The sequence below is a fragment of the Saccopteryx bilineata genome, chromosome 1, assembly GCF_036850765.1.
Source record: "Saccopteryx bilineata isolate mSacBil1 chromosome 1, mSacBil1_pri_phased_curated, whole genome shotgun sequence".
Classification (NCBI taxonomy): domain Eukaryota; kingdom Metazoa; phylum Chordata; class Mammalia; order Chiroptera; family Emballonuridae; genus Saccopteryx; species Saccopteryx bilineata.
In genome coordinates, this window is record NC_089490.1 from 133370321 (window position 1) to 133442409 (window position 72089).

General features: G+C 39.0%; 1 long non-coding RNA gene across 1 annotated transcript; it reads left to right on the forward strand.

The window, feature by feature from the left end:
* Positions 1-2947: 2947 nt before the first annotated feature.
* LOC136320101 (uncharacterized) lies at positions 2948-45613 on the forward strand. The gene is made up of 3 exons (XR_010728261.1): positions 2948-3052; positions 12548-12703; positions 45130-45613. It is a non-coding gene; the product is annotated as an uncharacterized lncRNA (long non-coding RNA).
* Positions 45614-72089: the final 26476 nt, after the last annotated feature.

The following is a 72089-nucleotide window of genomic DNA, read 5'->3' on the forward strand; positions in this document are numbered from 1 at the left end:
TAGAGGAGGGAAAAAAAATCAAGGATGAAGATAAGAGAAACAAACAAACAAATATAATAAAATGGGATAGGTTATAAAGTCTGTGAATTATTCTTGATTTTGAGAGGTTATCTTCTTGCTTTTTCTTTTTTCTCCCTCTTCCTGGTTGGTGACTCTGTACCCCGGGTTCTGCCCCTGTGGCACACTCAGGTAGAGGTTTGCAGTTGATAAGTCTCTATGGCGATGTCATGTATTGGGCTTCAGTCTTGTTGGCAGTTGAGGCTCATTAGCATTTGTAGGCTCCAACAGTGAGAGAGTCCGTGTTCCTGGAGCCTCTCTCCTAGTCTTTCCTTCCTCAATTAGTAGCCTGATAATCCAGCTATGAGGTTGCTGCTGCCTCTGCCTGGAGACTAAGAGGCTCAAAGAGCTGGCAACTCCCCCACTCTATTCCCACTCAGCACAGGGCTCTGGGTAAGGCTCAGTCAGTCAGAGCTGCTAGCATAATCAAGCGGGGCTTCCGCCCACACAAAGACCTCTGGCTCTGCCACTCTGTCCCGTAACACGGGCAGGCGCGAGGGTACCCGCTCCCGGGGTGCTCGGAGGAATCTCTCGCTCACTATCTGCGTGCACAGACCAGGATATCAGGCCGGCAGTCTCACATTCTGAGTGAAATCCCCGCCCACACAGAAAAGCTCCAGAGTTAGAATTTAGCTCTCTCTCCCTCCCCGTCCACAGTTTTTTCAGGGTGCTGGAGTGGCCCAAGATTCCGCTTTTGGCCCACACAAAGGCCCCTGACTCTGCCTCTCTGTGGTCTCTCTGCCACTGCCGAGGTGCTTGGAGGAATCTCTTACCCACTCTCCGTGCACACTGACCAGGATATCAGGCTGGCTGCCACACACTTTGAGTGAAACCCCAGCCCACACGGAAAAGTTCCAGCGTTGGAATTAGCTCTCGCTCCCTCCCTATGCGTGGCTTTTTCAGGGCGCTGGGGTGGCCTGGAGATTTTGCTTTCGGCCCACACAAAGGCCTCTGACTCTGCCTCTCTGTGGGATAACACGGGCGCCCACTCCCGGCGCTTTTGAAGGAATCTCTCACCCACTATCTGCACGTGCTGACCAGGAGATCGGGGTGAATGGCTGCCCTACTTGTCTTTCTTTATCTGGGTTTGGCGCGAGTGTTAGCTTGTATTGCCTGGGTTGCCACAGTCACAGTTTTTCCTTGGCTTGGATCTCCGTGTCAAAGCCTGGTTCGGCCGTTTGTGCCGCGGCCTGGATCTATTCACCCCCCTTGCCCGCCTCAGTTTCTATACTCTCAGTTCCCAGTGAAAGCAGCCCTATTTAGGTTAGTGAGGAAGGCAGAGCATTTCTTACTCCCTATTTCCTTCAGGGTGTGATTATATATTTAGCCAATTTTTCTCTCGACCATACCTTCGGGTGTATTGCGGAACATCTGGAGACTCCAAGGATAGATTTTTCTGTTTCTGGTTGAAGATCTTGTTGAGTTTTTGGGGAGATTTATCAGTATCGCTTCCTACCGAGCCATTACTCTGATGTCATCTACACATTTTAGTCTTTTAACTATGTTTTTCTGGGTTATTTTCCCCCTTCTTCTTCTTTTTAAAGCAGGCCCTTTATCATTTTTTGTAATGCTGGTTTGGTGATAACAAGCTTCTTTACTTTTTTTTGTATGGGAAGCTCTTTATTTCTCCTTTAATTTTAATGTCATCTTTGCTAGGTAAAATAGTCTTGGTCATAGGTTCTTGCTTTTCATCACTTTGAATATTTCATTCCAATCCCTTCTGGCCTGGAGTGTTTCTGTTGAAAAAATCTGCTGACAGCTATATGAGATCTCCCTTGTAGGTAACCGGCTGTCTTTCTCTTGCTGCTTTTAATATTGTCTCTTTGTCTTTAACCTTTGCCATTTTAATTATGATGTGTGTTGGTGTGGGCCTCTTTGGTTCCATCTTGTCTAGTACTCTCTGTGATTCCCGGACTTGTGTGTCTTTTTTCTTCACCAGTTTAGGGACGTTCTTGGTCATTTTTTTTCTTCAACTAGGTTTTTGATCACTTGCTCTCTCTTTTTCTTCTTCTGGTACCCTTATGATGTAGATGTTGGTATGCTTCGTGGTATCCCAAAGATCCTTTAAACCATCCTCATTTTTTTTAATTCTTTTTTCTTTTTGATCTTCTAATTGGGTATTTTTTTCTAACCTTGTCTTCCAAATCATTGATTTTATCTTCTGCTTCATCCAACCTACTGTTTATTTCTTCCAGTGTATTCTTCATTTCTGACTGGCCCTTTTCTGTGATTTCTATGTCCTTTTTCATGTTATTGACCCATTTGTATGTGCAATCAACCCTCAGGTTTGCTGACTGTGAGACTCAACCCCAACCATGGTGTGTGAGCTTCTATGCAGATGCCAATCATTTAAAGCAAAATTTGCCACAATGGAATCTGATGCCTGCTGATATTTCCCTTTGAATATTCTGCTTGTGAAGCTTGTTTGATCCTGCTCTGGTGTTTTCTTAAGCTAGCGACTTGAGTGTGTTTGGTTTCTGGTACAGGACAGTGTAAGATGCTGTCTGTGACTGGCCCTGGGCAACCTGTTTGGAGCTACAAAGGATCCACAGTTAGTGGCTGCCTCTGCTGGGCTTGGGTGTATGTGGGTAGGACCAAGCTGCGCACCATGGTCAGCTTTTACCATCACCAGGCCCACAGGCAAGTCAACAAATGTCCCAACACATCCTGAGATCCACCTCCACCTGCCTCTGCCTGCTTGATGGCTGCCTGTTAGGCTCAGTCACTGAAAATCCTCTAGCTGTACTCTTCATCTGGGCATGAGCTCCAGAGTATGGGGCAAGAGGAAGTCCACAGTGTGGGGCTACTGCTCTTCCCCAGGCTGATGCTGCAAAAAGGGGAAAGCTCCACCCAAGGAAAATGCTGTCTGCAATGTGGGAGAGTGACTCAACACAGAGATCCTGGCAGCTGTCTCTTCAGCTCTCCAGAGCCACAAACCTCAGACTCTCCTCATGCAACTCTAATCCACTCCACTCTCCCTCCCCTGGGGCCCAAGGTGAGTAATTGCAAATGAAATTTTGTGTATTGGCCCTTTAAGAAGGCACCTGTATCTCTAGCAGACTTCTGTCTCTCTCTGGCAGACAGAAACCCTGTTGCTTTTCACAGCCAGATGTTGTGTTGGCTCTGGTGTTCTGGGTTGGGGAGCCTACCTTGAGGGTTAGGCCCCATGATTCTCAGGGGGAACCTTCCCACAACTGAGATATCCCTCTGGAACCTCAGCCACTGTCCTGCCCAGTGAGAGAGGAGCCAGCCCTTTTCACTTCTCAGTCCTTCTACCAGTCTCAGGGTGGCTTCTTCTGTACCTTAATTATAAGACTTCTTTTCAGCTTGTCTATAATTGATTATTTGGAATGATTTTTCTATAAATTAGTTATAATTCTAGTTTGGTCCTGGGAGAAGGTGAATGTAGCTTCCACCAACTCTGCTGTCATCTTGGATCTCCTGAGAGTGTAAATTTCTTAAAGCAAAGCAAAATCAACAAAAACTCTTTGGGCAATATGCATGAAAAACTATAACATTGTACACATCTTTGAGTGACTAATTTCACAACTGAAATTTACCAAACTGTAATGCGAGGTGCTAAAGTTATGAGTATAAGAATGTTTATCACAGAGCTATGTATGACTATGAAATGTTCCAAATAAGATAAATAACCAATTATAACAGATTGACTACATAATGTGTGGATATGATGGAATATGCATCAACCATCAAAAATTATGATCTATTAAGAATACTTCATTATATAGAAAATATTCTAAGTATATTAAATGGAGGAAAGCAAATTAGAAGATGGCATTGTTCCAAACTTAGCAACCCCCCCCCCACAAAACCTGAAGTAATATATGCCAATATACTAAAAGATATATTTCTGAAGGGAGTTTAGAAGTAATTTTAATTTTACCTTTGTGATTCTCTGCACTTTACAAATTTTCTACAATTAATACATATGTATTTTGTAATCAAAAATACGTAATAAATGTTACTTTTATAAATTACATCAGAGCAATGGAAATATAAATGTATTTTCTGCTTCTACCAATGTATTCACATTTAAATATATTCAGGGAAATGTAGTATGAGGAAGCATTAATAATTTATATATAGTGAGCCTGGAGAAATATAAACATTTCACTTGGCTTCTATTTTTACTGTCTATTTCTACTAAATGTCACAGGAGGTCTACCTGGAACCAACAACCACAGACTCCAAGCCATGGATCAATTAGCCCAAACTCTGATAGTCATTCAATATTTCTTGGTTTCTCATTTTCTCTTGAACTGAAGTGTTCTTCAGTGTTGGTACATTCAGTATAGTTATTAAGAACTTGCTGAAGAGTATATATGTAAAAGCAACTTGAAAACAGTTACTCAAGTATTTTATCTATTTATTCTTTCTTGCCTTTTATTATTCATTCATGTCTATTCTCTCCTTTCATTTTATCATTATTTATTAAGCATTTATCATATGTTTCAAGGTGATGTGAAAATAAAGAAAACCTTATTTTAAATGGAGTGGGGAAGCCCTTAATGGGTAGCTCTCACACCCCACTGCTGGTCACCTTTCAAAAGACCTCAACAGGTCTTAGCATCTTAGCTTGCTTCACTACCCCAGTAGGAGAAAGATTTTTCTCCTTGCCCAGCAACAACCCAGCAAATGAAAAACCAGGATGACACCCAACTCTCATTCCCCTCCAATGGGCTTTTGTTCAAAACCACCCTTCCAACTCCCTCCTTTGTTTTCTGGATTTGCCTATGATTTTGCTGTAGTTAGCTTGTGCCAAATTGTAATTCTCTGCCATACCCGAACAAACTCATTCTGCTGGTAAACAATGGGCTGCTTCATTGTTTAAGCATGACCATAGGCTAGGTGCTTGGAAAGATTGAAAACATAAATGAAACACAATCTCTACCCTCTTAAAGCTTGAAGTCTCATAGGTGTAATAAAACATATATGCGCTAGCTACATCACGAGCATGAGGAATGTTATATGATCGTTGCATATAACAAGATTGATATGTCCTCAGAGGTAGAAGTCTTTCTGTCCGGGGTAATTGGAGAAACAATTCTAATGATGTAAAGTGTTATTTGAGTGGATTCTTAAAGTGTGGATGGGCTTTTGAAAAAGGAGTGCATTCCAGATGAAAGGAGTGGCCCCGTAGGCGGGACTTCTGATGCACGCCCAGGAGACAAAAAGCAGATGTTTGGTAGGAGGGAAGGATCTGAGATCATTTCAGAAAACTAAGTAGTGGCCAGATTGTGAGGGATCTTAAATTCCAGGATAGAGTGTTTGATATGGATTCGGTCGACAGTGAGCAACCACAGAAAGCTTTTGAACAAGGAAGTCGTGTCATGATCAAGCTGAATTGTAGAAAGTTCACTCTGGTGTCAGGGTCCAGTTGGAACCTCAAACTCAACATACTTTCAAATTGCATGCAGTTCTTTTTCTTTTTTTCTTCCTCTTTTTCACGTTCTCTTCTTTCTCTATTCCCTATCTCAGTTAACAACCATCATCTCTGCAGTTACCCAAATAATAATTAGGGGTCATCCTTGCACTTACCACATTAATCACCCCTAACAGCAAATAAATCACTAAATTTCATACCCATTTACCTGTTAAACACTATGTTAGGCACTGTGCTAGGCTCTGGAGATACAAGGGTAAATAAAGTTCAGACTTTGCTTTAAATGAGTTGGGCTTCAAGGCCTGGCGTATTGATCTAAAATCAGTTGAAATGGTAGGACTAGCGTTCTGCAATTAAGGCAGGGTGTGAAGATGGAGATTTACATTTCCAAATAGACATGACAGTTGAAGTCATAGGATTAATATGAGGCTACCTTTGAAATTAACACAGAGAAAAAGGAGTAGCTGACCAAGAACTAACTTTATTTAGCGAGCAAGAGAAAGAAGACTTATAAAGGGGTCATAGATGAATTAACTGAAGAAACAGAACTAAGTTTGTGAAGTGTCAGCAGGAAAGAAAAGTTTCAAGAAAACAGAAGAAATCAATAGTGTGAAATATTCCAAAAATGTTCAAGGGGAATAAGAAAAAATAGAAGTCCACTTGATATGCTATTAGGAGGACATTGACTGCCGTCCACTGAGAGAGCAGCTTCTACAGACTAGCAGCTGCAGAAGCTGCTCCAGAGGGAACAGAATGATGACTGCAAAGGAGAAGAACCACATGTCTGTAAAGTTGGTGGGTTTTTTTCTAATACAACTTTTTAAAAGTTATGTTTTTCTGTGAATTTAGGATTCATTAGATATTCCCAAAGCTACAACTGTAATTCTTTTTAAGAGAAGCTTCTTTCTTTTGGACCAGGGCTGCTGTGGGACAAGGTCTTTAAGATTCTCAGAAGTCCTGCCTGCTTGGCCTGTGGTGGCACAGTGGAGAGAGTGCCCCCCATTACACCAATTTAGGATTTGTTTGTTTGTTTGTTTCTCTCTACAACTTTTTTTTTTTTTAGTTTTCAGTAAGGAGGTCTTATACCCGCTTCAATAAACACATTCCTAAATATTTTATGTTGTTTTTCATACCATTGGATGTGATTTTTAAAATATTTATTTTCCAGTTGTTTATTGCTAGTGTATAAAAAAGATCATTTTTGTACATTGTATTTACATCCTGACAATATGCTAAACTCACTTATTAATTATATTCATTTTCATGTAGTTTTCTTAACATTTTCTATACATATCAGCTTATTTTCTTCATAGGCACATAACTATAGTTTAATTCTTCCTTTCTAATATGCATGCTGTTTATTCTTATTTCAAGTCTTAATGCACTGGCTAGGATCTCCAAAACAACCTTGAATAGAAATGATGAGATCGTGTATCCTGACTCTGTTTCCAATCTGAGAGGGAAAAGCCTTCTATACAACATCAAGTATAATAGCAGCTATAGGCTTTTCAGAGATTTCATAGATGTCTTATATCAGGTTGAGGAAATTTCTTTCCCTTCTAGTTTTCCAAGAATATCATGAGTGGGTACTTTTTTTGCATTAATTGTGATTCTGCCATAATTTTCTCCTATATCTTGCTAACGTGGTAAGTTGTATATCAACAAACTTTAAGAGCTGAACCAAGTAACATTCTTGAGATGATTCCCAACTATCTCATACTGCCTTATCATTTTTATATGTTGATGGATTTGATTTGCTAACTTTTTTTTTTTTTGGAGAAAGAGAGTGAGAGAGAGAGGGGAGAGTGGGGGTGGGGGGACAGACTGGCACAGACAAACAAGAAGGAAGAGAGATGAGAAGCATCAATTTTTTGTTGTGGCTCCTTAGTTGTTCATTGATTGCTTTCTCATATGTGCCTTGACTGGGGGGCTCCAGCAGAGTGAGTGACCCCTTGCTCAAACCAGCCACCTTGGACTCTAGCCAGTGACCTTGGGCTTCAAACCAGTGACCTTTGGGCTCAAACCAGTGACCTCATGCTCAAGCTGGTGAGCCCATGATCTAGCCGGATGGGCCCATGCTTAAGCCAGAAACTTTGGGGTTTAGAACCTGGGTCCTCAGTGTCCCAGCACGATGCTCTATCCACTGTACCACTGCCTGGTCAGCTGATTTGCTAACATTTTTAAAAGGATTTGTCCATCTATGTTCATGGGGCATATTGGTTTGCAATTTTCTTCTGTCTTGTTTGAATTCAATATTTGGATCATTCTGAATTCAATAAATGAATTGAGGATTATTGTATCCTTTCTTTCTGGAAAGAGCTTCGGGTAGGATTAATATTGTTTTTCTCAAATATAAATAGAATTTTCCAGTGAAATAATCTGTTCCTACATATTTTTATGTGGAAATTTCTGGTTCTAAGGGATTTGTTAATTTCACCTAAGCCATCACGGTTGTGACACACAGTTCTATGGAGCAGCTTTTATCATCCAATCACAGGTTCTTTATAAATATGAAAGCAGAACAAAGGCAACTGGTGGCTGGGGGAAGGAAGGACTCTAAATTTTGCTTAAGATATCAGTTATTTATCAAGTTTTTGAAATTTAAAATTTAGCTCCTTCCAAGTTAATCAGTCAGTTCATCAGGAGCAAAGATGTTTTGACTTTTCAAATTCTTGTTTGGAGTCCTTCCCAGGGCCCCTCAGTGGGCATTCTTTGGGCTCCAAACTTTCTTACCGTATCTCTTATTTCTTGTCTAGCAGAATCTGAAGTGGTAACATAAAACCCAAGGAAAGTAACCAGTTTTTAATATCCAAACCACTAAGTCTAAATCTGGGTTTGCAAGCCTCCAAGGCTTCATAAAAGGGGAGGATAACGTCATCTTAGGCCTTACCTCAAACCACGAGACATTTAAATTCTGATTTATGATTTAGGCTGGACCGGCATAAGCTATCAAGAAGCCTCATGTTCCATTACTATTTTTTTAAATATAAAGTAAAAGAACTAAACTTGTTCAGTTCCTTTATGTATGGTTAATGGAACTGATTAAGGACTTGGCAGAAGTAGTGAGAGGTCAAAGGAATAGACCAGAACAACCTGTGTTGCCTTCTCAGATTTGCCATCAACTGACCAAATGATCACAGCCAGGGTCCTCTTACTCTCTGGGAGTCCCACCTTCAGCTCCATGCAGAAGGAGACTCTGCCCAGACCCTGCATTTGAGCGCCTCATTCTGGCCCTCTCCCTATGCAGGAGCCCATGGGGCCCAAGGGACAGGGCCACCTGGAATCCCTAGGCCTGCCCTCTAGATGTCTCTGCATGGAAACTTGGAATTCCTTGCCCGTTAGCTCCTAGGCCACTTTCAGTGCTTGTATAGGATTCTGTTCCAAGACTGATCTCCCAAGTGTTGACTGGGCCATAAGTGTACTTACCATTTTCCCAACCATTGACCAAAGGGCAACTGTTTGCAGAGCATGTGAATGGAGCTCAGCCATGTAGTTCTAGTATCTCTGTGTCTACATGAGTGTCAGTTGAGTGTCTAAAAGACCAGACATACCTGATGGGAAGTAAAAAGATTAAAGAGGAAAGCTGAAGACTAAGTCCTCCTGGGCTGCCAAGAAATCCCTGAATTTAAGTGCAATCTGGCCTTCCAGGTCCTGATGAAAGTATATTTGTTAAGGTATGAAGCATATTTTATTTAACATTTTTAAAGCTTAAGGTATAAATTTAAAATATTTAGACATATCTGGGCCACCATTATATTCTTGTTTGAGCCCCCACAAATGTCTTCAAAACACTTCCTTTTCCTTGGTTATAAACATGCTGATTATAACCAACAATGAGTGTTTAATGGTCTTTAAAAACCTCAAGAACCACAAACTATTTTTATTTCTCTCCTTTTAAGTTTCAAGTGGTTGCAGATAGCAATCTAGAACTCATTCAGGTTACAAGTAAGTCATTCATTCAAAAAATATATATGTAATTTATATTAAATTATAAAATCTCTAAAGTAGAAGTCTATTTTCAGAAAATCAACACTAATCTAGCTGTTATTCATTTTTATATCCATATTGCATACTATTTTTCTATGCCCATGCTGTCACAAGATCACAAGTAATTTTAGTTTTCACTTACACAACAAAAATCTGTTAGGTTTCCATAATGGGGTATGTTATTTGTATGTTATAGCTACATACAACTAACTATAAAACTCTGATTAGAAAAGTTACAGAAAGGTGTCTGTAAAGTTGTGGAAGATGAATATGAAAGTCCTCAGTTAAAAACTGCCAAGAAGAAGAGGCTCATTAAATCTCAAGACTGGAGGAAAACATGAAGACTATCTAATGCCCACACTAGCAAAATAAATGAAAATAGACCCCGGCATATCATCACAAAATTTCAGAACATTCAGGGAAAGAGAACATCTGAAAAAGAAAAACGAGGAATATACTAAGAAGCATAACAACCCTGGACATTTGAACAGTAATACTGGAACAGTGCCATAAAAATTATAAGGAAAATTTACTTTCAACTTAAATTCCACACCTGCTCAAACTATTAAGCTAGTATAAAGGTAGACTAAATATGTTTTCAGACATATAAGTTCTCAAAATATACACATTTGCAAGAATGTTACTAGAGAAGGTGCTCTGTTTTAAAAAGGGAATAAACCAATGAAGATGTAGACACGGGTTTCCAGACAGAGAATTAACTATGAGGGGTAAAAAAAAATCCCCAGAATGATGACAAAGGTTGTACTAGGATGGCATAAGACAGTAGGCTTAGCAATCCCCAAGTCCATTTTGAAAGATCAGATAGTTCCTTCAGTGATGGCTTTTTTTTCTTTTCCAAGTGAGAAGAGGGAAGATAGAGAGACAGCTCCTGCATACGCTCCAACCAACCAGAATCCACTTGGCAATTGCCATTTGAGGCTGATGCTTTGGCTATCTGGGGCCATGCTTGCAACCAAGCTATTTTTAGTGCCTGAGGTCTAGGCTCCACAGAGCCATCCTCAGTGCCTGGGGCCAATGTGCTTGAACCAATTCAGCCATGGTTGCAGAAGGGGAAGAGAGAGAGAGAGAGAGAGAGAGAGAGAGAGAGAGAGAGAAAAGGGGAGTGGGAGAGGTGGAGAAGCAGATAGTTGTTTCTCCTGTGTGCCTTGACCAGGAATTGAGCCTGAGACATCCACACAACAGGCTGACACTCTACCCCTGAACCAACAGCCAAGGCCAGTGATGTCTTCAAGAAGATAAAATTGGTAAAAATACATAATGCATTAATATATATGAGGAAGGATTTGAGGATGCATTAGTAATAAGATCATAGAAAATGTAGCAGATAAACAAAACAATTATTAAATCTAGGGCAAACAAATACCTGTGCAAGGAAAAAAAGTATAGTACTCTGTGTCTCAGCTGTAAAGAGAATGTATTCATATTAATTTAAACACTGATGACAGATTCAGCCAAAGTAATATTCTGGTACATTTATATTGAGAGAATAGAAATATGAATACTGTGCACGATTTGCTGGTGGTAGGGATAAAAATTGGCTCAATCCTCATTTTCTATAATTGCTAGGGTGATATACTGCCTAAAACCAAAAAAAAAAAAAAAACCCTCAAGAAATGGCACTATGAGATTATTTAGATATACAGAGCTAAATGACTTACAAAAATTTAAAGTTGAAAGTCATTGCCTCTGGGGCACAGGACACCAGTGATAACAGGGAGAAAGGGAGTGATACCATATTACCTAATAAACTCTACAGACATAGTTGACATTTAAAGTATGCGCATGCATAACTCTGAAAAAAAATTACACTTACTATTTAAATCTGGATTTTAAAAGCTCTTTTATGGGAAAACATAAATGAATCAGTTGTACCAGATGATTGTCAAAATATTTCAATAGGTATAAGATTTTATATTGTAAAATGTACTTTTGTAAATTCAATCTAATAAAATTCTACCACCTCTCTGTGTGGTAGGTAATTATTTTCCTCATTTTATAGATGAAGAAACTCAGGTTTAGGGAGGTGAAGCGCCTTGCCAAAGCCTACATGACAGGGGTGTGGCTGAAGTGAGATGTGAGTGCAGGTCTGCTAACCCAAGGTCCTCCTCCTGGGCCATGGCTGTTTCCTACAGCAGCTCCTGGAGCCGGAATGCTCTGTGATTGCAAGGCTGCCTTCCAGGACATTGGTGTAAATGCAGTTAGTGGCATTACAGGTGGGAAGGACTTGAGAGACAATCTACCTCAGCTTCCTTATTAAACATACAAGCAATATGAGACTCATGAAAGACTTTTCAGACCACTAAAATACAAAGTGTATAAAGAGGAATTTGATTAGTGGAAAAGTACTACCTATATTCTCTGGAGTTGCTTAGGTCCAGAAGTCTTTGTGCCATTTTGACAAGGGGAGACATTTTTATTCTATAGATGAGTAAACTGAGGCACATAGATAGTACATTGTCTGTTTCTACAAAGAAATGGTATTTTCTCTTGAGCAATCACGTCTAGTCCATTTCCTTGAGGTAGGGTCTTAATGGATTATATAATGTCAACAGAAGTAAATTATTTCTCCATAAATCAGGTTCCTTTGTTCATTTTGAACATGGCTATCATGGAATCCTTCCATGATACTCAATTCAATTCCATTTTTGGAAAAAGCAAGCCCAGTGAAAGGAGATTCTTAGCACATTTTATAGTTTCTTTCATTATCAAAGTAGCCTCATAGACTCTTGTTTTCCAAGGATTTAAAGCCTGGTGACCCGACAGCTTTCAACTAAGAAATGACCATGTATAAGTCCAGCAAATCCCCCCTCCCCCACAGCATGGACTGAGGGAAACTTATTCTGCTGGCAGTGTACCCAACGCTGCAAGTAAGTAAGGCTGTTTTTAGGTCGATTAAATCTGTTACATAAAATCACATGGGGGACAAGAGGGCTGGGAATGTCAGTTATTGATTACATCGCGGTTACACCTAGAGAAAGGCTCTCCTGGCTGAACTCGATTAAAAATCGTTTCCAAACCTAAGTTTCCACAGCATCACATCATTTTCCATTATTTTCATTAACTTTCTCTCTTCCCCAGCCCCCATTTCTTTGAGCTTACAGACTCGGGCTTCTGCTAAAGATGTTCCAGTTGTGGATGCTTCTCAGGTTGTACATTATTTTGTTGAAAGACAGCCTGACCCTGGGATGTGCTAAAGCACCATCGGCAAAAGTAAAGAATGCTTCCTTTGTCAAGGTAAGTAGAGAATTAGAGCTGAAAATTCTGACACCTGGTTTGCTCGCATCATCATGAAGTGACCTCCTCAGTACAAGTGCATTTTCCAGGGGTCAAAACCTATCTATATTTCTGATTTTACCTAAATTACTTAGCCTCTCAAAACCTCCATTTTTTCAACTCTGAGATGGAGATAATACTGTTTGTCTCAGCCATTGTTGTGCATATTAAATGAGAGGATGCATTTTTATGCCCCTACCTCTGGTTCCAATCACACTGTCACTTCATTTCTTCTCATTGATTTGCAGTGGGGGAGGAAAAGAAGGCAGGGAGATGAGGAAGACAAAGAGAGAGAAAGAGAGAGAGAGAGACATCACCTCATTGTCCCACTCAGTTGTTCCACTCAGTTGTGCCCTCATTGATTGCTTCTCGTACATGCCCTGACGAGGGACGTACCAGCAACCTCAGGTGTGCCAGGACAATGCTTTATCCTGAGCTACCTGACCAGGGCTGTGACTACATTTTGAATGTTAGTTCACTTCTTCCTGAAAGTGTCAAAACTCTAAAAGAAAAACAAATGCATATTTCTTACTTCCCTGATTTATCAGTAAACATATAATGTTGACACCTTAGCCATGGGCTGTCTTCATTTGCTGGTATAACAATATCTTATATCCAGTATAGAACATTTCACTCAATTACTTAGATAAGCTCAGTAAAATACTTAGACACCGAAATGAGACAAAAATTAAATTACCATACCCTCAGAGTGTTAATTTTATGCAGAGAATATATGAAAATAAGAGAAATTTTAAAAAATAAAAAAATTTAATTATGGATTCAGTTATATTGTGAACCAAATAAGGGTATGTTCATAGCAATGGTTTATCTCTGTCACCATAAGATACAAAATCATGGAGAGGATTCACATTGAAATCCTGGCTCTTCTACTCACTAATTGTGTACTCAGATTGCCAGTTTGATTCCCTGGTCAGGACACATACAGGAGCAACTCAATGTTTCTGTCTCTCCCTCCCTGCCTCGCTTCAGCCACACCCCTGTCGTGTAGGCTTTGGCAAGGTGCTTTACCTTCCTAAACCTGAGTTTCTTCAGCTGTAAAATGAGAAAAATAATTACCTACCACACAGAGAGGTGGTAGAATTTTATTAGATTGAATTTACAAAAGTACATTTTACAATATAAAATCTTATACCTATTGAAATATTTTGACAATCATCTGGTACAGCTGATTCATTTATGTTTTCTCATAAAAGAGCTTTTAAAATCCAGATTTAAATAGTAAGTGTAATTTTTTTTCAGAGTTATGCATGCACATACTTTAAATGGTCAACTATGTCTGTAGAGTTTATTAGGTAATGTAGTATCACTCCCTCTCTCCCTATTATCACTGGTGTCCTGTGCGCCAGAGGCAAAGACTTTCAACTTTAAATTTTTGTAAGTCATTTACTCTGAGTAAATACTCAGAGCCTTAGTATCCTTATAAGATGTATTTTACCATCTTTATGGGGCAAGCACCTGGTTTCATACTAAGTCAACAAATAGTAGCATTTATTCTTTATCAATAATAAAATTAATCGTGGCCTTAGACAATTAGCTTAGTTGGTTAAGAGTGTTGTCCTGAACTGACAAGGTTATGGGGTTCAATCCTTGGTCAGGACACTCAAGGGAAGCAACCAAGAAATGCACGAATGAGTAGAACAACAAATGAATGCTTCTCTTCTCCTTCCACTCTCTCTCTTTTCCTCTCTCTGTCTCTAAAAAAAAGAAAGAAAGAAAGAAAGAAAGAAAGAAAGAAAGAAAGAAAGAAAGAAAGAAAGAAAGAAAGAAAGAAGAAAGAAAGAGCGAGCCCTGGTCAGATAGCTCAATTGGTTGGAGTGTTGTCCCAAGCACAGAGATTGCCAGTTTGATTCCCTGGTCAGGACACATACAGAAGCAGTTCAATGTTTCTGTCTCTTCCTCCCTGCCTCATTCTCTCTAAAAAACAGAACAGAAAATGAATTACCATAACACAGGTGGGATTCTTATTTTGCTCATCAAAATTAAAATAAAAACAGGTCTTGGCCGATTGGCTCAGCGGTAGAGCATCGGCCTGGCGTGTGGAAGTCCCAGGTTCAATTCCCAGTCAGGGCACACAGGAGAAGCACTTATCTGCTTCTCCACCCTTCCCCCTCTCCTTCCTCTCTGTCTCTCTCTTCCCCTCCCAAGGCCAAGGCTCTACTGGAACAAAGTTGGGCTGGGTGCTTAGGACAGCTCCATGGCCTCCACCTCAGGCACTAGAATGGCTCCAGCCGCAACAGAACAAGGCCCCAGATGGGCAGAGCATTGCCCTCTGGGGGGGCATGCCAGGTGAATCCTGGTCGGGCACATGTGGGAATCTGTCTGACTGCCTCCCCACTTCTAACTTTGGAAAAATACAAAAAATATAAATAAATAAATAAATAAATAAATAACAATACCATTGTTTCTGCTCCTTTCAAAAGCAGATGTTTGTTCAAATTAATTTATACTAGTAAAAATGATATTAATTCCACTGATATTTTCCTCCAATAGTTTCCATTATTTACTTGTATTGATCATTCATGATTATCAGGTTCATACTATTGGATAGAAAAGAAGCACTAGCATTTATTTTCTATTCTATACCAGGCATTGTGCTAATTGCTCTAGCATATATCAATTATGTTATTTATTCCTACTAAGAACCAAATAAGGGAAGAATGAGGCTTTCCATTTTGTAAACACCTGTGGAAACTGAGACTTGCAGAAGTGAATTAAATGCAGTGCCAATGGTGAGCGCAAAGCTTGGATTAAAATCAGGGTGTGCCAAATTTCCAAGACCACACCCTCCATTTCATCAGAGATGAAGGTGTTCCTTGGGGATTACAAAGGATGGGAAGCAATCTCCATGCTAAGAGCATTTTTTCTTCAGAGTCCAGTGAGAAGCAAAGAATCTCTGTTTATAGTCTAGTGTCAGTAATATTTTTCCCAATTTATTCATTATTTTCCATTTAGCATTTTCCAAATCCTTAAAAAATGAATAAAGATAAAAAAATGTTCTTCCACTTGAGTGTGGCAAGTGAGTTCATCAAAATGCACCAATATTCCCTGATTACAATGTGATATTCTAAAACTCTTTTGTTTTACATACTATCTGAAGATATCACCTTCCATAGTTTGTGGTTCTCTCTCTCTCATTACTCTTTTTTTTTTAATGGTTGCTTTAAGGCTTTTAGTTATATATTTTTATTTTTTTTCAATTACACTTTACATTCAATATTCTTTTGTATTAGTTTCAGGTGTACAGCATAGTGGTTAGATAATCACATACTTCACGAAGTGTTTCCCCTGATTTTACCAGTCACCACCAGGCACCATGCATAATTATCACAATATTATTGATTATATTCCCAATGCTGTACTTTGTATCCCGGGTCTATTTTGTGACTACCAATGTGTAGTTTCTTATCCCTTCGTCTTTTTTTACCAGGTCCCCTAACCCCCCTCTCCTCTGGCAACCATCAGTCTGCTTTCAGTGCCTATGGGTCTGTTTTTATTTTGTTCATTTATTTTGTTCTTTTGATTTCATACAAGTGAAAGCATATGGTACTTATCTTTCTCTCTCTGACTTATTTCAATCAGCATAATACCCTCTAGGTCCATCCATGTTGTCACAAACAGTAAGATCTTATTTATTTTTATGGCCAAGGAATATTCATTGCAGCGTTATATACAATAGCCAAGATATGAAAGCAATCCAAATGCTTATCAATAGATGACTGGATGAAAAAGTAGTGGTCCATTTCTTTTTTCTTATTCAAATGGTTCTCTGTGATTAAGAGATGTACTCACTTGTAAAGAGAGAAAATCAAAAGTAATATTTTCTATAAAAGCATTTCTTTTTTTATAAATATAAATTTTTATTAATTTTAATGGGGTGACATCAATAAATCTGGGTACATATATTCAAAAAAAACATGTCCAGGTTATCTTGTCATTCAATTATGTTGCATACCCATCACCCAAAGTCACATTGTCCTCTGTCACCTTCTATCTAGTTTTCTTTGTGCCCCTCCCCCTCTCCCTCCCTCTCTTCCTCCTCCCCATCCCCCATAACCACCACACTCTTGTCCATGTCTCTTTTTTGTTTTTTGTATTTTTCTGAAGCTGGAAACGGGGAGAGACAGTCAGACAGACTCCCGCATGCACTCGACCGGGATCCACCCGGCACGCCCACCAGGGGGCGACGCTCTGCCCACCAGGGGGCAATGCTCTGCCCCTCTGGGGTGTCGCTCTGTTGCGACCAGAGCCACTCCAGCGCCTGGGGCAGAGGCCAAGGAGCCATCCCCAGCGCCCGGGCCATCTTTTCTCTAATGGAGCCTCGGCTGCAGGAGGGGAAGAGAGAGACAGAGAGGAAGGACAGGGGGAGGGGTGGAGAAGCAGATGGGCGCTTCTCCTGTGTGCCCTGGCCGGGAATTGAACTGGGACTTCTGCACACCAGGCTGACGTTCTACCACTGAGCCAAACGGCCAGGGCCTGTTGTCCATGTCTCTTAGTCTCATTTTATGTCCCACCAATGTATGGAATCATGCAGTTCTTGTTTTTTTCTGATTTACTAATTTCACTTCTTATAATGTTATCAAGATCCCACCATTTTGTTGTAAATGATCCGATGTCATCCTTTCTTATGGCTGAGTAGTATACCATAGTGTCTATGTGCCACATCTTCTTTATCCAGTCTTCTATTTTTTTTTACAGTGATTAAGCCTTTAAGCAAACTCTTGGCCAATAAAGCAAGAATCCATAAAAGAGTTGTGTCCTTAACATGTTCACCAAGTCAAGTTGGCACCAACACCATTCCAAATCCCTGCAAATGCAACCCAACCCCAGTTCAGTCTGTTAGCAGCTGTCACAAGAAGCAGGAGTCCAGGAAAAGTCCACACCCAGGAAAAAGTCTGCATGGCACTGGAATTGTTGTCACAATTCTATACTTTGCAGCTCACGTCCAAGTCCCAATGAACGTTGCTTCTAGCTGGTAATGAGTCAGGTAGACTGGAAAAGCCATCTGCAGCATGTGTGGAGATGGAGCTTCTGTTCTCCTCCGCCTGGAGAGATGAGACCACGTTGCTTTTCCCTGGAGCTCTGCGACTGTGGCGTGGTAAAGAGAACCTTGGGATACACTAAGCTGGGTGGCAAATGTAAATTCATAATAGAAGTTGGCAAAAAGGGGAAAGAGAGCTTTAAATTAGGAGTCAGTCCCAGCCTGAAATATGAGTGGGGCAATGAGGTAGGAGGAATAAAAAAAAACACTATATATTAAACAAAGCAGCAGAAAATAGGACTATCAACACCAACAACAGAGATCTTCAAGGGAAGAATAAAAAACCTGACTATTCAAGCAAGACATAGTTAAGTGGCCTTTGTGCAAGTGAGATCAGTTTAACTGCTTCTTGGAAGAAATACCCTAGGCTCGTCCACAGTGTCGTAGATGGAGCCGACGGCCCTGGGCACCTAAAGCCTTCAGTGGCAGACTCCAGCATTCTGGGCAAGGTTAGGTCATAGGTGGCTGGAGCAGGACTGGAAGAGACTGAACCCTCTCTTAGAGGAGCGAAGGGGAAGCCTACCTTCCAGTGTCCCTTTTTCCCCACAGCAGAGGCATGTAAGTCTGTCAGGCTTTAGCTCAATGACTTTCCTATTCACTATTAAAGCAGGACCCAGATGAAATCCTATGAGACGCCTTTGGGCATTGGAGCCTTTAAGGGTGTATCCTAAAAGCTGGTAGTTCACCTGATCTCTATTGGGTTTTTTCTGCCTCTTGATACCTTAAAAGCCATGCTCAGAACATCTCACTGAGGGGTTTGAGGATACCCAATTGCTTATATAAACCTTTTCTGTATATCTGGAGCTATTTGGAAAAAGACAAAATGGTGTTATTAGCTGGATCAAATAAAAGAAGGTAGAAGTTTGCAGGAGAAAAAGATTTGGCATCTCCTGTTCATCAGCATTCAAAAGAAATTAAAAAAATTTTAAGTCAAAAGCATGATATGGTAGACCCTTAGGAGTTCCAGGATATGACTCCCCCCTTTTAAATTTTTTTAAATTGACCTTAAAATATTTGCTGGGTACACTTTAATAATACCTTGACTTTAACGATTGTAAGAAATACTCATAATTCAAAAGGTTTGACAAAATACAGTAAATGCTTTTGCTACATATGCAAGAGCATTGTCAGTTTAACCAGTTTAGTAAATCCAATAATAGAAAAATGCATACAAACAATGAGCTTTAACATGCTTAGCAGCCTCTGCTGTTCTGACAGAGGTTACTATAAATCCAGAATAGGTATCCACTGTAACGTGGACATAGGACTGTTTGCCAAATGAAGGTATATGAGTAACATCCATTTGCCAAAGTTGTCCTGGTAGGGGTCCTTGAGGCTTAACTCCAAATGAAGGGGCAGATTGTAGTATAGGACCCCTTGGACAGGATTTCCAAATCTGCCATGCTGCTTTCTGAGAGAGTTGAAACTGTTTACACAGGGCTGCAGCGTTCTGGTGATGAATAGTATGAGACTGAATTGCTCGATCTGTCATAGTTGCTCCCAATAATTTTCTTTTGGGTAGCTTGATCAACAAGGGCATTCCCTTGTATTAAAGCTCCAGGGAGCATGGAGTGAGCTCGAGTATGTCCTATAAAACATGGATCTCTATGTTGACATACAAGTCTTTGAAGAAGGAGGAACTGCTGAAATAGTTCATCCGCAGTTGTCCCTAAGACAGCAGTCTTTATAGTGGAAACAACATAAGTAAATATTTGCTGTCTGTATATAGATTAAAGGAGGAATATGGCAAATACTGAAAAGCCATGATAATGGCATATAATTCTAGTCTTTGAGCTAATTTTAAGTTGACTGTTTCAGAATAAAGTTGTCCATTGATTTGCAAAAGTGATTTGTCATTTAGTGGAAGTTTCCCAGAGCCATTGTTGTTGATCCTTTGAAAAAAGGAACAACAATAATTTTAAGGCTCAAAACCTATAAGCTGTAAGGGTCGTCCATGCCCCTTAATAATCCAGGTGGTGACAAGATCAAAATATGGAAGTGTATTCCATGGGCTATTTGATGACTCAATTTGCCCAAGCTGTAGCTGCTTTTGTACCAATTGAGCAGCTGTCCTAAGTTTCTCCTGAGAAAGGGGCTGTTGGTCTACTCATACAGGATTATCTGATTTCCAAGTAATTGGGTCTGCACAATGCATTATTGGAGTAGCAGGAGCTACCAAGGCCCCTATGCTAAATTTTGATATCCTAATCCACACTTTCTGGTATTCGGTGCCACTTCTATGGGAGTGAGAATTCCTCGCTGTTCTTTCCCTAGTCCCTTAGTGGGCAAAAATCCCCAATCAAGCATCTGAGTACTGACTAAACCATTAGCATTGACAAGCAACACTCCCATATTTTTCAAAACATCTCTATCCCACAAATTAACTGGCCATCCAGGGAGCACAGAAAACTTAAAAAATACAGAATGACCTTCTTAATCTTCCCAATGTAAAAAAACTAGAACTTTGTTGAGGGGATTTATTCTGCCCTATACCTTCTAATTCTGTGGCTGCTGCATGAGTGAGCCAGAAAGGAGGCCAATGTAGTTTAGCAATAACAGATACATCAGCTCCAGTATCTAAAAGTCCTATAAATTTATGCCTATGTATTGTTAGTTCCATTTCAGGATGTTCCTGACCTATTTTTTAAAATCCAGTTGGCAAAATCAGAGTAGCCAAATCACCAATTTTCTTGAGGCCGTTTTTGCAGGATGTGGCCTGAGAAGTAAAATTAGCATCCTTATACTATTCTTCTAACTGCCTGAATTAGCCGTGAGACAAATTCTTTTTTATTTGATTAATTTTAATGAGGTGACATTGATAAATCAGGGTACATATGTTCAGAGAAAACATCTCTAGGTTATTTTGACATTTGATTATGTTACATTCCCATCACCCAAAGTCCAATTGTCTTCTGTCACCTTCTAACTGGTTTTCCTTGTGCCCCTCCCCTCTGCCAACCCCCTCCATCTCATCCCCCCACCCTGTAACCCCCACACTCTTGTCCATGTCTCTGAGTCTCATTTTTATGTCCCACCTATGTATGGAATCATATAGTTTTAGTTTTTTCTGATTTACTTATTTCTCTCAGTATAATGTTATCATGGTCCCTCCATGTTGTTGTAAATGATCCAATGTCGTCATTTCTTATGGCTGAGTAGTATTCCATAGTATATATGTACCAAAGCTTTTTAATCCACTCTTCCCCTGATGGACACTTGGGCTCTTTCCAGATTTTCGCTATTGTGAACGATGCTGCCATAAACATGGGGGTGCATTTCTTCTTTTCAAACAGTGCTATGATGTTCTTGGGGTATATTCCTAACAGTGGTATAGCTGGGTCAAAAGGCAATTCGATCTTTCATTTCTTGAGGAATCTCCATACTGTTTTTCACAGTGGCTGCACCAGTCTGCATTCCCACCAGCAGTGCAGGAGGGTTCCCTTTTCTCCACATCCTCGCCAGCACTTATTCTGTGTTGTTTTGTTGATGAGCACCATTCTGACTGGTGTGAGGTGATATCTCATTGTGGTTTTAATTTGAATGTCTGTAATGATTAGTGATGTTGAGCATTTTTTCATATGCCTATTGGCCATCTGTATGAACTCTTTGGAGAAGTATCTATTCATTTCTTTTGCCCATTTTTTGATAGCATTTTTTGTCTTCCTGGTATTGAGTTTTACAAGTTCTTTATAAATTTTGGTTATTAACCCCTTATCAGACGTACTGTCAAATATGTTCTCCCCTTGTGTAATTTGTCTTTTTATTCTGTTCTTATTGACTTTAGCTATGCAGAATCTTTTCAGTTGATAAAGTCCCATTTGTTTATGCTGTCTTTTATTTCACTTGCCCGTGGAGACAAATCGGCAAATATATTGCTGCGAGAGATGTCAGAGAGCTTACTGCCTATGTTTTCTTCTAAGATGCTTATGGTTTTACGGCTTACATTTAAGTATTTTATCCATTTTGAGTTTATTTTTGTGGATGGTGTGAGTTGGTGATCTAGTTTCATTTTTTTGCAGGTTGCTGTCCAATTTTCCCAACACCATTTGCTGAAGAAGCTGTCTTTACTCCAATGTATGCTCTTACCTCCTTTGTCAAATATCAGTTGTCCATAGAACTGTGGGTTTATTTCTGGGTTCTCTGTTCTGTTCCATTGATCTATATGCTTGTTCTTATGCCAGTACCAGGCTGTTTTGAGTACAATGGCCTTATAATATAACTTGATATCTGGAAGTGTGATACCTCCCACTTTATTCTTCCTTTTCAAGATTGCTGAGGCTATTGGTGTTCACTTTTGGTTCCATATAAATTTTTGGAATATGTGTTCTATATCTTTGAAGTAAGTCATTGGTATTTTAATCTGTATTGCATTGAATTTATAAATTGCTTTGTGTAATATAGACATTTTAATGATGTTTATTCTTCTTAACCATGAGCTGTGTATATGCTTCCACTTGTTTGTATCTTTCCTGATTTCTTTTATCAATGTTTTATAATTTTATGAGTACAAGTCTTTAATCTTCCTGGTTAAATTTATTCCTAGGCACTTTATTTTTTTGGTTGCAATGGTAAAGGAAATTGCTTCCTTAATTTCTGTTTCTGATAGTTCATTGTTAGTGTATAAAAATGCCTCTGATTCTGAGTATTAATTTTAAATCCTGCCACCTTGCTAAATTCATTTATAAGGTCTAGTAGTTTTTTGACAGTGACTTTAGGGTTTTCTATATACAATTTCATATCATCTGCAAATAGTGATAGTTTTAAGTCTTTTTTTCCAATTTGGATGCCTTTTATTTCTTTTTCTTGTCTGATTGCTGTGGCTAGGACTTCCAGAACTATGTTGAATAAGAGTGGTGAAAGGAGGCACCCTGCCTTGTTCCTGATCGTAAGGGGATTGCTTATAATTTTATGCCCATTGAGTATGATGTTGGTTGTGGGTTTGTCATAGATGGCCTTTATCATGTTGAGGTGTGTTCCCTGTATTCCCACTTTGCTGAGAGTTTTGATCATGAATGGGTGCTGGATTTTATCAAATGCTTAATCTGCATCTATTGAAATTGTTATGTGGTTTTTGTCCTTCCTTTTGTTTATGTGATGAATTACATTGATTGATTTGCAAATATTGTACCAGCCTTGCCTCCCAAAAATAAATCCCACTTGATCATGGTGTATGATTTTTTTCATATATTGCTGGATCTGGTTTGCTAATATTTTGTTGAGGATTTTAGCATCTAAATTCATCAGTGATATTGGCCTATAATTTTCTTTCTTTGTGTTGTCTTTGCCTGGCTTTGGAATCAGAATTATACTTGCCTCATAAAAGGAGCTTGGAAGTCTTTCTTCCTCTTGAATTTTTTGATATAGCTTAAGAAGGATAGAAGTTAGTTTTTGAATATTTGGTAGAATTAACTTGTGAAGCCATCAGGCCCAGGACTTTTTTTTTTTGGGGGGGGGGGTTGATAACTGTTTCAATCTCATTTGTTTTAATGGGTCTGTTTAGGTTTTCTGATTCTTCCAGATTAATTTTTGGAAGGTTATATGTTTCAAGGAATTTGCCCATTTCATCTAGGTTGTCTAGTTTTTTGTTGTCCAGTTCTTTCTTCATAGTATTTTCTTACAATATTTGTATTTCTGTTGTGTCAGTTGTTATTTCTCCACTCTCGTTTCTAATTTTATTTATTTGAGTCCTCTCTCCTTTTTGCTTGGTGAGTCTGGTTAAAGGTTCATTGATCTTGTTTACCTTTTCAAAGAACCAACTCCTGGTTTCATTGATCCTCTGTATTGTTTCTTTAGCCTCTATCTTATTTATTTCTGCTCTGATCTTTATTATATCCTTCCTTCTACTAGCTCTGGGCTTTCCTTGCTGTTCTTATTCTAGTTCTTTTAGATGTGGGGACTAATTGTTAATTTGAGCTTTTTCTAGCTTCTTGAGGTATGCCTGTAATGCTATGAACTTCTCTCTCAGGACTGCTTTTGCTGTGTCCCATAAATTTTGAGTTGATGTATGCTCATTATCGTTCGTTTCTAGGAATTTTTTTGATTTCTTCTTTGATCTCATTGTTTACCCATTCATTATTTAATAACATGCTATTTAGTTTCCAAGTGTTTGAGTATTTTTCAGTTTTTCTGTTGTAGTTGATTTCTAGTTTCATGTCTTTGTGATCAGAGAAAATGCTCGATATGATTTCAATCTTCTTAAATTTGTTGAGACTGCTTTTGTGCCCTAACATGTGGTCTATTCTAGAGAATGTACCTGAGCACTTGAAAAGAATGTATATCCAACTGTTTTAGGGTGAAAAGTTCTGAAGATATCTATTAAAATTGAGTTGATCTAGTATGTCCTTTAAGTCTGTTGTTTTTTTGTTAATTTTCTTTCTTGAGGATCTATCTAGTGATGTTAGTGGGGTATTGACATCCCCTACTATTATAGTATTGCTGTTGATCTCACCCTTTAAATCTATCAAAGTCTGCTTTATATATTTAGGTGCCCTTATATTAGGGGCGTAGATATTTATAACGGTTTTATCTTCCTGTTAGATTGCTCCCTTTATCATTATGTAGTGACCTTCTTTATCTCTTACTATAGTCTTTGTTTTAAAGTCCATTTTGTCTGATATAAGTATTGCTACCCAGCTTTCTTTTCATTTCCATTTGCGTGAAATATTTTTTTCATCCTTTTATCTTCAGTCTATGTGCATCTTTTGCTTTAAGGTGTGTCTCCTGTAGACAGCATATGTATGGGTCGTGTTTTCTTATCCATGCAGCTACCCTGTGTCTTTTGATCGGATCATTTAATCCATTTACATTTAAGGTTATTATTGATATGTAATTGTTTATTGCAATTTTATTCTTTAAAACTGTATTCCTCTTTTGCTATATTCTTTTTCTCCTTTGATCTGTTTACAGCATTTCTTGCAGCATTGGTTTTGTTGTTGTGAATTCCTTGAGTTTTTTGGGTTTTTTTTGGTCTGGAAAGCTTTTTATTTCTCCTTCAATTTTAAATGATAGCCTTGCTGGATAAAGTAGTCTTGGTTGTAGGCTCTTGTTCTGCATTACTTTGAATATTTCTTGCCATTTCCTTCTGGCCTCAAGTATTTCTGTTGAGAAGTCTGTTGTCATCCTTATGGGGGCTCCTTTGTAGGTGATAGTCTTTTTTTTCTCTAGCAGCTTTTAATATTTTCTCTTTACCACTTAGCTTTGGTATTTTAATTATAATGTGTCTTGGTGTTGATGTCTTTGGGTTTCTCTTTAATGGAGTTCTCTGTGCTTCCTGAACATGTGAGATGTTTTCCTGCCTTAATTGAGGGAAGTTTTCAACTATGATATGCTTGAACAAAGTCTCTATTTCTTGTTCTTTCTCTTCTTCTTCAGGAACCCCTATGATGCAGATGTTATTTCTCTTCATGTTGTCACAGAGCTCTCTTAAAGTTTCCTCAGACTTTTTGAGTCTCTTTTCCTTTTTCTGCTCTGCTTCCATGCCTTTATTTATCTTGTCCTCTAGCTTGCTGATTCGATTCTCAGCCTCATCCATCTGCTTTTAATTCCTTCCATTGTGTTCTTCATTTCTGATATTGTATTTGTCATTTCTGATTGATTCTTTTTTATTATTTCAATTTCCTTTTTTATATTTGCTATCTTTTTATTTAGGTGTTCGTAATGACCATCTATTGTTGTTCTAATATTTTTGAGCATCCTAACAATCATTATTTTAAACTATGCATCTGGTAATTTGGTTATATCTGATTCATTCAGGTCCTTTTCTGAGGATTTCTGTTGATTCATTTGTGTTGCATTTCTCTGCTTTCTCATTTTCTCTGTGTAAAGGAAGGTTTTGGCCACTGGAGTCCACTGGTTTTGGCCTCTGTTTCCTAGTTATGGTCTGTCTGCAGGCCCGCCACCCCCTCTGTTGTTGCTGCCTAGGGTGTTTGGGTATTGGCATTGCCGGTGCCTGCCCACCTAGGCTGTTGCTGTGGTTTCCACCTCTCCTTCACAGGAGTGGCTGTGATCACATGCTCGTGTGAACAAGACTTGGTGCCTTAGCCTTTGCCCCACCCCCATAGGTGGCGTTATGCTTGGCCCTGAGGGCAGTGGTGAGCACCTTTGCTCAGCTGTGGGTCTCCGCCTGTTTTTGGGCTTTGATCCCGCCCTTGCAGGAGAAGCCCACTCCTGGGACAGCTGCCAGCCTTGGCTCCACAGGCCATGTGGGACTGTGTACCCATGCTCAGTTGTGGGACTCTGCCTATTCTGGGTTTTGGGCTCCACCCCCCGTGAGAAGAGCTGGCTCTCAAATCAGGCCACAAGCCTCGGCTTTGTGGGCAGGGCAAGGCTGTGCTCCTGCACCCTTGCTCAAAGGCTGGTCTACACCCCTTCTAGGGTTTTCACCTTTCTCCTGCAGGCTGGATTGCAGGCTGCCCGCAGGTGGGCTTGACCGTTTTTGCACTCCCCCTCTTCCCCAGCCAGGCAAGACTGAGCCCACACCTGGTCCCAGCGGTGGCCAGCCGGCTTCTGCCCTTGCCGACAGAACTGCACTTCCATGTCCCTTGGCCACCCACTCTCCAGCGATCCCTCAGCCATGTGGTGTGCAGGCACTGCAGCTCATACCCTAACACTCAGTACTGTAGTCTCAAAAGCTCTGTCCTTCTAAGCGACTCTGCTCTAAGTGCTGTAGGAGAGCTTGTTTGGCTGGTGTCCTGCTTCCCTTTGCTGGTATTGCTGTTTTCAGGGGAAATATTCACTTCAGATTTGGGAAGTGACTCGTCCCAGGGGTTAGGGTGGCTATCTCCCAAAATGTTTCTCCCTGTGCCTCCTAGATTACACTATCTTCCTGCTACTCCAGTACTCTCCTCTCTCCCCATCCCCCGGAGCCCTGGGTGAGTGATTTTGAGAGAGGTGTTCTGCACAGTCCCTTTAAGAAGAATCCTGGGTCTGAGAAATCAGTCTCTTTCTCACAAACAGTATCCTGACTTGTTTCCAGCTAAATACTGTCCACACGTCTCTTCTAGGCTCAGGGGCTGCAGGCTGGGGCTTTTTCCTGGCATTCAGGACCCTCCCCTCTCTGCTAAACTCACTTCTGCCACGCGAGTCTCTCCCAGCTGCCATTCGCTCCGGGGAGCTGGGTATCCCTCTCTGCGTTTCCACTTTTCCTACCAGTCTCAGTGTGGCTTCTTCATACGGTTGAAATTGGAGTTAGTTTAGAACTTATTCAGAGGCTAATTAGTGCTCAGAGAGAGTGCTTTGTCTAAGTACTTTGCTGTAGTTGCTTGCTTGAAGAGTCCTCTTAGTTTAGTCCTTTTAGTTTTTTCCAGAGGATAGTTCTTAAAATTAGTTTGTAATCCTCTTTGGTTCTGGGAGGTGGATGTTTGTACATCCGCCTACTCAAGCGCCATCTTGTTTTCTCCTAAAAACGTATTTCTATTGATCACAAAGCAAAAATGGATACTGCTGTCCCAAGATATAAAATAGGCACTCTATTGAGCTAATTGTTTGAAGAACAAGTGTAGCACCTATTGGGAATTTTTTTCTGTGAAGAAAACACATCAGGTGCAGTTCACATGTATCCAACAGGGCATGTCTTTGTCCAGAAACAGAAGAGAAAGAATTTTGGTGAAAATACATGCAACTGTCTTTACCTTGCCAGATGCTATGGTCTTCCCAGGAGTCGTACAGGACAGAAACCTTGGTCTCCATTTTACAGATAAGAAGATTTTGTCTCAAAAAGCAGTTAACGGTTAACTTCCTTTTAAAAAGTCCTAGAAAGTAGAGAAACTAGGATCTGAATTTCGTATTTGACTATCTCAAAATAAAAGTAATTTGCATTTATCATCATATACCTATTACATGCCAGTTAATTCACATACTGATCTCTAATGCTCACAATAATATTACAAAGTAATATTAAAATTAGGCATTTAATATTAATATTAGTAATATTACAAAGTAGTGTTCTCTCCTTTTTGTTTTTTGAGATAGAGAGAGAGAGGGACAGAGAGAGGGACAGATAGGCACACACAGAAAGGACAGGGACAGACAGAAAGAGAGAGAGATGAGAAGTATCAATTTTTTGTTTCAGCACCTAAGTTGTTCATTGATTGCATTCTCATATGTGCCTTGACCAGGGGGCTCCAGCAGAGCAAGTGACTCCTCACTCAAGCCACTGACCTTGGGCTTCAAGCTAGCAACCTTTGGGTTCAAGTCAGCGACCATGGGGTCATGTCTATGATTCCACACTCAAGCCAGTGACCCCGCACTCAACTGGTGGGCCTGCACTCAAGCTGGCAACTTCAGGATTTCGAACTTAGATCCTCAGCATCCCAGGCTAGCTTTTCACTAAGCAATTGCCTGGTCAGGCTCTTCTCTCATTTTTAAAACATCAGGAGACCGAGGCCTAGGTAGACTAAGTAACCTCTCAAAACTACATGACTAGTTAGAAGCAGAGCCAAGATTCCAAACCTTGACTTACCTGTTTCCAAAGCCATAGTGCCATGCCATGTCCTGGCAGGCTAAATGATCACACCAGCTTTAATGAAGACAAATCAGTACTGAATGGGAAAGCAAGGAGAACCTGCAGGCAATGCCGCTGTCTTCCTGAAATTCTGATATCAATTAGGAAGAGAATAGAGGTCATGGTATCTGTCATGAAATTTGAGAAACAGATATTTGAAGAAAAAAAAAGATGAAAGAATAAAGAATCAAACCGTGGACAGAGGGGAAAAAACCACACAATTTTCCAAAGTAAAGTTGTGACAACACAGTCATAGCTAATGTCAAATAGAAAGATAAGTGCAGTCATCTAAAGAGATCCATGACCTAAGAAGGCCTCTGATATTAACAGAGTCAGAATATGAGAGGGAAAAGGCCTCTTCGAAAACCAAGGGCACTCTTTGAGTGATTTCTAAAAAGGTACTCAAAACAGTCTTTTTAAACAGATAACTTTGGGAAAATGTTTTTTTTTAAAAAGAAAAACATAAAAAAAGTAAATAATGTAACAGGGTCAGCATGCCTGAGTTACATCTGGTTGTATATTCGAGTGTAAAGATTATATAATGAGTTGTATATTGTCATTCTGGAAAAAAGGGATTCTGAGTGTAACTCACACTGACTTTATTCCTCAGCACCCCACACAGTTGTGTCGAAGAAAATATAGGATCCCCAAAGCTATTAGCCTTCAAGTTCCAAGTTAAGTGTTAAAATATTTTATAGAGGGAAGTTAATGACTAGAATTAAAAAAAATAAAGGAATTGTGGGGAGGGGGAAAGGAATCTAAGAAAGATGAGGAAAAGGAGACAAAGTATATAGTGAACTGAATCTGTATATACATATGGTTGAAATTGGAGTTAGATTAGAAATTACTCAGAGGCTAATTAGTGCTCAGAGAGAGCGCTTTGTCTAAGTACTTTGCTGTATCAGTGAGCAGGGCTGGCTGCACTCCCTCGTGTGGTGAGTAATGGCCTGCACCATCTGTGGTGGCTCTGTGGCTTGGCTGGTAGGCACCTGAACCCAGGGGAAACCACCCTCTGTTGGAAACCACATACTCTGGATACTGAGCACACTATCCCCTCTGCCCCTCCCCCCCAGCCCTGGGAGAGAAAAGTTGTGGACTTGGAATAAGGACAAGACTGTTACTAGGAATAACCTGAAACCACTGTCTTAGAAAGAGAATTTTTCCTAAACTTTCTTTATTTTTCTTTTTCTTTTCTTCTTTTCCTCCTTTCTTTTTTAAATGGTGTGAAAGTCATGGAAGGAAAAGAGCAGAACTACCTGTGACAGAGGGGAGAGAAGATGAGAACAGTGAGGATGGATAAGAAAATGCAGAGAGGAGGAGGAGAGAGGAGTAAGGACAGGAAAGGGGAGAAAGGGAAGAAACAGCAATAAGACTCAGGAAAAAAGAAAGAAAAGAAGAAAATGTTTGGGCAAATTCTTGGCATAGGATGTGACAGAGCACACCTTAAACACGGAGGACCTACACTGGCATCATTTGAAACTAGTGAACAGAAAAAAAGGCAAAGACGCTTCCTAAAGGTCCTCCATTGAGGGTGGGCATGCAGTGAGCTGGGGCAGGCTGCCCTGCTTGGCTCAAAACACACACTCATTCATTATGCAAGTTGGTGGTGTACCTTATTACTTGTGCAAGATCTTATGCTTTGGTTTTTGTAGTTATCACATATGGAGATTTATAAATCTGTTTATAAACCCCACCCCATCTTCACCCTTATGGGAGTGACTTTGTGACTTATGGAGCATATGTGGAGAGGTAAAGTGTAACAGCTCATCTCTTAATTCTCTGAGTAATCTAGGCTTGACTAGGAACTGATAGACCCCAGTCTAATTTCAGGTCTACTTGCTAATGTGTACATTGACCAAAAGCATTTGTTATTAGCACATCTTAAGCCTTCAGAAATAAAATTTTATGATTTTAAGGAATAAGTGGAAGATTCCTAGGTGTTGATATTTTGCATCAAGTGCTGTATATGTTTTCACCAATAAAAAAATACCATTAGTGTTTATAGGAGATATTTCTGACACAGTATAAATACCCGCTGCTTTAGAGGAACAGGTGTCGTTTCAATTCATGTTGTGCTAAAGACTCTTGATTGACAATTCATATTGTTATGTACTCCTCAAAGTAGAACAACATGGCATGCAGAAGTACCTGTAGACACTGATGGACATATCTTGCCAGTTCTTTGTTAAAGTACTAATTTGGTTACTCTCCACTGTGAATGAATCCATATTTAATTCTAGTTGTCTAACCTAATATGTTTTTACTAGGAGTGAGGGTCAAGTATTATAACCTCTAAGAGGAGTATCTGATTAAATAACAGGCATAATCCAGGAAATTTTTCTATTTTGAACTAAGGCGTATGTTCATATTTGCTGACACTGCAATTCATGACATAATCATTATACCACTGTGGGAGGTTAAAGATTGTTCCTATTGATAGAAGCTCCTTAGAGAGGTCTGAGAATATTAAGAAACTAATGCATGAAGGCCAGGATGACATGTCCTTCTTGACTTAGATAAGACAGTGTGAAAAGATGGCATTCTAATAAAGAAAATCAATAACTTCAAGCTTAACATAAAGCAAAATTGGTGACTGTGATCCATCAACAGTAAAATTTTCTCAGTTAAATAAGCTAAATTGGTAGGAATCCAAGTTCAGTGACTTCATGAGTTGGTTCAGCAGGTTAATATGTAACCAAATAAAGTCTCATGGTCAAAACCGAGAAATCTATAACACTAACCACTGGGGAGAAAACAGATAGGACTTAGTTGCTACAATGCACTCATTTTCTCCATCAAGGAGAAAATAGAGTGGAGAGTACCCACAAGATAAAAGAAAACTAGCCAAGTCAACTTCCTCTACATTTTGCAGCATTTATGTAGAAATTATTTTAAATGTCTATCAGAAGTAAAATTAACTCTGGAGTCTTATTCCTTGGAAGCAAGGAAGGTAGAGAGGAAAGAAGCTAGCAAGGGAGAGAGTGAGGGAGGGAGAATGGAAGAAAGGAAGAAGAGTGTTAATATCTTATATATGCCAAAAACTGATATCAGATAGTTTCACATAGGTTAACACACATTTAACTTTCAAAAACGTAAAGACTCAGCTTTTGTCTTTTCTACTTTTAAGATGAAAAAATAAGATATACTAAATATTGTTATGCTTAAAGTGAAACAGTTATTGCATGGGAGAGCTGGGCTTTAACCTGGGTTTATGTGACTTCAAAATCTGTTTCTTCTACCTAATTGCAAAATAGAGTTTAAAGCTAAACCAGTAACTGTGGACCAGCATGTCAGGTAAATAAAGGATCATAAAGAAAGTAAAATTTGACCTGAGCATAAAAGAGTGTTAAATATGATTAGGCTGCAACAAGAAAGAAATTTGGACCTGAAGATGGCAGCAGAGTAAGCAGACACACAGACTCCCAGCTCACACCACCGAACTAGATTATAAACTGATTTATGAACAATCAGCATAAAAAACCAAATCTAGACTAAAAGAACAGCTTTCAAAAACCAAGGAGTAAAGAAGAAGCCACAACAAACCTGGTAGGAAGCTCCTGAATCTCCCCTGCTTACAGGAACAGTGGGAGGGGGGGTGAGGCTGGGCTCTCACTCCAAGGAAAAGAGCAGTAAATACTGTTCACAGCCACTTGCCTGGTGACCAGGGAACGAGGAGTGTTGAAAGGGCCTGCTTGTCTTCCAAAAAGAAAGGAGAGAGAGAGAGAGAGACAGATGGTGAGGGGGAGAGGAATATAGGTGATGACATGAAAAGCTGACTCATTCAGTCTTGGAGGTGGCCATAACTGGGGGAGGGACTGATCCTTCCACAAAGCAAAATACAAAAGTACTTCCAGGTCACAGAGATACAGACATCTCTCCAGCTCCAATCAGCGCAATAAGACACAGCTGAAAACAAGAAGTAGAGAGGAGGGGCAGTAACTCAGGTCTCCATGGAGATCTGAGATACACCTCCCCCGACTGAAGCTGAGAAAGCAACCTGCCCCCAGAGAGATTGACTGGCAGAAGAGGACTTCAGAGCCTCAGGTCAAACCCACCGCATTCCTGGATACAGTTTCAAATAAGCCCCCTGCTGAGATCAGCAAACAAGACAATCACCTGTTAAGAAATCAAACAAATCAAGACTTCAAAGCAGCCCAAATCCAAAAGTGGATTACAAATAATAGCTGGTGCCAACCCAAGAAGACCTAGAAACAACACAAGTGAAAACTGGACGCAGACAACACCAAGCCTGGACTCAACCAGCTCTACAAAAAAAAACACCCAAACACACAGACACAATGAGAAGACAAAGAAGTGCAATCCAAATGAAACCACAAGAGAAACTTTCAGGAGATGAACTAAGTGATATAAAAATAATTAAACTTCCGGATGCGGAGTTTAAAATAATGATTTTAAGGAGGCTTAGGGATCTTAGAACAACAACGGATGGTTATCATGAACACCTAAATAAAGAAATAGCAACTATAAAAAAGGATATTGAAATATTAAAAAAGAATCAGTCAGAGATGACAAATACAATATCAAAAATGAAGACCACAATGGAAGGAATTAAAAACAGGATGAATAGAGCTGAGGATTAAATCAGCAAGCTGGAGGACAACTGGAATGAAGGCATGAAAGCAGAGAAGAAAAAAGAAAAGAGACTCAAAAAGTCTGTGACAACATAAAGAGAAATAACATCCACATAATAGGGGTTCCTGAAGAAGAAGAGAAAGAACAAGGTATAGAGGCTTTGTTCAATCATATTATAGCTGAAACTTTGCTAAATTAATGCAGGAGAAACTCTCACAAATTCAAGAAGCACAAAGAAAACCACTAAAAAGAAACCCAAAGAAACCTACACCAAGACACATCATAATTAAAATACCAAAGCTAAGTGATAAAGAGAAAATGTTAAAAGCTGCAAGAGAAAAAAAGGCTATCACATACAAAGAGGCCCCATAAGGATGACAACAGACGTCTCAACAGAAACACTTGAAGCCAGAAGGAAATGGCAAGAAAAATTCAAAGTAATGCAGAACAAGAACCTACAACCAAGACTACTTTATCCAGCAAGGCTATCATTTAAAATTGAAGGAGAAATAAAAAGTTTCCCAGACAAAAAAAACTCAAGGAATTCATTACAACCAAATCAATGCTGCAGGAAATGTTAAGGGGCATAGTGTAAACAGATCAAAGTTGGAAAAGAATATAGCAAAAGAGGAATACAGCTTTAAAGAATAAAATGGCAATAAACAACTACATATCAATAATAACCTTAAATGTAAATGGATTAAATGATCCAATCAAAAGACATAAGGTAGCTGCATAGATAAGAAAACAAGACCCGTACATATGCTGTCTACAAGAGACACACCTTAAAACAGAAGATGCACATAGGTTGAAGGTAAAAGGATAGAAAAAAAACATTTCATGCAAATGAAAATGAAAAAAAAGCTGGGGTAGCAATACTTATATCAGACAAAATCGACTTTAAAACAAAGACTATAGTAAGAGATAAAGAAGGCCACTACATAATGATAAAGGGAGTAATCCAACAGGAAGATATAACTATTATAAATATGTACGCACCTAATATAGGAGCACCTAAATATATAAAGCAGACTTTGATAGATATAAAGAGCGAGATCAACAGCAACACTATAATAGTAGAGGATTTAATACCCCACTAACATCACTAGATAGATCCTCAAGAAAGAAAATTAACAAAGAAATAGCAGACGTAGAGGACACACTAGATCAACTCGATTTAATAGATATCTTCAGAACTTTTCACCCTAAAGCAGCAGAATATACATTCTTTTCAAGTGCTCATGGTACATTCTCTAGGATAGACCACATGTTAGGGCACAAAAGTGGTCTCAACAAATTTAAGAAGATTGAATTCATATCAACCACTTTTTCTGATCACAATGGCATGAAACTAGAAATCAACCACAACAGAAAAGCTCAAAAATTCTCAAACACATGGAAACTAAATAGCAGGTTGTTAAATAACAAATGGATTAAGAATTATATCAAAGAGGAAATAAAAAATTCCTAGAAACAAATGATAATGAGTAAACAACAACTCAAAATTTATGGGACACAGCAAAGGCAGTACTGAGAGGGAAGTTCATAGCACTACAAGCACACTTTAAGAAGCTAGAAAAAGCTCAAATAAACAACTTAACACTGCATCTAAAATAACTAGAAAAAGAACAGCAAGTAAAGCCCAGAGCTAGTAGAAGAAAGGAAATAATAAAGATCAGAGCAGAAATAAATGACATAGAGACTAAAGAAACAATACAGAGGATCAATGAAACTAGGAACTAGTTTTTTTAAAAGGTAAACAAGATTGATGAACCTTTAACTAGACTCATCAAGAAAAAGAGAGAGAGGACTCAAATAAATAAAATTAGAAATGAGAGGGGAGAAATAACAACTGACACAAGAGAAATACAAAGGATTGTAAGAAAATACTATAAAGAACTCTATGCCAAAAAACTAGACAACCTAGATGAAATGGACAAATTCCTTGAAACATACTATCTTCCAAAAATCAATTTGGAAGAATCAGAAAACCTAAACATACCGATTACACCAAATGAGTTCAAAACAGGTATCAAAAAACTCCCAACAAAGAAAAGTCCTGAGCCAGATGGCTTCACAAGTGAATTCTACCAAATATTCAAAGAAGAACTGACACCTATCCTTCTCAAGCTAGTTCAAAAAATTCAAGAGGAAGGAAGACTTCCAAGCTCCTTTTATGAGGTGAGCATAATTCTGATTCCAAAGCCAGGGAAAGACAACACAAAGAAAGAAAATTATAGGCAAATATCACTGATGAATATAGATTCTAAAATCCTCAACAAAATATTAGCAAACCGGATCCAGCAATATATGGAAAAATCATACACCATGGTCAAGTGGGATTTATTCTTGGGAGGCAAGGCTGGTACAATATTTGCAAATCAATCAATGTGATTCATCACATAAACAAAAGGAAGGACAAAAACCACATGATAATTTCAATAGATACCAAAAAAGCATTTGATAAAATCCAGCACCCATTCATGATCAAAACTCTCAACAAAGTGGGAATACAGGGAACATACCTCAACATGATAAAAGCCATCTATGAGAAACACACAGCCAACATCATACTCAATGGGCAAAAATTAAAAGAAATCCCCTTAAGATCAGGAACAAGGCAGGGGTGCCCCCTTTCACCACTCTTATTCAACATAGTTCTGGAAGTTCTAGCCACAGCAATCAGACAAGAAGAAGAAATAAAAGGCATTCAAGTTGGAAAAAAGAAGTAAAGCTATCATTATTTGCAGATGATATGATATTGTATATAGAAAACTTTAAAGTCTCCGTCAAAAAACTATTGAACCTGATAAATGAATTCAGCAAGATGGCAGGATATAAAATTAATACTCAGAAATCAGAGGCATTTTTATACACCAACAATGAACAGTCAGAAAGAGAAATTAAGGAAAAAATCCCCTTCACTATTACAACCAAAAAATAAAGTACCTAGGAGTACATTTAACCAAGGAGACTAAAGACTTGTACTAAAAAAATTATAAAACATTGATAAAAGAAATCAAGAGAGATACAAACAAGTGGAAGCATATACCGTGCTTATGGTTAGGAAGAATAAACATCATTAAAATGTCTATATTACCCAAAGTAATTTATATATTCTATGCAATACCAATTAAAATACCAATGACATACTTTAAAGATATAGATCACATATTCCAAAAATTTATATGGAACCAAAAGAGAACATGAATAGCCTCAGCAATCTTGAAAAAGAAGAATAAAGGGGGAGGTATCACACTTCCTGATATCAAGATATACTACAAGGCCATTGTACTCAAAACAACCTGGTACTGGCATAAGAGCAGGCACATAGATCAATGGAACAGATGGAGAACCCAGAAATAAACCTACAGCTCTATGGACAACTGATATTTGACAAAAGAGGTAAGGGCATACAATGGAGTAAAGACAGCTTCTTCAACAAATGGTGTTAGGAAAATTGGACAGCAACCTGCAAAAAAATGAAACTAGACCACCAACTTACACCATCCACAAAAATAAACTCAAAATGAATAAAAGACTTAAATGTAAGGTGTGAAACCATAAGCATCTTAGAAGAAAACATAGGCAGTAAGCTCTCTGACATCTCTCGGAGCAATATATTTGAGGATTTATCTCCATGGGCAAGGGAAGTAAAAGACAGGATAAACAAATGGGACTATATCAAACTAAAAAGCTTTTGCACAGCCAAAGACAATAAGAACAGAATAAAAAGACAAACTACACAAGGGGAGAACATATTTGACAGTACGTCTGATAAGGGGTTAATAATCAAAATTTATAAAGAACTTGTAAACCTCAACACCAGGAAGACAAACAATCCAATCAAAAAATGGGAAAAAGAAATGAATAGACACTTCTCCAAAGAGGACACACAGATGGCCAACAGGCATATGAAAAAATGCTCAACATCACTAATCATTAGAGAAATGCAAATTAAAACCACAATGAGATATCACCGCACACCTTCAGAATGGCGCTCATCAACAAAACACAGAATAAGTGCTGGCCAGGATGTGGAGAAAAGGGAACCCTCCTACACTGCTGGTGGGAATGCAGACTGGTGCAGCTCTGTGGAAAACAGTATGGAGATTCCTCAAAAAATTGAAAATTGAATTGCCTTTTGACCCAGCCATTCCACTTTTAGGAATATACCCCAAGAACACCATAGAACGGTTCCAGAAGAAGAAATGCACCCCCATGTTTATGGCAGCATTGTTCACAATAACGAAGATCTGGATACAGCCCAAGTGTCCGTCTGAGGATGAGTGGATTAAAAAGCTTTGGTACATATATATACTATGGAATACTACTCAGCCATAAGAAATGATGACATCAAATCATTTACAATAACATGGATAGACCTTGATAACATTATACGGAGTGAAATAAGTAAATCAGAAAAAACTAAGAACTATATGAACCCATGCATAGATGGGACATAAAAATGAGACTCAGAGACATGGACAAGAATGTGATGGTAATAGGGAGTGGGGTGGAGGGGTGGGGAAGGGAAGGGAGGGGCTAGGGGGAGGGTAGGGGAACAAAGAAAACCAGATAGAAGGTGGCAGAAGACAATTTGACTTGGGTGAGGGGTATGCAGCATGATCAAAGGTCAAAATAATCTGGAGATGTTTTCTTGGGACACATGTACCCTGATTTATCAATGTCACTGCATTAAAATTAATAAAAAATTAGATTAAAATAAATAAATATATATATATAAATGAAATAGAAAAAAAAAAAGAAATCCTTCAAAGGCAGTGCTTCAAGAGAACTGTTAGCCTTACATAATTTCATTGGAAATGAGTAAAGCTTCAAAACTATAATAATAACCTACATGTTCATCTTCAGAAGTCACCTAAATGAACAACAGAATAAATTCAAAGAAAGCAGTAAGTGATGATTGTAGTAGAAGTAGAGAAGAATAGACATTAAAAAAATAGTCAACAATGCCAAAAGTTGATCCTTTGAAACAAACAACAACAACAAAAAAAATTAGATGAATCTTTAGAAAAACTTTGCAAGAGACTACAATAATGTTATCAATTGCAAAAGAGTACATAACCACATATAGGATGAATGCAGTGAACAACTATGTGCTTCATAATTAACATGTAGAAATTAACTAAAATTAACATGTAGAAAATGCTGTCTTGCCAGAACTGACTCAAGAAAAAAATTAAAAGATTGCAAATTCTATATTGATTAAATAAATTTGATGATGTCTAAAAATTGCCCACAATAAGAATAGTAGGCCCAGCTGATTTTATAGGATAGGCCACAATACTACCAGGAAACTGATCCTCCCAATTGTACACAAGCTTATTTTAACAGTAAAAGGATAATAAAGAGAAGAATTTTTTATATTATTATAAGATCATGACATAATTTTATGCCAAAATCAGATAATACATTCTGTGAAAGGAATATTACTGGCTTATTTCACTCATGAATACAGGTGTAACAATTCTAAGTAAGATATTTACAAACTGAATTCAACACTATATAGAAAAGACTATACAGCATAATCAAATAAGATTTATACCACCAAATGATGGTTGTAATAATAGAACAATCCTTAATGTAATTCACCACATTAACAAATTAAAAAAGAAAAATTATATCACATAATAGATACTTAAAAAGTATTTTTAACTCCAGTATTGAAACATAAAAACTTCTAGTAAAGTAGAAATAAAAGGAAGCTTTTTCAAGCTGATGAAAGAGATTTATTTTTGTAATGCCTGAAACAAACATCATACTCAATTTGGAAACATTAAAATTATTTTCTAGGCCTGACCTGTGGTGGTGCAGTGGATAAAGCCTCAACCTAAAACGCTAAGGTTGCCAGTTTGAAACCCTGGGCCTGCTTAGTCAAGGTACTTATGGGAGTTTATTCTTATTCCTCTCTTTGTTCTCTCTAAAATAAGTAAATAGAATCTTTAAAAAATTATTTTCTTTAAAATCAGGAGCAATTTTATCTCATTTCTATGCAATGTTATATAGATTATCTCAGCCAATGTAATAAGATATGAAAAATAAATTGGAATCATAGAGTTGGAAAGGAGGAAATAAAATTGCCAGTATTTACAGATAATGTAATTTTTACAAAGAATTCAAAATAATTTACAGAAAACATTTAAAGTAACAGAGTTTAAAATTGGTTTATAAATGTATATATGTTTGTGTGTGTGTTCATATATATATTTTTACTATATTTTTAAAAGTTAGTTGCATTGTTAGACAATAGTAGTAAATCATTAGAAAATATAAATAAAAAGAAAGTAGTATTTCCAATAGTCTCAGAGGATATCAAGAATCAAGAAATAATACTAACAATATATATGCAGTAAGGGAGGTATTACAGAATACTTAAATGGAGAAATAGAACCTGTTCTTAGATAAGAAAGCTAACTTTGAAATGATTGTTCCTAAATTGAACTATAAATCTGATGGAATTGTAATTAAAATGCCAACAGGGTTGTTGTTTTATTTTGTCTTATATAATTTGATAATCTTATAAAATGTAGAATAAAAAGTAAGCACAGATTCTACTTAGACATCAGGACTTACTATGAAATTATAGTAATACAAATGTATGTATTGGCACAGGGATAGGCAAATTAGTTAATGGAATAAACTATAAAGACCATAAATAGACCCAAGAATATATGGAACTTTGGATGAGAATAAAGGTGGAATATCTGATTGCTGAAGAAAAATAAAGATTGTTCAATAAATGAAGCTATCAAAAAAGAGTTATACATGGGAAAAAGATACAAATGAAACTCCTTCTTACTTCTTGATCAACTATCAATCCAGGCAAACCAAGAACTTAAATGCAAAAACGCAAAACTTCAAAATTCTTAGCAAAAAATAAAAAAAACTATCTTTCAAATCTTAGCGTGAAAATTATTTTAGACAAGACATCAAAAAAGGAAAAGACTGATAAACTTGACTATATTAAAATTAAGAACTTTTGTTCATCTAAAAATGTCATAAAAAGAGTCATCTGATAGAGTAAAAACTGGGAGAAGATTTGACAATGCACATTATCAACAAAGGATTTGTATGAAGACTGCATAAATAACTCTTATAAATCATTGAAAAGCACAAACAATTCAGTATAAAGATGGGCATAAGACATGAACCAGTATTTGACAATAAGAAGTCCATGTAATCAAAGCTCACTTGAAGATATATTCATTGCCATTAGCCATATGCAACAATATTATGCCAAATTTTAAGTCCTCCAAACTTACATTTAACATAATTTTATACAGTTAAAAACCAAAAAATAGTATATATACACACACACATATATATACACAGATATACATATACACACGTGTTATGAATGTATGAAAAGAAATATATGCAAAGGAAGGCAAAGGCATGAATCAACACAGAAACTGTAAGGATGGTAATCCCAGGTGGGAGAAGATAGCAGAATGGTGTGTGGAGGGGGCACACGTGGTTTATGTGGGATATTTTCAAAGTTTTGACTTTAATTTTCAGTTTTGGTTTTATAGTTATTTATTATAGAATTGAAACAAACAAAATGAATAGGTTGTGCCATGCATAGATCAATGATGAGAATATGCCATGAATTTAAATTATTATTTAATAATCGTAATTACAGCCTGACTGGGAGGTGGTGCAGTGGATAAAGTGTCAGACTAGGACACAGAAGACCGAGGTTGCCAGCTTGAGTGCAAGCTCATCCAGCTTGAGCTCAGGCTCACCAGCTTGAGCATGGGGTCACCGGCTTGAGCGTGGGATCATAGACATGACCTCATGGTCTCTGGCTTGAGGCCAAAGGTCGCTGGCTTGAAGGCCAAGGTCACAGGCTTGAGCCCAAACATCACTGGCTTGAGCAAGGGGTCACTTGCTCTGCTGGAGCTCCCCAGTGGAAAGCAATCAATGAACAACTAAGGAGACTAAGGAGCTGCAATGAAGAATTGATGCTTCTCATCTCTCTTCCTTCCTGTTTGTCTGTGCCTCTCTGTCCCTCTCTCTGTCTCTCTCTCTCTCTGTCTCTGTCACACACAAAAAATCATAATTACAGAAAAACCAAGGGCACTTTATAGGTCTCTGAAGCAGCTCTGTCCACAGAGCTTTCTGAGATGATGGAAATGGTCTATGTACGTACTTTCCAGAACAATAGCCACTAGCCTGCTTCAAGTACTCAAGATAAGGCTGGTTCAACTGAGGAACAAAATTCTCATTTGGGCCCTGGCCGGTTGGCTCAGTGGTAGAGCGTTGGCCTGGCGTGCAGAGGTCCCGGGTTCGATGCCCGGCTAGGGCACACAGGAGAAGCGCCCATCTGCTTCTCCACCCCTCCCCCTCTCCTTCCTCTCTGTCTCTCTCTTCCCCTCCCGCAGCCGAGGCTCCATTGGAGCAAAAAGATGGCCCGGGCACTGGGGATGGCTCCTTGGCTTCTGCCTCAGGCGCTAGAGTGGCTCTGGTCGCAACAGAGTGATGCCTCGGAGGGGCAGAGCATCGCCCCCTGGTGGGCAGAGCGTCGCCCCCTGGTGGGCAGAGCGTCGGCCCCTGGTGGGCGTGCCGGGTGGATCCTGGTCAGGCGCATGCGGGAGTCTGTCTGACTGTCTCTCCCCATTTCCAGCTTCAGAAAAATACAAAAAAAAAAATTCTCATTTGTATTAATTTGAATTCATTCATTTATATTTAAATAACCAAATGGTAGGAATAACTTTCAGTGGTGGGGGAAACTAAGTGATGTTCAGGGATCTGTGAACAAGTTGGTCTGGCTTAAGTAAATGGCTCTTAACAGAAAGTAGCCAGGGAACAGGTTAACCAGACATGTTCTTTCCACCATGTGGCTCATCATCTCTTCTTGTCTTTTTACTTAAAGTAGTATGATAAGCCTTTTTAATGCCACAAAACTCAACTGCCTGCCTATAATATTCATTCATTCATTCATTCATCATTTAATTTTTCTTTCTCTCTCCCCAAGCCCCCTACCTTGATAAACGCACAGGACTCCTGTAGACATGAAGGCAGTTATCATTTGAGAAAGTCTAAGGCTCCATGCTTAAATGTATTTACCCCCTTCTTGCTAATGGCATCATTCAATCACAGTTTAGTAGCTTACAAGTGAGAGGATTAGAAGTGTCAGGGGAATTGCTCACTCAAACCAAGAAATGTGGGCTTTTCTGTTCAAACAGTATCTGAAGGAAGCTGGTAAGCAACAGCTGAGAAGATGTAAGATCCACTCAGCGCCTCCCCTTGAAATAACAGATACTCAGATCGCAAGCGTACCAATGTCCATTACTGCCAAACTCCAAGTGGCTGCTCCTGACACAAGCCTTAGAACGTAACATAAAATCTATAAAAATATCAACACGATGCTTTCAAGTGACACCAAACAGCTAGAGTGCCCTGTTTGCAGGGGACACTGCTGTTTAAAGGCAATTTGCTGGATTGCTTTCCATCTGGGACCATTGCAAATGCCTTTCAATTTCCTTCTCGCCTTTCCTCCTCCCCTCCTTGCTCCCTTCTCCCATCCCCAGCCAGAAACAAAGATTTTTAATGTTTTACTTCTGCTTCTTGGGAGAGTCAGGAGCAGAAAATGAAGCTTTTCTTGGCTTGCTTCTCGACTCTCCTAAGAGATTCAAAAACAAAAAGATTGCTTTGGGAAAATAATAATGCCAAATGAGCATTAAAATAATAAATGGGTATTTTGGAAATTAGGTTCTCAGAGGTCATGCAATTAAAAGTTAGGAGGAAAACACACCTCAGGCTTGATTGGAGGAGATAAGTGAGAGCCAGGGCAAAAGCTTCTGCCATCCTTAAACTTCCATTCACGGCTCAAGCCTGGGAGCTGGCTGATAAATCTATTTGCATAATTCCAGGACTTGAGAACAAGCCAGAGTGAAGTACAATTTCATTGGCCCTGATTAATAATAATAACAAAGAGCATGATTAGTGCCCTGAATATCGAGGGGTCAGAGCAAGGCATGAGGCAAACATGAGTCTGCGGCAGCACACCATTTTGAAAAATAACAAAGGGCCCCACTGGCCTGAGATGAAGCCTGGGCACATTTCACCATATGAATGATTATATATTAGACTTTGTCGGGACATCATCAAAACCAAAGAACTTATTTCCCATGTACTGTCCTCAAAAGAGCTTTATGGACATTCAGGAACCCTTAGCAACTGTGTTTCAGTTACTGTGCTTCCCTTATGACAAGTTGTGATTCTTCACCTTCTCCTAGCAACCTTGATCACACAGTCCTTGACCCAAAGAATTGGGAAGACCCTCAGAGCTCATTTGTAGAAGACTGTCTTGCTGATGAGGGCATGGTTGGTCAGAGAGGTTAAGCCACCACACCAAAGACACTGAGCCTGTTAGGAGCTGAGCTTTAATCATAACCTTGGTCTCCCCACCATGTAATCAGGACTCCTCTGTCATAATAGCTTACCAAAAATCCAACCTCATGTTTTTCACTGGGCTGGAAAGCCAGGTCTGAGCAATAGGACAATAGGACAGAATTACATATCATCTTGCTGCAGCATCCTAGGAATCTGACAAAGCACCTTAAAAAGTGCCACTCTATAGCAGACCAACAAGCCATGGTCAAAATACTGTGCTTCACACAAAGGAGTATTTGGTAAGGAATAAAAGCAGAGTAACATTTGGGTCACTGTGGGTGAATTAAACTATAGTTGATGTCTTCATTTGAGGACTACTCAGTTCTTCTCACTCCAAATCAAGCATGAGCAGATAATTTGAGAGTGATTATCATGCTAATGAATGTGACAATGTGTCAGAATCTACACAAATGCCCACCTGAAAATACTACCCATACTCTAGCTGCAGGATCTTTTCTCCTAATAGTGTTTCCAACCCACACAAACACAAAGATATAATGAGAGGGTCTCCGAGGTCCTTTCAGATCTAATGCTCTCTGGTTCTACAATTTTATTTTATTTTTTTCAGATCTCTTAGCTCTTTTGTTAAACTTAAAAGATAGTGGTCATCTGGTTCAACTTTCAATTAAAGTTGAGTTTTATTAATTGGCTGTCATAGCAGAGTTCCTTTTAAATATATATTATAAAAGCTTGCTTTTTAATGTTTCAAACACTTTTTCAAAAGAATGTATCTTCAACTCTGCTTCCTGATAGGAGTTTTCCCTCCTTAAGTTGTCCTTTTGATTCTATTACATGGTAGATGAAAGACACCCACAAATCTTTCATAATGAAAGGTGGAGTTCATGTCCTCTCCCCTTGGACCTGGGTGTGCTTGTAACTGACCAATAGAATATGGCAGAAGCAATGCTAGGCTAGTTTGGGGGTCTTGACCTTAAGAATTTGGCAGCTTCCACTTTCTGTTTTCCAAGTACTCAACCAGCATACTGTGAGGAAGACAAAACAGTCTCTTGGAGGCAACCAAGGAAAGAGGAATGGAGACCCCAGCTGAGCACCCATCCAAATCCACTTGAATGTCAGACTGTTTATTTCTTGCTTATTACCTATCCAACACAGGGAGTCAGGTGGTTCTGCTCACATTAGCCATTTCCCACTCACCACTTGGGTGACTGGGAGAGATGGAGCCTATCACACCGACCCTTAAATGCTTCCACCATTAGGAAAAATACACATCACTTCTACTTCCATGTAATTGATTAAAATCATAATCAAATAGTGTCTTAATAAATATTGCCATATTAGTCATTTGCGGGGGAGGAGGTTTTGGTTGTTTCCCACTTAAACTCTATTCCTGCACTGTCTGATATATCAATCACTAGCCACATGTGGCTAATAAGCTCTTGAAATATGCCAGTCTGAATTAAAACAGGCTAGGAAGTACAAATTATACACTGGGTTTCTGTAAGACTTTGACAAATAAGAATGCAAAATTATCTCATTAATCATTTTTAAATATTGATTACAGGTTGAAATAATATTTTAGATATATAATAAATAAAGTATTAAAACTAACTACACCTGTTCTTTTTACTTTATTTAATAGAACTATTAGAAAATGTAAAAGTCTATATGTGCCTTACATTCTATTTCTATTGATAAGCATTTTTCTGGTCAGTTCAGGATTTCATCAGCCAATTCAAGAGCCCACTCTTCCTCTTCTCTCAAGGGTTGAGTCCAGGTGGTCTGAATGTGTGTGGCATTTGGAGTGAGGGACTCAGGATCATCTGGTATAGGCTGTTCTCTGTTTTGCTGTAGTACCTGCGAAGATGACTTCAACCCACCTGGTTTTTTGTGAGCAGCCTCTTGACCCACTGCATCCAACTGAGGATGGAATTTCCAGCACAACTTTCAGTTGATACAGCCCATGTCCAAAAACCGACAAGATCTCACTGATGAGACAAGAGGCCTCTGCTTGTCCTCCATCCATTTAAGGTCTGTCTGCCTTTCTCAGCAACTGATGGTCCTTTGTTCTCTTACTGTGGTGGATTCAGGGCGACTGTACAAAGCTGATAGCCTCCCAGAGCAAAATTTGTGTTTTTTTATTGTAGTAAAATACACGTAACATAAAATTTACTACCTTAACCATTTTAAAGTGTACAGGGCAGTGGCATTAAGTACATTCAGTGTTTGCAATGATCGCTTCCATTCACCTCTAGAACTTTTTGTCATTTCAAAATGAAACTCTGTACCCATTTTAAAATGTGCATTTTGTAATCATCCTTCCTCCATCCCAATGAAGCTCAACCCAGAGTTAGGCCGTTGGCTTTTTCTCTCTAGAAAGACATCAGGGATTCAGTCTAGACTCAGTTTTTCTCAAGAAACATCTCCTTACGATCCATGAAGGAAAACTGCGTAAAGAGTACTCTTGTTGCTTGTAGATCATGTCCATCTAGTGTTTGATTTTTTTTTGATTGTTGTTTTTTATGACAGAGACAGAGAGAGGAACAGATAGGGACAGACAAACAGAAAGGGAGAGAGATAAGAAGCATCAGTTCTTTGTTGCGGCACCATAGTTGTTCATTGATTGCTTTCCCATATGTGCCTGGACCAGGGGACTACAGCAGAGCAAGTGACCTTTTGCTCAAGCCAGCAACCTTGAGCTCAAGCTGGTGAGCCTTGCTCAAACCAGATGAGCCCATACTCAAGCTGGTGACCTGAGATTTCAAACCTGGGTCTTCCGTGTCCCAGTATGACATTCTATCCACTGCACTACTGCCTGGTCAGGTGTGTCCATATAGGTTTTTTTTTTTCTTCTGAAGTTGGAAACGGGGAGGCAGTCAAACAGACTCCCGCATGCGCCCGACCGGGATACACCTGGCATGCCCACCAGGGGGCAATGCTCTGCCCATCTTGGGGCATTGCTCTGCCGCAATCAGAACCATTCTAGCGCCCCGGCAAACTTTGCTCCAATGGAGCCTTGGCTGCAGGAGGGGAAGAGAGAAACAGAGAGGAAGGAGAGGGGGAGGGGTAGAGAAGCAGATGGGTGCTTCTTCTGTGTGCCCTGGCCAGGAATCAAACCCGGGTCTCCCGCACACCAGGCCGACGCTCTACCACTGAGCCAACCAGCCAGGGCCCATATAGTTTTTATCTAAACTTGTAAGAACAAAGATAAGTGCTTGTAATACTTACATTAACAGGGACAACAAGCATAAATTGGTACTATTCTAGGCAAATTTGACACAGGTTCACCCTATTTATAAATCAGCAGTTCTCAAAGTGCTACTCAAGTATATCTGGGGGTTCCTGACACTCTCTAAGGGGGTCCATGAAGTCAGAACTATTTTTATAATAATACAAGCTAATATTTGCCTTTTTCACTCTCATTTTCTCATCAGTGGACAATAAATTTTTCCAGAGAGCACATGAAATATGATGTCATTGTTTTGATAGCTAAAAAAATATATGCTTTTGTATTCTTGAGTTTTCCAGAATTTTCCAAGGTTGTAAGTTTAAGGTATAGTGTTTCAGAGATTAACTCCCTTTTCTCTCAGGGCTTTTACTGAACATTTATACAAGCTACCTTAGATTATTTATACTATAATCTTTGCAATTATATTATTGTCCAAGAATTCATTACTTTTTTTTTTTTTTTTTTTTTTTTGCTTAAAACCCAAATTAACTACCCCTCAAAGTTAGCCTGACACTGTTTTTATCTAATAACATCCAGGTACAAGATTCAACTCCTTGGACAAGTCATCTAACCTCTCTGAGCCTCAATTCCATATTTATAATACAGATTCTACAATCAATATAAATTATATTAAAAAAAAACCTTCAAAGGGCTGATGTGAAGATTAAATTGGAAAACAGCCCTTTCAAACTGTAAAGTGTTCAAAGTGATTCTCCAGTCAGTCACACACTATTTCTTCCTAAGGCATCTTTTTTTTTTAACTCAGTAAAACTCAAAACCATTGATATTTCTCTTTCACATTAGCTAGAACCAATAATTCACTTAATTCTGACAATTCTTTCTCTACCCATCATTTTTTTGTTACTGCTTTCCAATGAATACAATTCCTCATAATTTTAAATCTGCACTACTTTATATATATTTAAATATTTTTCTACTTATTGATTTATTTTAGAGAGAGGAGAAGGGAAGAGAGAGAAACACTGATTTGTTGTTCACTTATTCATGCATTCATTGGTTGACTCTTCTATGTGCCCTGACCAGAGATCGAACTTGCAACCTTAATGTATTGTGACAATGCTCTAATCAACTGGGCAACCTGTCAGGGCAAATATGCACTATTTTGTTATTTTTATTTTTTATTGAATTTGTTGGAGTAATACTGGTTGACAAAATTATACAGGTTTCAGATGCACAATTCTACAATAAATACGTCATCTGCAAACTGTACTGTGTGTTTACTACCCTAATTTTGAAATTCCAAAGCTTCCTGTGTATTTGTATATATATTTAAAAAGAAGAAACTTTATTTTGTTGTATTCTTTTACAATTTTAAATTTATTAGTTTTAATTTTTAATTAAGTAAATACCTAATATAATAAATTTCTAATAAATATATAACCTACACCCACCTCCAAAATTTTTAGGGTCCTCAATAATGTTTATGAGTATAAAAGAGTTCTAAAACCAAAGAGTTTGAGGAAACAAAGATGGTGATGGAGTAAGTGGACGTTCCAACTGCCACCTCCCAGGACCAAAAAGGATTACTACTAAATTTAAGAATAATCATCTTGAAAAACCAACTTTGGACTAAACTAAGAGGAGTCTTTAAGCAAGGATCACAGAAGAAGCCACACCGAGACTGGTAGGAAGGGCGGAGAGGCAGAAAGTGCTGCCCCACTCCCAGGAGCGAGGGACTGCGGAGGGTTCAGAGGAACTCTCACTGCGGGAGGGTCTCCCTAAGAGGTGTGGGTGTTTAACCCCAGGCCTGGAAGCCCATCCTAGAGCCCTGGAGCCTAGAAGAGGCATTAGTTGTGAAAAGCATTAGTTGTGAAAACAGCTGAGTTTTTGTCTGCGAGAAAGACACAGAGCTCTCAGACGCAGACTCCATCTTAAAGGGCCCACGCAGAAAGCCTTATTCACAGCCACTTACCCAAGGCTCTGGCAGGGGATAGCTGAGAGGACTAGAGTAGCATGAAGAGAGTGTAAAGTTGGAGGCCCAGGGAGAGACAGTGGGGGACGGCCACTGGAACCCCTGTGCTAAGTCATTTTCCAGTACTGCAGTCACCATCTTTCTTGGGTGGATCAATCCCCTCTGAATGGCACCAGCCTGGGGAAAAGCAGCTTCTCTGCCCTCGGGAGTCTCTCCTATCCCAGTCATGGCAACGGGTCATTCTGAGAGTCCAGGAAGCAGAGGGCGCATCAGTGACTCAGTTTTCTGGAGTTGAGACCTGAGCTCCTCCCCCTACACTCTCCTGAGTCTATGACTGGTGCTTCCACCTCATGGGAGACTCATTTGAAACTGTCCAAAGTGGGCAGACCACACCTCTGGGTCTCAGAGGCCACACTGACCAGACTCCTGGGTCCACACCCTACTGAGGTCTATGAAAAAAGTCTGGACAGACTCACACCTGGAGCCAAGGGGCAGAGCCACACCCACCACCCTTTCTAAGTGCTGAAGCGCCACAGGCTCTAGACTCTAGCAGAGGTTTCTTCAGTGGCTGAGCCCAACAAGCAGCCAGCAGACAGAGGCTGCAGGAGGCAGGATTCAGGGAAACTTTGCTGTTTAAGTAGACTTTCCCCCAGGCCCAGAGTAGGTAAAAGCCAGCCTAGGAGAGCAGCTTGGTATTTTCATGTACACCTGGGCCTAGCAGAGGCAGCCACAAAGTTTGAATTGCTTATAGCTCCAAGAAGGTTGCTGAGGGCCAATCACAAGCAGTGTCTCCCACTGGTCTGCACTGGGTTCTTGCTTGGGAGGCCCAGGGCTGGCACATCCAGGGTCCAGCTGCAGAAATCATCAGTTCAGAACCTAACAACCCTTGCTAGAGTGGTATCCTAAGAAAACCTCCTCACACCTGGCCCAGCTGAGGTGAGTTCCACTCTCTGTGATCAGCACTGGCACAGTGACTCATGCGCATTAGATAGAGTGGAGTTTCACAGTCAGCTGACCTTGGCACTGGATATTCTGTCCTGCTAGGCTAGATTCCACAGGGAGAATGAAGAGAGGCTTAGAGCATGGACATGTATGTGTGGGTCCCTATGAGTCTATTGTTGTATCTAGTCAAGAGGCTTAGCCACCTTTGGGAGGGGCATAGTCAGCCCCAAGGGAGGACTTTCAGTCTTCCTCCCAGAGAACAGGATATCAACAGCTAAAAGAACTTTTGCAGAGGGGACTGTTGGCCACAATTGGTCTGAACCTCCTAATCACCTTGTTGGAGAGAAATAAAATTTGAGTATCCAGCAGTGGCTGAGGGATCAAGCTCTGAAGTAGGAGCCACATTCCCTGTACTGAGCTCCTGACCAAGAGACTCCTGAAGGAGGGGGTCCCACAAACATTGTATTCACAACCTCAGCAGCCCTAACCCACCAAGCGTGCAACCTGTAGAGGGGTTAGTTGGGTGAGGCCAATCTGAGCCCACACTACAGTCTTACCACAGAAGATTCTGTGGATGACCAGGCAGCTACAAGAGGAGGAGAAGCAGCTGAAAAGTGGAGACAAATATTACAGAACTTGGGGCTTTAATGGAGCTGCTGTCATCTCTAAGCAGAAGGAAGCTGATCCTTATACAAAAGTTGGCCCCTCCCACAGTACCCAGGCACAGAAAACACAGACACAAACAGTTAAAAGTGCAGTAGTTGCAGACTGGTAGTCCACAGTGAGTTATAAACAACAGCTGATGCCAACCCAAGAAGATCGAGAGCCAACACTATTGGTAGTGAGTGGCAGACAGCACCAATCCTACACTCAACTACCTGCATAAACAGCATGCCCAAAGATGGAGTCTAGCAGGCACCAGACACTGTGGAGAATAAATATGCAAAACAGGACAGACATTGCAGTGTGTAATACACATGATCAAGGTTGACCCTTAGAATCAGCCAGCTTAAAGGGATAACCATACCCACAAAAGCACCAACTGCATCTAATACATAAAACACGAGGGAAAATAGTACCCTCAAGAAGCATTCCTAGAACAAGGAAAACAAGTGGCCTGGAGGATATAACCACTGAGCCCATCTTCTTCATAAAGACACCAAAAAAATTTCAAAGTCAGACAGCACTACCTAATACACAGACAAAATGAAAAGACAGAGAAATGTGACCCAGATGAATCAACCAGAGAAACCCCCAGAAAAAGAACTGAATGAGATGGAAGTAACCAAACTACCAGATGCAGAGTTTAAAACAATGATTTCTAGAATGCTCAAGGGTCTTAGAGCAACAATGGATGGACCCAATGAGCACTTAAATAAAGAGATAGCAAGCATCAAAAAGGACATTGAAATCATAAAAAGGAGCCAGTCAGAAATGATGAATACAATATAGAAATAAAGACTGCACTAGAAGGAATTAACAGCAGGCTGAATAAAGCAGAGTATTGAATCAGAGATTTAGAGGACAAGATTTTGAAAAGCACAGAAACAGAGCAGCAAAAAATAAATAAAAATAAAAGCTCAAATAGACTGAGGAAACTCTAAAAAAAACCACTGTGACAACATGAAAGAAACAACATCCACATCATAAGGGTTCTTGAAGGAGAAGAGAATGAAAAAGGGATAAAGAACCTGTTTGAAGAAATCATAGCGGAAAACTTCCCTTAATGGATGAAGGAAAAAGTCACACAAATTCAGGAAGCACAGAGAGTTCCAATCAAGAGGAACTCAAGGAGGCCTAAACCAAGACACATCATAATTAAAATGCAAAAGTTAAAAGACAAAAACAGAAGACTAAAAGCTGCAAGAGAAAAGCAGTTAATTACATACAGAGGAGCCTCCTAAAAGGTGACATCTGATTTCTCAACAGAAACAATTGAGGCCAGAAGGGAATGGTAAGAAATATTCAAAATGATGCAAAGCAAGAACCTATAACCAAGACTTCTTTATCCAACAAGGCTATCGTTTAAAATTGAAGGGGAAATAAAAAGCTTTCCCGACACAAAAAACTCAAGGAATTCATTACAACCAAACCAGTACTGCAAGAAATGTTAAGGGGACTGCTGTAAAAAGAACAAAATAAAAAAACAATCAAGAAAAAAAAGATTGTAGATTTAAAAAATAAAATGACAATAAACAACTACATATCAATAATAACTTTAAATGTAAATGGATTAAATGCTCCAGTCAAAAGACATAGGGTAGCTGTGTGGATAAGAAAACAGGACCCATACATATGCTGTCAACAAGAGACTCACTTCAGAACAAAAGATACACATAGACTGAAAGTGAAAAGATGGAAAATAGTATTTCATGCAAATGAAAATGAAAAAAAAAGTTGGGGTAGCAATATTTATATCTGACAAAATAGACTTTAAAACAAAGGCTATAGTAAGGGATAAAGAAGGTCACTACATAATGATAAAGGGAACAATCCAACAGGAGAATATAACCATTGTAATTATCTATGCAGCTAATATAGGAGCACCTAAATATATAAAACATATTTTGATGGACATAAAGGGTGAGGTCAACAGCAATAGTAGAGGATTTTAATACCCCACTAACATCAATGGACAAAAAATTAACAAAGAAACAACAGCCTTAAATGACACACAAGATCAACTGAATTTAATAGATATCTTCAGAACCTTTCACCCCAAAGCAGCAGAATATACATTCCTTTCCAGTGCTCATGGTACATTCTCTAAGATAGACCACATGTTGGGACACAAAATGAGTCTCAATAATTTGAGAAGATTGAATTTATATCAAGCATCTTCTCTGATCACAATGGCATGAAACTAGAAATTAACTACATAAAAAAAACTGAAAAATATTCAAACACTTGGAGGTTAACAGCATGTTATTAAATCATGTGTGGGTTAACAACAAGATCAAGGAAGAAATAAAAAATTTCCTTGAAACAAATGAAAATGAACATACAACAATTCAAAATTTATGAGACACAGCAAAAACAGTCCTGAGAGGGAAGTACATAGCATTACAGGCATATATTTAGAAGCAACAAAGAACTCAAATAAACAACTTAACCCTGTATCTAAAAGAACTACAAAAAGAACAACAAATAAAGCCCAGAGGAAGTAGAAGAGAGGAAATAATAAAGAGCAGAGTGGGAATAAATGACATAGAGGCTAAAAAAACAGTACATAAGATCAGTGAAACCAAGAGCTGGTTCTTTGAAAAAATAAACAAGATTGATGAACCTTTAACCAGACTCATCAAGAAAAAAAGAGAGAAAGGACTCAAATAAATAAAATTAGAAATGAAAGTAACAACTGATACCACAGAAATACAAAGAATTATAAGAAAATATTATGAAAATCTGTATTCAAAAAAATTGGACAACCTAGGTGAAATGGGTAAATTCCTAGAAAGACATAATCTTCCAAAACTCAATCTGAAAGAATCAGAAAACAGACTGATTACATCAAATGAAATTGAAAAAGTTATCAAAAAACTTTCAGCAAACAAAAGTCCTGGACCAGATGGCTTTGCGGGTGAATTTTACCAAATATTCAAAGAAGAACTAACAGCTATTCTTCTCAAACTATTCCAAAAAATTCAAGAGGAGGGAAAACTTCCAAAATCTGTTTAGGAGGTAAGCATAACCTTCATTCCAAGGTAAAGACACCATACAGAAAGAAAACTATAGGCCAACATCTCTGATAAACATAGTTGCTAAAATTCTCAACAAAATATTAGCAAACCGGATCCAGCAATACATGAAAAAAAAACATGCATCATGATCAAGTGGGATTTATTCTGGGGAGGCAAGGCTGGTACAATATTTGCAAATCAATAAATGTGATTAATCACATAAACAAGAGGAAGGAGAAAAATCACATAATAACATCAATAGATGCAGTAAAAGCATTTGATAAAATCCAGCACTCATTTATGATCAAAACTCTCAGCAAAATGGGAATACAGGGAACATATCTCAACATGATAAAGGCCATCTATGACAAACCCAAAGCCAACATCATAATCAATGGGTAAAAATTAAAAGCAATCCCCTTAAGATCAGGAACAAGGCAGGGGTCTCCCTTTCAGCACTCTTATTCAACATAGTTCTGGAAGTCCTAGCCATAGCAATCAGACAAAAAGAAGAAATAAAAGGCATCCAAATTGGAAAAAAAGAAGTGAAACTATCATTATTTGCTGATGATATGAAATTGTATATAGAAAACCCTGAAGTCTCAGTCAAAAATCTACTACACCTGATGAATTTGGCAAGGGGCAGGATATAAAATTAATATTCAGAAATCAGTGGCATTTTTATATACCAACAATGATCTGTCTGAAAGAGGAATTAAGGAAACAATTCCCTTCACTACTGCAACAACAACAAAAAATTATAAAGTACCTAGGAGTAAATTTAACCAAGGAGGTAAAAGATTTGTACTCAAAAAATTATAAAACATTGATAAAAAGAAATCAAGAAAGATACAAACAAGTGGAAGCATATACTGTGTTCAAGGATAGGAAGAATAAACATCTTTAAAATGTCTATATTACCCAAAGCAATCTATAAATTCAAAGCAATTTCTATTAAAATACCAATGGCATACTTCAAAGATATAGAACAAATATTCCAAAAATTTATATGGAACCAAAAAAGAACACAAATAGCCTCAGCAATCTTAAAAATGAAGAATAAAATGGGAGGTATCACACTTCCTGATACCAAGTTATACTACAAGGCCATTGTACTCAAAACAGCTTGGTACTGGCATAAGAACAGGCATACAGATGAATGGAACAGAACAAAACCCAGAAATAAACCCATGCCATTATGGTCAATTGATATTTGACAAAGAAAGTAAGAGCATACAATGGAGTAAAGACAGTCTCTTTAATAAATGGTGTTGGAAAAATTGGACAGCTACCCGCAAAAAAATGAAACTAGACCCAACTTACACTATTCACAAAAATAAACTTAAATGTAAGCCGTAAAACCATAAGCATCTTAGAAGAAAACATAGGCAGTAAGCTCTCTGACATCTCTTGCAGCAGTATATTTGCCGATTTATCTCCACGAGCAAGTGAAATAAAAGACAGGATAAACAAATGGGACTATATCAAACTAAAAAGCTTTTGCACAGCAAAAGACAATCCACACAATGGGAGAACATATTCACCAATACATCTGATAAGGGGTTAATAACCAAAATTTATAAAGAACTTCTAAAACTCAACACAAAGAAGGTAATCAATCCAATTTAAAAATGGGCAAAAGAACTGAATAGACACTTCTCCAAAGAGGACATACAAATGGCCAATAGGCATACAAAAAAATGTTCAACATCACTAATCATTAGAGAAGTGCAAATTAATACCACAATGAAATACCACCTCACACCAGTCAGAATGGTGCTCATTAACAAAATAATGCATAATAAGTGCTGGAAAGGGTGTGGAGAAAAGGAAACCTTCCTGCACTGCTGGTGGGAATGCAGACTGGTGCAGCCACTGTGGATAACAGTATGAAGACTCCTCAAAAAATTTAAAAATCAAACTGTTCTTTGACCCAACTATTCCACTTTTAAGAATATATCCTATGAATACCAAATCACTGATTCAAAAGAAGAAATGCACCTTCATGTTTATGGCAGCATTGTTCACAATAGCGAAGATCTGGAAACAACTCAAGTGTCCATCAGTGGATGAGTGGATTAAAAAGCAGTGGTACATATATACAATGGAATACAACATGGCAGTGAAAAAAAAAAGGAAATCTTACCTTTTGTGACAGCGTGGATAGACCTGGAGATTATTATGCTAAGTAAAATAAGCCAGGCAGAGAAAGACAAATATCATATCATCTCACTTATATGTGGAATCTAATGAAAAAAGTGAACTGAGGAACGGAATAGAAGCAGAGGTGAGGTCAGAGGGACAAGAGAGACAGTTCTCAAAGGAAAGGGGAATGAGGGAATGGAATCAGAGAAGGTAAAGGGATTAGTGAAATTATATATACATAACACAAAAATATAGATAACAGGACAGCAAATCCTAAAGGGAAGAAGGAAGGGAGTTAGAGAGGGGGCTAAAGGGGACATAAAAAGGGACACAGGGGTGGAGGGTGAGGGAGTTATATTCAGTGAGATACTTGAATCCATGTAAACACAATAAATTAAAATTAATAAAAATTTAAAAATAAAAAAATAAAGCCAAAGAGTTTGAAAATTTTCTGTTACAAATAAATTTTATGCTTAATTCTTTAGGATTTTAGCCTGTTTGGGTAAAACAACCTTAATTTACCTCAAAATGCATGCTTCTCACAATGAAAATTCTATTTTATGTGACAAAGGCTAGGGATTTGATTCTGTTTTCTGAAATCTACTTTCTTTAGTGATGTCCTTTTAACAGTAGAAGAGCTGAGGGAGTAAGTTGATTGAGAGAGAATTAGAACCATCATTTAATTGTTCAAAATATTATACTAAGACATAAGTCACGCAGTATGGGAGTGAACAATGTATATGTTGTGGGCTAACATTATGTCAATACACTAACTCTTTTGGGGAGGAGGCAGATACAATTTTGTGTACATATTGACTCCTTTTAATCTTTTCTCTTCACTTTCCTATAAATTGTTTCACCAAAAAATGTGTCAAGGAGCCACATTATAAATGAAATGCAATGAATTTGATTGGTTTCAGGTTAATCAATTAAAGATAACAGTACATTTGGTAGACAAAGTGTTAGAAATGGATCTGATTTAGAATATTAGAGTTGGGGAAAGCTTTGCAGGTGAAGAAAAGGGGCTCAGAAACCAAAAGGTAAGCACAATGACTGTCACCAATATACTGTGCTGGGGATTTCAAAGTTGCCAAGAGAGTAGGTTTTGAAAGCGCTCATCACAAGGACAAAATAAAGTATAACTGTGTGGTGAGGGGTTTTAATGAGACTTGTGGTAATCATTTTGTGATATATACAAATATCAAATCATGATGTTGTACACCTGAAACTAATATAACGTTATATGTCAACTATTTGTTAATTGTAAAATGGGGAGTCATGGCTGAAGGTCAGAAAACCATTCAGTGGCCAAGTCAGGCCTCCACTCAGGCTCCTGCCTCTTAGGGTAGAGGGTGAGGCTGGTGATCAATTCTTGGAGATGCCATAAGCAGACTTTCCTGTCAGGTCCTGGAATAGTATTGTTGTCCCTCAGCTCTCTCCATCTCTGCCGCTCTTCTGTCAACCTCCAAACACGGGACATGAAAATGGATTTGTTCGAGTGGTAACCCACAGATTCCGAGCCTTAGCACCTTTTTAAATGAGCTAGTGACACACTGTCAGGCAAGATGCAACCTCCGCAAATGAGTTAATTAGACTTTCAAAAAGAGCAAACAGGTTTGCCGCAGTGTTTTAGTACACAGTTTTCTAAGTGGTAATTGAGAAAGAAGGACTTGATTTTAAATCCCCTCCCAAAGGTGTTCGTTGTGGCAAGGAGGAACTGGAGGCAGAGAACCCCATAAATGAATCTTTCCTTTGCTGAGAACTTGCTGGGTCCAGAGCCTTTCAGACATGCTTTGGAAAATTGAAAGGGAAAGAGCAGGAGTCCAGGTGGCTGTTTAGGTTTGGGTTGGGGGACTCGAGTTGTTGCTATAATAGAGAAATTAAAAATACACTCCTATGGTAATCTGCTTCCAAAGTACCACAGATTGGAGGGTTAATATGAATCAAATTTCAGGAAAACACTAAAGTTGGTCCTAGAGTTGTCTTCTGTGTAGCCTGTCACTTCCCTTCCATTTTTCCTTCTTCTCCCTTTCCTTCCACATACAACTCAGACCAAGACACCAAGAAGACCTGGGCTTTGATCTGCTGTTCAGCTCAATGCCACTCAAATTCCTTAAAGCTTGCTGAGCAGCTGGGCGTATCAGGCATGGGAGAGCTACAGAGTGGAAAACAGCAGTTCATACCCACAGAACATGCAGTGAAGGGAAGACAGGAATGCATCATGGCCACAAACAGATCCACGGCCCCAGTGGTGCAAGAAACAGAGAAGAAATGTCTAGGATAGATTATGCTGCTGCAAGGTCTATCTGTGGCACTGTTAGCTCACAGAGTGGCAGGAGACAGAGTTGGCATTGAAAGTTACTAAGAAATCATCTAATCAGTCAGAGAAATGGCACCATAAGGAGCGATACTGATAAATCTACCCCCAAATTCAACAAGATCTTCAACCAGAGACAGAAAAATCTATCCTTGGAGCCTCCAGCAGTTCCACACTAAATGCAAAGGTATTATTGAGTGAAAAATTGACTAAATATATAATCAACCCCAAAGGAAATAAGATGGAGGGAGAAACACTTCGCCTTCCTCACTAACCTAAATAAGGGCTGCTTTCACTGGGAACTGAGAGTATAGGAACTGAGGTGGGCATAGGGTATGAATAGTACCAGGCTGTGGCACAAACGTCTGAACCAGTCTGTGGCATGGACATCCAAGCCAAGGAAAAACTGTGCTTGTGGCAACCCAGTCAACACAAGCTAACGCTCGCGCCAAATCCAGACAAAGAAAAACAAGTGGGGCAGCCATTTGCCCCAATCTTCTGGTCGGCGCATGCAGATAGTGGGTGAGAGATTCCTCCTAGAGTCCCGAGAGTGGGCGCCCATGTTACTGAACAGAGGGGCAGAGTCAGAGGCCTTTGTGTGGGCTCTGACCGGAGTCTCAGTGTCACCCCTGCGCTCTGAAAAAACGGCACGCGGAGAGTGAGCAGGAGCAAAATTCCCTATGCTCAAACTTCTCCCAGCAGGGAGGGCGCCTCACCTAGGGCAAGAGGCAGCCGGCACTATATCCTGGTCGGTGAGTGCGGAAAGTGGGCGAGAGTGGGTGCCCATATTACTGAACAGAGGGGCAGAGTCAGAGGCCTTTGTGTGGGCCGAAACCAGAGTCTCGGGGTCGCCCCTGTGCCCTGAAAAAGCAGTGCGCAGGGAGTGAGTGGGAGCGAAATTCCCAATGCTAGAACTTCTCCCGGCGGGCAGGGCACATCACCCAGGGCGAGAGGCAGCTGGCCCGATATCCTGGTCGGCGAGTGTGGAGAGTGGGCTAGAGATTCCCTGGGAGTGGGCGCCTGTGTTCCTGGACAGAGATGCAGAGTCAGAGGCCTTTGCATGGGCTCTGACCGGAGTCTCAGTGTCACCCCTGCGCCCTGAAAAGCAGCGTGCGAAAGAGAGATTCCCTACGCTTGAACTTCTCCAGGTGAGTGGGGCGCCTCACCCAGCCATACAAGCTAACAGACCCATGAAGGATTAGCTTAACCCACAGTCTGCTCACCTCCCAACTGACCTATGCGACCCTAACTGACAAGATCTCTCTCAGGTCAGCGATCTAAAACAAGAGGGGAGATATTTTCTGGTACCTCTTGTTATGCTATGCACATAGAGGTGGGGGCAACCTCTGATTGGCAGAGCTTGCATACTCAGGGCTATATGTTAAAAAGAGAAATTTGGCAGCTTGTAAGTCCTCCTGCTTTGCAACAGTGACTAGGGCATCTTCTACCCATCCAAAACAGGTTACAAAGTGCCAAAAGCCTGGGGAAAGGGGTCCCACAGGGTGTTGAGGCATTTGGGATGTGCCTAGAGGCACATAGAAAGGCACCTTGAAAACAATAGGCTCCCAGCCCCGACTGATTATGCTAGTGGCTCTGACTGATTGAGCCTTACCTAGAGCCCTGCACTGAGTGGGAATAGAGTAGGGATTTGCCAGCTCTTTGAACCTCTTACTCTCCAGGCAGAGGCAGCAGCAACCCCATAGCTGGATCATCAAGCTGCTAATTCAGGAAGGAAAGACTAGGAGAGAGGCTCCGGGAAAATGGACTCTCTCATTGTCGGAGCATGCAAATGCTAATGAGCCTTGACTGCCAATGAGACTGAAGTCCAATATATGACATCGCCATAGAGACTTATCAACTGCAAACCTCTACGTAAATGTGCCACAGGGGCAAAACCCAGGGTACAGAGTCACCGACCAGGAAGAGGGAGAGAAAAGAAAGAGCAAGAAGATAACCTCTCAAAATCAAGAATAATCCACAGACTTTATAACCTATCCCATTTTATTATATTTATTCATTTGTTTCTCTTATCTTCTTGTCTTGATTATTTTTTTCTTCCAATTTGGTCGTTTAATTCTCTGCTGGTCTTACTCTCTCCTCTCCTTGAACTACACTACCCATAAGTATTACATCTCTCATTATCTTTCCTTTCCTCTTCCTTTCTATGAGGATTACACTCCAAAACCCTTAACTCTTTCTCTCTCTCCTTTTGTTCTTTTTTCTTTTTTCTTCATTTTGTGTTTTCCTCTTTCTTTTTTTCTCCCTCTATATTCATTTCTTCTTTTCGCCTTTATTTTTCCTCTCATTCAATCCTCAATGATGAACAAATTATTTTATTTGGGACTCAAATTTTTCTTTGTGGTGCTTTGGGGTTTTTTACTTTGCTTTTTTAACTCACTAGCAGTGCTCCCAACCTTGGCTCTCCATTTTATCTTGTTTTTGCTCCACTAAATACAACAGTAATTTTTAAATTTTTTTTCCATTTTTTCTGTTTCCCTTTTATTCCTCTCATTATATCTCTTAGTTAACCATCACCTAAAAGCAAATCATTTTATTCTTGATCCAAATTTTTTCTTTTTTGCATTTTGTGGGTCCATACCCCCTTTTTTTGCCCCTTTATCACTTCTCCCCAACTTAGGCCCTCCATTATAGGTAGTTTTTGTTCTCTTTAGCACAGTATAATTTACAGTTTACCACAAGATTTTCTCAAGAAGGAGGGGAGAGGAGAGGAGTTAAAAAAAAGGAAATAATATATTTTTTATTTTTTTACCTTTTTATTTTTTATTAATTCTCATTAGTACTATCAACAAAACCACCTTCAGATGCCATTAAGAAAAAGGAAATTGAATATCATGGATACAAAAGACAGAAAGGTAGCACAGATAGATGAGGAAAAATCTAAGGAGAAACAATTTAATATATTGGAAACCTTGGAGCTAAATGATAGAGAATTTAAAATAGAAATTCTAAAAATACTCAGAGATATACAAGAAAACACAGAAAGGCAATTTAGGGAGCTCAGAAAACAACTCAACGAACACAAAGAATATATTACCAAGGAAATTGAAACTAAATTGAATATAAAAACAAATCAAACAAAGATGAAAAACTCAATTCACAAGCTGAAAAACAAGGTAACAAGCTTAGCTAATAGAACAAGCCAGATAGAAGGTAGGATTAGTGAAATAGAAGACAAGCAACTTGAGGCACAACAGAAAGAAGAAAGAGACTCAAAAATTTAAAACAATGAGAAAGCCCTACAGAAATTGTCTGACTCCATCAAAAAGAATAACATAAGAATAATAGGTATATCAGAGGGAGAAGAGAAAGAAAATGGAACGGAGAACATATTCAAACAAATAATAGATGAGAATTTCCCAAGCCTGTGGAAAGAACTAAAGCCTCAATTCAAGAAGCAAACAGAACTCTGAGTTTTCTTAACCCGAACAAACCTACTCCAAGGCACATCATAATGAAAATGGTACAAACCAACGACAAAGAAAAAATTCTCAAGGAAGCCAGGGAAAAGAAGAATACAACATATAAAGGAAGGCCTATTAGATTATCATCGAATTTCTCAACAGAAAGTCTACAAGCTAGAAGAGAGTGGACCCCAATATTTAAAGTCCTGAAAGAGAGGAACTTTCAGCCACGAATACTATACCCATCAAAGCTATCCTTCAAATACAAAGGAGAAATAAAAACTTTCACAGACACAGAAAAGATGAGAAAATTTATCATCAGAAAACCCCCACTACAGGAATTACTAAAGGGGGTTTTCCAACCAGATACAAAGAACAAAACAAAATAAAACAAAACCACAAGTAAAAGTTCCACCAAGAAAACAATAAAACCAAATTTAAACTGTGACAACAAAAACAAAAAAAGGGGGGGAGGGAGAAGACGGAAATTAACAGTAGCAAAGAACAATGGAGTAGAGAAGTACTCACAACATAGTGCATTACAATGAACAGGGTAGGAACCCTTTACATTACTTAATGGTAACCACCCTTAAAAAAACCACCACAGAAGCACATGATTTAAAAAAGATAGCAACAGAGAAAAGAAGTATGGAATACAACCAAATAAAAACAAAAGATAGAAAAACAAAAGAGAAGAATCAAACAAGACACAAAACTGACAGAAAGCAATGTATAAAATGGCAATAGGAAACCCACAAGTGTCAATAATTACACTAAATGTAAACGGATTAAGTCACCAATAAAAAGGCACAGAGTAGCAGAATGGATTAAAAAAGAAAATCCAACTGTATGCTGTCTACAAGAAACTCATCTAAGTAACAGGATAAAAACAAATTCAAAGTGAAAGGCTGGAAAACAGTACTCCAAGCAAATAACATCAAAAAAAAAAAAGCAGGCAAGCAATACTCATATCTGATAATGCCAACTACAAGACAGCAAAATACTCAGAGACAAAAATGGCCATTTCAATAATGATTAAGAGGACGCTGAATCAAGAAGACATAACAATTCTTAATATATATGCACCAAACCAAGGAGCACAAAAATATATAAGACAGCTACTTATTGACCTTAAAACAAAAACTGACAAAAATACAATCATACTTGGAGACCTCAATACACCGCTGACGGCTCTAAATCGGTCATCCAAACAGAGAATCAATAAAGATATATTGGCCTTAAACAAAACACTAGAGCACCTGGATATGATAGACATCTACAGGACTTTTCATCCCAAAGTGACAGAGTATACATTTTTCTCCAGTGTACATGGATCATTCTCAAGAATTGACCATATGTTGGGCCACAAAAATACCATCAGCAAATTCAGAAAAATTGAAGTTGTACCAAGCATATTTTCTGATCATAAAGCCTTGAAACTAGAATTCAACTGCAAAAAAGAGGGAAAAAACCCCACAAAAATGTGGAAACTAAACAACATACTTTTAAAAAATGAATGGGTCAAAGAAGAAGTAAGCACAGATATCAAAAGATATATACAGACAAATGAAAATGACAATACAACATATCAGAATCTATGGGATGCAGCAAAAGCAGTGATAAGAGGGAAGTTTATATCACTTCAGGGCTATATGAACAAACAAGAGAAAGCCCAAGTGAACAACTTAACTTCACACCTTAAGGAACTGGAAAAAGAACAAAGACAACTCAAAACCAGCCGAAGAAAGGAGATAATAAAAATCAGAGCAGAAATAAATGAAATAGAGAACAGAAAAACTATAGAAGAAATTAATAGAACAAGGAGCTGGTTCTTTGAAAAGATCAACAAAATTGACAAACCCTTGGCAAAACTCACCAAGGAAAAAGAGAAAGTACTCATATAAACAAAATCCAAAATGAAAGAGGATAAATTACCACGGATATCATAGATATACAAAGAATTATGGTAGAATAGTATGAAAAACTTTATGCCACTAAATTCAACAATCTAGAAGAAATGGATGAATTCCTAGAACAATACAACCTTCCTAGACTGAGTCAAGAAGAAGCAGAAAGCCTAAACAGACCAATTAGTAGGGAAGAAATAGAAAAAACTATTAAAAACCTCACCAAAAATAAAAGTCCAGGCCCAGACGATTATACTAGTGAATTCTATCAAACATTCAAAGAAGACTTGGTTCCTATTCTACTCAAAGTCTTCCAAAAAATTGAAGAAGAAGCAATACTTCCAAACACATTTCATGAGGCCAACATAACCCTCATACCAAAACCAGGCAAGGACTGCACAAAAAAAGAAAACTACAGACCAATATCTCTAATGAATACAGATGCTAAAATACTAAACAAAATACTAGCAAATCAAATACAACAACATATTAAAAAGATAATACATCCTGATCAAGTGGGATTCATCCTACAATCTCAAGGATAGTTCAACATACGTAAAACGGTTAACGTAATACACCATATCAACAAAACAAAGAATAAAAACCACATGATCTTATAAATAGATTCAGAAAAGGCATTTGATAAAATACAACACAATTTTATGTTTAAAACTCTCAACAAAATGGGTATAGAAGGAAAATATCTCAACATGATAAAGGCCATATATGATAAACCATCAGCTAACATCATATTAAGTGGCACAAAACTGAATGTTTTCCCTCTTAAATCAGGAACAAGACAGGGTTGTCCACTTTCTCCACTCTTATTTAATGTGGTGCTAGAGGTTCTAGCCAGAGCAATCAGACAAGACAAAGAAATAAAAGGCATCTATATCAGAAAAGACGAAGTAAAGGTATCACTTTTTGCAGATGACATAATCCTATACATAGAAAATCTCAAAGAATCTACAAAAAGACTACTAGAAACAATAGACCAATACAGTAAGGTCGCAGGATACAAAATTAACATACAAAAGTCCATAGCCTTTCTATATGCCAACAATAAAACATTTGAGAACGAACACAAAAAAATAATCCCCTTCACAATTGCAACAAAAAAATTAAATACCCAGGAATAAACATAACAAAGAATGTAAAGAACCTATATAATGAAAACTACAAAGCATTGTTAAGGGAAATCAAAAAACATACAATGAGATGGAAGAATATTCCTTGTTCTTGGATAGGAAGAATAAATATAATCAAGATGGCCATATTACCCAAGCAAAATACAAATTTAATGCAATTCCCATCAAAATTTCAACTACATTTTTTAAAGAAATGGAACAAAAAGTCATCAGATTTATATGTAACTATAAAATACCCCGAATAGCCAAAGCAATCCTAAGGAAAAAGAATGAAGCTGGGGGCATTACAATACCTGACATCAAACTATATTATAGAGCAATGACAATCAAAACAGCATGGTATTGGCAAAAATATAGACACTCAGACCAATGGAACAGAATAGAAAGTCCAGAAATAAAACCATATATATATGGTCAAATAATTTTTGATAAAGGGGCCAACAACACACAATTGAGAAAAGAAAGCCTCTTCAACAAATGGTGCTGGGAAAACTGGAAAGCCACATGCAAAAGAGTGAAACTTGACTACAGTTTGTCCCCTTGTACTAAAATTAATTCAAAATGGATCAAAGACCTAAATATAAGATCTGAAACAACAAAGTACATAGAAGAAGACATAGGTTCTAAACTCATGGACCTTGGTTTTAAAGAGCATTTTATGATTTTGACTCCAATGGCAAGAGAAGTGAAGGCAAAAATAAATGAATGGGACTACATCAGACTAAGAAGTTTTTGCTCAACAAGAGAAACTGACAACAAAATAGACAGCCAACTAAATGGGAAATGATGTTTTCAAACAACAGCTCAGATAAGGGCCTAATATCCAAAATATACAAAGAACTCATAAAACTCAACAACAAACAAACAATCCAATAAAAAAATGGGAAGAGGACATGAACAGACACTTCTCCCAGGAAGAAATACAAATGGCCAACAGATATATGAAAAGATGCTCATCTTTATTAGTTATTAGAGAAATGCAAATCAAAACTGCAATGAGATACCACCTCACACCTGTTAGATTAGCTATTACCAACAAGACAGGTAATAGCAAATGTTGGAGAGGTTGTGGAGAAAGAGGAACACTCATTCACTGTTGGTGGGAATGTAAAGTAGTACAACCATTATGGAAGAAAGTATGGTGGTTCCTCAAAAAACTGAAAATAGAACTACCATATGACCCAGCAATCCCTCTACTGGGTATATACCCCAGAAACTCAGAAACATTGATACGTAAAGACACATGCAGCCCCATGTCCATTGCAGCATTGTTCAAGACATGGAAACAACCAAAAAGCCCTTCAATAGAAAACTGGATAAAGAAGATGTGGCACATATACACTATGGAATACTACTCAGCCATAAGAAATGATGACATCGGATCATTTACAACAAAATGGTGGGATCTTGATAAAATTATACGGAGTGAAATAAGTAAATCAGAAAAAACCAAGAACTGCATTATTCCATACGTAGGTGGGACATAAAAATGAGAATAGGAGACATTGACAAGAGTGTGGTGGTTACGGGGGAGGGGGAGGGGGACAGGGAGGGGGAGGGGCACAAAGAAAATTAGACGGAAGGTGACGGAGGACAATCTGACTTTGGGTGATGGGTATGCAACATAATTGATCGACAAGATAACCTGGACAAGTTTTCTTTGAACATATGTACCCTGATTTATTGATGTCACCCTAGTAAAATTAATAAAAAAAAAAATCATCTAATCAAATCCCTTCACCAGTGCTGTGATCTTCCTGGACATTTGAGATGTCAAATTAGTAAGAACAGTCAGAGCTGAATAATGGCTCCACCATGTGACTTTGGACAAGTTACTTAACTTAACCTCTTTGTGCCTCAATGCCATCATCAGTAAAATGGGATAATAAGAATATCCGTCCTTCGGATTTTTTCATGAGAACTAAGTAAGTTCAGACATGTAAAGCACTCATAATGAACAGTGGCACACAGGAAATGCCACCGATACGCATATTTGCTTTGGCATTGCTAGAGGACCTGTGGATGAGAGAAGAATGACACAAAGGCACTTACAATTACTGTATGGGGTAGAAAGGTCTGCAGGAGACACAACATAGAACCAAGACAGGTGTACGTGTGCGCGCGCGCACACACACACACACACACACACACACAGCCCAGACAATAAGCCCACCCATTACCCAACCCACTTTTATGAAAGGGAAGGAGAGGGGAGGAGAAGAAAACTGAATCAATGAAGTATTTACACCAAAGACACTGAAGAAACAATCAGAAGGAATTGCATTGATCTGAAAGTCATGAGGTAAATTTTGCTAAGGACACAAGAGAGAGCTTAAGAGCTAACTTCAGCTCAGTTACAGAGAAAAAGGTGCTATTTTGCACAGGTAATTTTGAGACTATGAAATTCACACCCACAACGCAGATCCTTAACATCAGCCCCTGAGTAGCTCACTGCTCTGCAACTTTCTGTTTCCACAGCAGCTTCCTCTGTAGAGCTTCATCCCTGCCCCTGCTGCTCTCTGGGAGCCCCACTTGGTGAATCAAAAAATGCACCCAGCACCTCCTCACCATCCTGGGTCAGTGATGCTCCTACATGACACATGGGAATAGTGACCTTTATGTCTCAGATGCCTCTTGCATAAAGTGGGCAGGGTTGTGCCGAAGCTGACTGAATGGTGGGGACCAGAATCAGCTGGTTTCCTAGGCATCAGAGGTTCTGCAATCCATAAATGTCTTTAGGGTTCTGCGATCCATAAATGAGGCAAGACATGTGAGGTGCCAAGTGCCAAGCAGGTGCCAGGAGGAACACCATCATATTCTTGTAATTATTATTGTAGTCTTCTGGTTCTAAAATCTGTGATGTGACATGCCTGCACATGCATATGTTTGTATTCAGGAACCTCTATGTAAATGAATGCATATTTGTACACAATTTAGGCAGGTTTGGGGGCTTCGGCTAATAAAAACTGATGCACTGAACAGAAGAAACAGTTGGAAGGGTTTTAAGATTCCCATTGTCAGGTGCACTCTACAAGTCAATCAGAATTTCTGGGGATGGGACCCAATTTTTTAAACCCAGGTAAATTCTGACAGCTGCCAAGGTTAGGGCATGATGCTATAGTTTAGATGCTCACTTCTCAATGTGTGGTCTGAGACATGCAATGTCAACACCTCTTGGGTACTGCTTGTTAGAAATCAAAACCTTGGGGAGCTCCCCAGATTGACTAAATCAGAATCTGCATTAGAACAAGATTCCCAGCTGTTGGGTTTTGGGATGAGGATTAAATGAGTGCATATGTGTCAAGGATAGCTGTCAAAATGCCCACCTATGAATTGGAAGCTCTACTCTCTCTGGCTATAAAAGCTTTGGCAATCCTTGAGCCTCAGTTTTCTCTCTGGTAAAATAGGTTGCTGGGTGAGACAATGTGAATCCCAGCCTGGGATGAGCCTGTGAGCAGAGGCTCGTGGTCTCAGACCCAGTGCAGCTCTTGATGATCTGTGGTTCTGCCCCTCCCCTAGCTCAGGTCCCGAGGGTGTCCTACTGGGGAGTCCAACCCAGAAGTGACTGAATCTGGCAAGAGCTAAAAATTAATTCCTTTCGAATCAATAATTTGCAATTAAACACAGAAGACACTGAAGCCAAGGGGAGCAGGCTTCTGGAAAAAGGACAGCTGAGCACTTCAAGCTCTTGGAAGTGAAGTGGGGGGAGCCCAACCTATTCCAAGCAAACAAATGAACATTCGGCTCCAGCTCCATTGTTTGTGAGGAAGCAGACACAGGGACTTAAGTGGTACTTGAGAGGTGAAAAAAGAATCAACAGCTTACTTATATCAGCAAGACTCAATGCCAGCAGCTAACTTACTTTCTTCAGTGTTCTCTGCTATACACTTCCGGTAGCTCAGTGCCCTGCTCCACCATGCTGGGGACCTCAGGAGCCTTTAGAGCAGGGCTTTGCAGTTTGCTGCTGGCTGCTAACAGCACCCGGCCCCTGAAAGAACTGGAAGCCTGCCTGGGTCTCCTCCCCACCCTTTGCAGCAAGTGTCAGACTGGATTTGAGTGCCAGGCAGGCAGCTCGGATGTGATAAAAACAGGCAGCTCCATAGAGCCAGGTTGAATGATGGTTAATGCTACACAGTGATAACAGCAATCTGAGGCCAGGAGCCAACCCTTAGGTCTCCAGGCATGCATGAGGATATTTGAAATTCTTGAAACAAAATTGAAATTTGCTCTATTTTCAAAGTAAATGCACGCCATGCAGCATTGGGGTTTGGGGGTAAAATCACAGCACAAAGAATGGTAGCTGAAAAAAGATGGTAAATTCAATGTGTCAAGATTGTAAAACAAAACACAGATATTTTGCATTTCTGCAAAATGGAGAAAGAAATGCCATTTTTAGTTTATAACTTTTAACATGCGACTTGCTTACAAGTCATGAACAAGTCAAAGCTGGAGTCCTTGCCCAGGGCAGAGAAAAGAATAGCACTTATTGAGGAACTGCTGAGCACCTGCATGTGGGTGCTCCACACTTCTATCTCATCTGGTCCACAGAGGACCTTTTGGAAACAGATTTTAGAATTACCTTCATTTTATTTGGGAGAGATTTTCCCAGGATTGGTGTTCCATTCCAAAATATGAGTTGAGCCCTACTCTATGTAAAGGGCTCATCTAAAACATGAAGATACATATGAAGAATTTTAAGACACAGTCCCAAGTTATAATTGAGTCAGGAAAGCAAACTTCACAAAGGAAAAAATGTTACAATCATCAATTGTTAAGAGCCAAGTGTGTCAAGCAGAAAGGGAGAGCTGTGTGAATATGGACAGAGACCACCCAGGACTATGGTGAACAGGAAGACACGCACAAGTTAGTGTTAAACGGTGTCCTGAAAAAAAAACCTCGTTTGAAGGAAAAAGAGGAAGAAGAAAGAACATTTCATATGAAGAGGGTAGTGAGAGCAAAGGTATAGAAATGAGAAAGGGTAGACTGGATCTGCTAAATTGTATGAAGACTATTTATGATATACTTTTCTCTTTTTATTGAATTTATTCGGGTGATGTTGTTTAACATAATTATACAGGTTTCAAGTGTCCAATTCTGCAACACTTCTCTGTACATCATACTGTTTGTTCACTTCCCCAAACCAAGTCTGTGTCTATTAGCATTTATCTCCTCTACCCCCTCCTCCATCTCTGCCCCAACCCCAGCAACCATCACATTGTTGTCTGTGTCCATGAGTTTTTCTCTTTTTTTGCTCAAACCCTCCATCCACCTCACCCAGCCCACACTCCCACTCCTGGAGAGCTATCAGTCTACTCTCTATGTATAAGTCTATCTCTGTTTTCCTAGTTAATTAATTTTTTTTTTTTTTTGTATTTTTCTGAAGCTGAAAACGGGGAGAGACAGTCAGACAGACTCCCGCATGCGCCCGACCGGGATCCACCTGGCACGCCCACCAGGGGCGACGCTCTGCCCACCAGGGGGCGATGCTCTGCCCCTCTGGGGCGTCGCTCTGCCGCGACCAGAGCTACTCTAGCGCCTGGGGCAGAGGCCAAGGAGCCATCCCCAGTGCCCGGGCCATCTTTCCTCCAATGGAGCCTTGGCTGCGGGAGGGGAAGAGAGAGACAGAGAGGAAGGAGGGGGGGGTGGAGAAGCAAATGGGCGCTTCTCCTATGTGCCCTGGCCGGGAATCGAACCCTGGTCCCCTGCACGCCAGGCCGACGCTCTACCGCTGAGCCAACCGGCCAGGGCTAGTTAATTAATTTTGTTCATTAGAGTTCATATGAGTGAAATCATATGGTACTTGCCTTTCTCTGACTGGCTGAATTCACTAAGCATAATGCTCTCTGGGTCCATCCATGCTGAAGCAAAAGGTAAGCTTTTCTTCTTTTCTACGACTGTGTAGTATTCCATTGTGTAAATGTAAAGAGCTTTTTATCCACTCACCCATTGATGGGCACTTGGGTTGTTTCCAGATCTTGGCTATTGTTTATAACACTGCAATGAATATAGGGGTGCATATAGTTCTTGAAATTAGTGTTTTGGGATTCTTAGGATATATTCCCAAAAGTGGAATCACTGGATTAAAAGGCAATACCGTTTTTAATTTTTTGAGACAACTTCATATTGCTTTCCACAGTGGCTACCCCAAACTGCATTGTCACCAACAGTGCAGGAGGGTTTCTTTTCTCCACATTCTCACCAACCCTTGTTTGTTGATTTGTTCATGATAGCCATTTTAACAGGTGTGAAGTGATATCTCATAGCAGTTTTAATTTGCATTTCTCTGATGATAAGTGACATTGAGCACCTTTCCATGTGTCTATTGTCCACCACTATTGTCCTCTTTGGAGAACTGTCTATTCAGATCTTTTGCTCATTTTTTAATTGGATTATTTGTTTTTTTGGTGTTGAGTTTTATAAGTTCTTTATAAATTTTGGATATTAAGCCATTATTAGATGTATCATTGGCAAACATGTTCTCCCATTTAGTGAGTTCCTTTTTCATTTGGTTGATGGTTTCCTTTGCTGTGCAGAAGCTTTGTAGTTTGATGTAGTCCCATCTGTTAATTTTTTTGTTGTTGTTGTTTCTCTTGCCCAAGGAGATATATCAGAAAAAAATACTGCTATGAGGAATGTTTGAGAATTTACTGCCTATGTTTCCTTCTAGGATTTTTATGGTTTTGAGTCTAATACTTAAGTCTTTAATCCATTTTAAATTTATTCTTGTTTTTGGTGTAAAAAGTTGGTCTAGTTTCATTGTTTGTTGTTGTTTTGTATGTATCTGTCCAATTTTCCCAGCATCATTTATTGAATAGGTGGTCTTGCCCTATTATATGTTATCCTATTATATGTTCTTGCCTCCTTTGGCAAATATTAATTGACCATATGAGTGAGGGCTGATTTCTGGGCTCCCTATTCTGTTCCATTGCTCTACATGTCTGTTTTTATGCCAGTACCATGCTGTTTTGGTTACTATGGCCTTGTAGTACTTTGTTACTAGGTAGTGTGATTTCTTCTACTTTGTTTTCTTTCTTAAGACCAATGTAGCAGCGCAGTGGATAGATTGTTGACCTGGGACGCTGAGGATCCAGGTTTGAAACCCTGAGGTTAGCAGCTTGAGTGCAGGCTCATCCGGCTGAGTGCAAGCTCACCAGCTTGAGTGTGGGGTCACAGACATAATCCCATGGTCGCTGTCTTGAGCCCAAGGTCACTTGCTTGGTTACAGCCCCCCAGTAAAGGCACATATAAGAAGCAATCAAAGAACAACTAAAGTGACAAACTACGAGTTGATGCTTCCCATCTTTCTCTCTGTCTCTCACTAAAAAAGAAAAAAATGATTGCTGTGGCTATTTGGGGTCTTTTTTGGTTCCATATAAATTGCTTTTGGAATATTTTTTTCTAGTTCTGTGAGATACACCATTAGAATCTTGATAGGAATTGCATTGGGTCTATAAATTGCTCTGGGTAGTATGAACATTTTAATTATGCTAATTCTTCCTATCCATGAACACAGTACATGCTTCCACTTGTTTATATCTTCTTCAATTTCTTTCTATAGTGTCTTGTAATTTTCTAAATACACGTTTTTTACATCCTTGGTTGAGTTTATTCACAGGTCTTTTGTTTTTGGGGGTTTTTTTGAAGCAATTGTGAATGATGTCATTTTCTTGGTTTCCTTTTCTGATAGTTCATTATTGGTATATAAAAATACATCTGATTTCTGGATATTTATGTTGTTTCCTGTTACTTTACTAAATTCATTTATTAGTTCTAGGAGTTTTTTGGTAGAATCTTTAGGGTTCTCAATATATTATATTATTTTATCTGCAAAAAAAATGACAGTTTTACTTCTTTTCCAATTTGGATCCCTTTTATTTCTTTTTTTGTCTGATTGCTGTGGCTAGGACTTCCAGTACTATGTTGATTAAGAGTGGTGAAAGCAGATATCCCTGTTTTGTTCTTATTTTTAAAGGTAAACATGGCCTGACCTGTGGTGGCACAGTGGATAAAGTGTCGACATGGAACGCTGAGGTCGCTGGTTCGAAACCGTGCACTTGCTTGGTCAAGGCACATATAGGAGTTGATGCTTCC